The following is a 60,948-nucleotide window of genomic DNA, read 5'->3' as shown; positions in this document are numbered from 1 at the left end:
ATTCAATTTTGACAGTTTTTCCATCAATACTTTGGGAAGCTGATTTACATACCTCAGATGTAATCTTCCAGTACCTGGGCAAAAGGTGCCATATGGTAAGGACACTCCCACTGAAGACTGAATCTAACCTCTGGGTTCATTAATAATCTAGAAGACAAAGCCTCTAAATATAATAATTACTGTGAATAATAAGGGCCTTCATTTGCATATTCTCAGTCACTGTGGATAAGATACTTTGTTTACATACCCTCACATAAATATTAAGAAATGTGAAGCATAACCTTCCTTCATCATTATCCCTAAAACTGTAAGCACAAAGCAAGGAGGTTCCTAGGAATATTACCCTACTGGCCAGTAAAATGAGGGAGAAATAACCCAAGCCTTGGTTTGGTCAAACCCCTGGTACGCTAAAAGGCAGTTCATCTGAATAAGCAATAGCAGAAAATATTACTTAAGTCATTATGGGAACAAATTACATCCACCTGGAATAAAACTATAATGCAGTTACAGGCCTGAAATGGTACTTTGCACTTCACCATATTTTGGCCTTCCTATAGGGTTTGTGGCAGACATATAAAACAAAATAGAAATATTTTCCATAAATGCTCACAGTCATATTCTATAAACACAAGTTATAGCAAATTTAATAGTGACAGTCGATACAGATTAGGAATGTTCACCATTCTTAAACACCATATACATTATGAATATATATACTGTATATTTTCAACTGATTCCATTCTCAGGCTCACCGTATTAACACAATTGTAACGTTTTATTAATTTATATGAAAAATACTTCACTAAGAAAGTAGACAAACTGCACAGAAATTGTACAAGTGTCATGTGCATAGCAATATAGCTTAAAGCATTCACATATGGCTTTGTTTAAATGAAACTATTGGGGAAATGGCCCTATATGGACCTATGGTTACACAGTTGACATAATGTAAACTGCTTCACATCTTTTAGGCACTTGCTAACAATAGTGTTCAATCCCTGAAAAACAAAATCAAGAGCTAACAAGTGAAAATAACACAAATCCCAGGATAACAACTGTGTGTAGTTGAAAAAATTTTTAAAATTCACTTTAGTAGTGCATGCACAGAACTAAAAAATTGGGGGGGTGGGTGGTAATTTCTGTGCAAGAATTATACCAAATAATTGAAAAGTATAAAAATATTTACATGTTTAGGTTTTTTTTAAATATGTACAGAACAAAAGCCCTGAAGACTCATTCTATAGAATAAAAATATAGGACATGATAGTAGTAACCAAAAATAATATATATTTTTATGGAATTGTATTTGCAGTTAGTTACAAGTTATCTAAACCACAAAGCTCCTTGATCTATCTCAAAGCTTGATGGCAATAGAGAATCTGCTCTTCCTTCTAAAACACGAGCACTTTGCATAATTTTTGAACTTCAGTCATAATACTGAAATACAAAATTACTTGTGTATCTTAATTCAATTGATTCACTTTTTAAAAAAACTGCAATATGTAATATTTTATTTTCTTCACTGGTCATAATTACATTAACGAATTCCAATCTCGAGTAGCCTCCATGAGATGCCTCTGTCCATGTCCTACCCAATTATCCTGATTGTCAAATATTCTACCACAAAACCAGCAGCTAAACTTAGCTTTCAAGGTATTATCAGAGGTAGTTTTCACAATCTGATAATTGTTTTTGCTAGTCTTTTTCAGTGTCAATTTTAAGACAAATCTTTCTTTTACAGGGCTAATAGGTTTTATTGTCCTGTGCCTCTTTTGAGAAAGAACATCAGTAGTTACATCCAAAGGATTGCAGAAGGCTGGCTGCAGAAGCGCCTCGATAGTTCGTTTTGACAATGAAACCTTGAGAACATGTCCCTTAAATTTAGCAATGGTTTTCATTACATTTACAACTTCTGGAACATCTGCATCAGGATGGTTAAGCACAACAACTGGTTGATTTCTCCGAGGGCATTTTACAAGCTGTTTAGAATTAAAAGGAAGTAATTTCAAAGTCCTCACAGTTTCTTTTGATGCCCTTGGTGTGTAAAGGCCACCTGATTCACTAACAACTTCAGCTTGATTCTTTTCCTTACACTTTCTGTGCAATATTACTTTCTTTCTTGGAGGTTCTAGGGAATTATCCTTACTTTTCCGTTTGAAATTCTTGCTTCTTTGCACACCCACAGTTTCTGAACTCTTAGACACAGTTTGTTTTAAACGAGGTTTTACTTTTGCGGTTCTGTTTCGGGTGCTCCATGTGGACTTCTGACTACCAAAGTTATTCCTGTTGTTAGCAGTTATTACTTGTGTACTCTCAACAGAACCTTTTTGCAACCGTGTCCCTGCAGACTCAGTAGAATAAACAGGTTCTGCAGGAGGAACACGACATGCTGGATTAGAGTTTGCCAAAGAGGCATTTGCTGGCATTAAGCTACCTGGTAAGATTAAGGCATCATTAGAAGAAAGATTAGTTTGTTTCTGTGCTAGTGCAGGAGTAAGGGACTGCAAGTTATCCAACTGTAGTGAGGGCACTGAGTTGCTTACTGACTGAGTGGTATCAGCCAGCGTATCTGAAGTAGAAGTCTTAATTTTCAGCAAAAGCTTTTGTTGCATGGCTCCAGTTTTCTTTGGTTGACAATTTTGATAACAAGAAGTATCCTGAAAAACACTATGTTTATGAACTACAGGCTTGTTTGGTGTCATACATTTCAGAAAAACTGCCTGTTGTCCATCAGGCAAAAGTGCATAAACGTGTTGTTTCTGTTTTGGTTCCTGTTGGTTTACAGACTCCGAGGACCCAAAGACAGCATCCTGATGCTCTGGTAACACCTTCACAGAAGAAATTCCTTTCATAGCTGACTCTGATGAGTTTGTAATTACAAGAGGTCCTTTGCATGGCACGCTATTCAACGAGTCATCTGCGGTCCTATTACAGGAACTTCTTCCACTTCCGAAACTGTCATTTTTTCCCTCCACTTTTGAAGCTGGTATGGTTATTTTACCATATTCTCTGGATACAACTCTCCCTGAAACCTGAGAACTATCACAAGGGGCATTTGCGACTGTTCCAATTGCGCCGCTAAAAGTCAAAATCATTCCAGGTCCTTTATTTAAAACAAAAGATGTAGGTACACCTTTAGCCACATGCCCATCTGACAAACTGGTTGACGGAAAAGATTTTCCTGACACCACCTGTAGTCCGGGCTGGTTAGCAAGGTGCAAAGGAACAAAAAATCCTGATGGAGGGGACTGAACTAAAAGGGTTTTCTTCTGTTCCCGAAGAACTGGTGAAAAGCTGCTAGGATTTGGGGTTGTAGACAACATTTTATCTTTTACTAACTGCTGTGTTACAATTGCATCTGTATGAGTTTTTAGCAACGTACCAACACCCGGAGTTCTGGATAATTTATCCATTCCCTGTGAATCAAAAGATGTTCTGGGTGTCTGTCTTTCAATCCCGTAATGTGTACCTTCATTTATACTACATTTTGCATTCAACTCTCTCTTATATAAATGAAAGCCTACATTAGGAGGCCTCTGAAAACCACATGCAGTTGCTGAGCTATTTAAATGTGTAAAGGCTTTATTCCCTGTCTCATAACCAGAAAGCAGCTTGTCCGAATGAAGTTTTACGCAGTTATTTGACTTGCTGTGAGATTCTTGCTGAGTAGTTGCTTTCACTTTTAACACATCTTGCAGTAACTGGTTTATTTCAGGTGATAAATAATTAGCTGCCTGTTCACTCTGCAATGAGAAAACAGATGTGATTTTAGGCATTAAGACTGAGTTAACATCATCAGAGGCATTTTCTTGGAATTTCTCAGCTACGTTCTCAAAGCCTTGATGTATGTTAGCATCCAAATACTGCTGGCCATTATGCTGGTCCTCTGTAAAACACTCACTGTCAACAACACATTTAGACTGGCTTTTAGAAGACTCAGAATTATTCGTAGTGTTTATGTGTCCATAAGTTTGATTAATAGTTGTTTGGGCTGATACAGCTTTCTCTGGTTTTAAGCCTTTCATTGACTCTGAAAACGAAGATGCAGATTCACTTCTACTGTTTTGAAAAGAAACTGTTTTGCTAGATATAAAATCTTTGTATCTGTCACCTGATGACATCCAAATGCTACATGGATTATCCGAATTGTCCATTTTGGAATAGTTGTGAAAAGACAGCAACCCTTCATTAGAAGAATCCACTGAAGTTGAATAATAGAAATTATTAGTTCCATTGCTACTATTCAGGCCACCATTTTGCATTTTCAGTTCAGGAAAGAAGGGCATTTTCATAGGGTCATAGTGAAGCGTATTTGTAATAGTGGGTGGTAATACCTGAGGATGACTTGGACTATAACTTCCCCATGAGATATTACTTCGCGTTCCAACTTTTGTCACCTCATCACATGGAGGTACAGTTGAGTCCAACTTCATTGGCAAAGAATTTGAACTTTTTCCTACAGCTACATTAGAAGGTGCTACAGTTTGAGAAACACTCCTACTATGGAATAAGGAGTTATTTTGTTTTTCCACTTTTGTTTTTCCTGAATGAGGAGCAGAACAAGAAAATGGAGGCGAGGTTAATGGGTGAACAGAATTGTTCTTTAAGGTTGACTGATCAGTTACATGTGGTATAGCACCTGAAGACAAGTCACAGGGATCAGCAGTCTGTTGCAAAGGAGTTGTAGAACCATCTTTAATAGGATCAGCTTTCTGACCCAACAAATGTATGTTTTGCTTACTTGTAGGTAGTAATTTTATAACAATATGTTGTTTTCCATCTACCATTTTAAATCCCATAAATTTAGCACTGTAATTTGCAGGAACAGATATTTTATTGTTTTTGACCATCAATACTGTTGGCCCATGAACAGCATTTTTCAATAATCCCAGGCCATAACTTGTTCCATCATCTGCTTTATTGTACTGTGCAGTAGTAGCAGAGAGCATTCCATCCATGAAATTATGGTTTTCTGTATACGTAATTTGATCTTTTTCATTCGCTTCCACATCTCTAATACACTGGTTCAGCTCCTCAGCTTTTGTTTGAATTTTATTCACACTTCTCAGCACTTGTGCATTTGTTTCTCCAGTTGTGTCACTTCCACTGCTTACTTTTTTCCGTCTCCAGAATGCTTTTTTCGATGCTCCCATTTTATACCTTCTTAACACAAGCTTCAGTCCTGCTGGAGTCTTCACTATTCTTTTTTCACATTTGTCATTTTCCAGTTTTTCTTTTGCATATAAGTGGTCACTATGCAAAGCTATGATGTGTTTTAAGAGATAATCTTTCCGTGGTGTGCTGTAACTACAATATTGACAACCATAAGGAAACATACTGCTGTGAGCAAGATGATGTTTCTGGAACTCCTCTTTTGTAAAGCTTACATAATGGCATTTTCCACATTTATATGGAATCTCATTATGTCTGTGAATGTGCTGAACAAATGTGCCCACATCCTGGGTAGAAAACCCACATTTTTCACATTGAAAGTGACCATTTACACAATGCTTTGATGTGAAGTGTTTCGTCAAATCCAACAAAGTGTACATATGCTCATCATTACAGAGCTCACATCTTACTAAAGTGCTACGATGGGTGCGTCTATGCTGTTTAAATGACTGAAAATCATTAGCTGAGAAGTTACACATCTCACAAGGATACAAAGGCAACTCGCCATAGTGTAACAGCTGAAAATGTTTCTGTAGATCATTTGGGCTGTATCTAATGTTATCCTTGCACTTTGTACAAGTGAAATTCAGTATCTTTGCTGTAGTTTTCAACCCTTCTTCAAATTGCACTTCTGGTTTATTTTGCAAGTGGCTTCCCTCTGAACAACTGGGAGTGCTTCCATTTATTTTCTCTAGACTTAAGGACTTCCTTGCAGTTTGCTGTTTACACTGAAATAGTTTTCTAAATCTATCAACTTCATGTTTCATTAATACTTCATTTGGAATGTTCACCTTGGGTAAATCAATTTTCACATTTTTTATTCTGTAAGAGAGATTGATGTCTAAAATTGCTGGTTGATTCATCATACTTAAAGGATCATTCACCAGTGCTTTTTCCAAAGTGGTATCTGTAAAAAAATTATTTGCAGCATTGTGTTTTAACAAATTAATTTGCTTTTTATCACTAAAAACCTGTTCGTTTTCAGATGGCATGATTTTAGGTTTTCCTTTTAAGTGAATTCTTGGGATTAGTCTTAGCTCCTGCAGCAAACAAAACTACCACACTGAATTATTCTCAAGGTTCTAGAGCTTCCCCATTTATTCACCTGAAAAGAGAAAACAAACAAAGCAAATGTTACTTCTAAAACTAATGCAATTAGAACACTCAATACAATTCATTAATAAATACATGCCGATCTTGGAAGTTGCTGGATTTTTATAACAGCATTTGAGATTAAAAGATGAGGCAAAAAAATGAGACATTATACCATAACCTTTGTTTGTTCGTGTTTGGAGATTTTTTTTCCTCGAATATACATAAATATTGAAAAATAAGCTTTAAAGAACAACATCAACTGAAAAATGAAAATATTGGAATTCCATGCCATCAAATTTTGGTTTTCTCCAACCAGGACTGCCTGTAAGCAGGAGATATCCCAGGAGATGCTTTTTAAAAAATGAAGCTAGCATTTATTACTTACTCTGAATTTCAAACAAATACAAACACAGTACCTCCTCTGTGACATAGATCACTAACAATCTCGAGAAAGGAAAAAAAAGGAAAAAGGAAAAAAGAAAGGAAAAAAAAGGAAAAAGGAAAAAAGAAAGGAAAAAAAAGGAAAAAGGAAAAAAGAAAGGAAAAAAAAGGAAAAAGGAAAAAAGAAAGGAAAAAAAAGGAAAAAGGAAAAAAGAAAGGAAAAAAAAGGAAAAAGGAAAAAAGAAAGAAAAAAAAGGAAAAAGGAAAAAAGAAAGGAAAAAAAAGGAAAAAGGAAAAAAGAAAGGAAAAAAAAGGAAAAAGGAAAAAAGAAAGAAAAAAAAAGGAAAAAGGAAAAAAGAAAGAAAAAAAAGGAAAAAGGAAAAAAGAAAGGAAAAAAAAGGAAAAAGGAAAAAAGAAAGGAAAAAAAAGGAAAAAGGAAAAAAGAAAGGAAAAAAAAGGAAAAAGGAAAAAAGAAAGGAAAAAAAAGGAAAAAGGAAAAAAGAAAGAAAAAAAAGGAAAAAGGAAAAAAGAAAGGAAAAAAAAGGAAAAAGGAAAAAAGAAAGGAAAAAAGAAAGGAAAAAAGAAAGGAAAAAAGAAAGGAAAAAAGAAAGGAAAAAAGAAAGGAAAAAAGAAAGGAAAAAAGAAAGGAAAAAAGAAAGGAAAAAAGAAAGGAAAAAAGAAAGGAAAAAAGAAAGGAAAAAAGAAAGGAAAAAAGAAAGGAAAAAAGAAAGGAAAAAAGAAAGGAAAAAAGAAAGGAAAAAAGAAAGGAAAAAAGAAAGGAAAAAAGAAAGGAAAAAAGAAAGGAAAAAAGAAAGGAAAAAAGAAAGGAAAAAAGAAAGGAAAAAAGAAAGGAAAAAAGAAAGGAAAAAAGAAAGGAAAAAAGAAAGGAAAAAAGAAAGGAAAAAAGAAAGGAAAAAAGAAAGGAAAAAAGAAAGGAAAAAAGAAAGGAAAAAAGAAAGGAAAAAAGAAAGGAAAAAAGAAAGGAAAAAAGAAAGGAAAAAAGAAAGGAAAAAAGAAAGGAAAAAAGAAAGGAAAAAAGAAAGGAAAAAAGAAAGGAAAAAAGAAAGGAAAAAAGAAAGGAAAAAAGAAAGGAAAAAAGAAAGGAAAAAAGAAAGGAAAAAAGAAAGGAAAAAAGAAAGGAAAAAAGAAAGGAAAAAAGAAAGGAAAAAAGAAAGGAAAAAAGAAAGGAAAAAAGAAAGGAAAAAAGAAAGGAAAAAAGAAAGGAAAAAAGAAAGGAAAAAAGAAAGGAAAAAAGAAAGGAAAAAAGAAAGGAAAAAAGAAAGGAAAAAAGAAAGGAAAAAAGAAAGGAAAAAAGAGAAAACCTCATCTACAAGGAACTTTTCACATGCCTATCTTTAGTATCACACAAGTCTGAAGTAGTCAATAGATACAAGTTAACTCTGTTTTTTCACCGTATGTTCCTGGGTACAGGTTAATCTTTTCAGAACAAGTGCATGACTGACACCAGTACTCCTCTATGGATTAAGAGGCTTGAATAGGTATGGTCAGCATCACTGTCTTGCTACAGCCTTAATCTCAGTGTTTCCGTAACAGGTTGCACTAACAACTTAGAGCAGCTCAAGTCTATGCTCAAACAACACTCCCACATGTCAACACAAAATCAGCAGAAATGGAATAGCACCAAAATAACTTGGACTTTGAAAACTGAAACTGAAAAGGAAGAACTACTGTTTCTTCACTAGTATATAAACACTTTACTGAAAACTTTTTTCCATAGTAGAAGTCACAGCATCACTTTCTTCTTTACTAACAAAAGAGTAGTCTCAGCTGAAATCTTATCAGTAGCTCTCTCTCCACTACTCTCCTGCCCCCCCTGAAGCAACAGACTTGGAATTCATCAGGTCATCCTATTTATTCACATTCAAACTGAAAGAACGATCACATCCTCTCCCTCATTATGATGGAGTGCAAGAGCTGCTTCCAGAGCTCCAGGTCATCACTAAGGTCTTCCAGATACTCTCCCATAGTCCTGTTAGAAGGAAGCATCTACCACTAAACACGCACATACCTGACAAAGAAAACAGAGACTGAAAAATTTTCAAGGCCAAGTTCATTTATCACACAGCAAGAAAAACACTTTAAGCACATGCTTTATTGCATTTCTTTGGAAAATAAATTAGCATTTCAGTGGAATTCTTGAAAACAATAAGCAAAAGAGGATTCAATATAAAATAAATTCAATCAACTGTGTTCTTCAGCTGAGACCTACAAGATTTCAACTATATATTTTTCAAAAAAAAAAAAAAAATCCCACAAGCTACAGACACATACACAGACATTCCCTCCTTGGGAGTCCAAACTAAAACACTTTAGGTACTCCATTTTATTTTTTTTTTTTTTTAAGTCCATGATATATTTCCCATCTTTCACACGGGAGATTACTACATGGGATATTACTCTACTTTGAGCTTTCAGAAGAGAACAACTCATCTACATTGCACTCCATTTTCACCAGAAGAGTACTGTATTACAGTGCTTTCTCTCATTGATGGCAAATCCCTTATTTGAACAGGAGCAAGCTCAACTCCCACATAAAGAATAAATAACTAAAAATGACTTGGATTTGTTGAAGAACTTATTTTAATACACGAATGCAACACATGAAGATCACAGGTTGCACAATATATCATCCTGATGGTAGCTGCCTAGCATTCAGATTAAAATGTTATACTGTCAAATACCAAAACCTGAAATATGTGTGCAATTAACGCTATAAAAATCAGAAGAGGATAAAGTACACTGCAGAGAACAAGCCTCAGGCTTTTAACATGAGGCCAATGTGGTCCTCAATCAGGCAACATTTCACTAACTGGATAAAACATTAATGTTTGGCAAAGCCTCTCAGTTGGGTATATTCAAACCTGATTTGAGACCTCCTTTAACCAATTAATCACACAAATTAGAATTTAATTTTGTTATTATTGAGTAGTATATAACTATTTCCAAGTACCTGGAGCACGACAAATAAAAATACTTACTAGAAACAGCTAGTAAAAAATTTCTTAAAACCCAGGGATCTTTAAATGTACATTATCAAAGTAGCCATCAGACTTACACATTAAGAAATGACTTGACTTCAATTCTTCAACAGCGTTTCCACACACATAGAAGAGGTAAATATATAAGACTCAGAAAAGGCCACAGTCAGGAGGAATACTGAAAAAGTGTCTGGAAACAAAAGAAAAGGTATTTTAAAAGGTGTAAATACAAGCATAACTGAAAGAATACGCTGAAAAGCATAAATCCTTCAAATTTTTACATTACGTGCATTTGAACACATTGAAGACAGAAAAACTGTAAATATGTACTGTAATGTTATCTCCCAAAGAACACCATCAAATACAATACAAATTCTAAATTAATGAGTGGGATTAAAAGTTGCTAGCAAACTCCTCCTCACAAGGCCTATTTTAACCTTAGCTTTGTCACTACATCTCAGGCATTCATAACAGGTAAGCATAAACATATGATAACTTAGAAACAAGACAGAAAGAAGTAACTGGTACTTCAGTCCACCAAATTTTAACTTGAAGTCAAAAGCCACTTAGCTTTTCTTAAGTACATACTGTGACAAAGCCTATAGCAAAGACCTAATTACAAATTTTCTATAAAGTTTTGTAAAAGCCTGTGGGGGAGGTGAAATATTACATTCAAAATATTTGAGACAAGTAGATTATAAAGCAGATATTATAAAGCAGATATAATGCATACAAACCTTAAAGATACAGATGTGCCACAGTTAACTCAGAAAAAAAATAACAATCACTAAGCACAAGCATAAGCAACCACTTGAGGCTCTAAGCCTCAATTTTCTTCCCCCAAAAATGCTCCAGTATGTCAGTAATTTGTTTTTAAAAAGTACACACGGAGAAAAAAAGTTTAGTTACATACTTTAACCTGGTGAGAAATGACAGGGATAAGACACTCCTGAATTAGGTACCTTTTACCATTTTTCCACTTAGAACAAAAAGAACAGAAATTCAAAATACATTTCGAGGCAGGCAGTATTTCAAGATTTCTGTAAAACTCTTTACGCTCATTTATATTTCACTAAAAAACCCCACCACCCTATGCGAAAGTATTTTCAATGCTTGGTCCCATCCTACATGTGCCTGCAAATTACAGTGCTGCCTTCATCTCTACAAAGATCTGGACACATGCAGGAACTTACAGAACTAGATCTTCAGGAACCCATAGAGCTAGAGCTTCTGGAGGCCAGATACAATCTATCCGACACAGCAAAACGCTGCTTTGGGAAAAATAAATACAAAATAAAAACAAGTCACCAAATCCCTCTCGAATCTAACAAACACCAACGCAGACATCGCTGCCACACTGCAAACTTGCCATTTACGAAAACAGCAGTTGAAGGTTCCAGCGATACACGGCCACCGCCAACGTACCTGCAACCACTTTCTCAGCCCGCACTTGCGATGTCGAGGGGACGCTCCCCGTCTCCCCGCCCGGGGCTCCCGGCCACGCCGGCAGCGAGCAGCGTTCCCACAGGGCGCTGCCGGGGAGCAGGGCGCGGGCGCCGGCTGTCCCCCCGGCCCCGGGACGCGGAGGCAGGGGAGAGCAGGGACAAAACACGAAGCACCCGGTGCCGCCGGCCCGGCGGGGGAGCCACCGGCGCTGCCACCCCCCTCAGGGCCGCGCCGCGGGCTCCACCCAACCGCGGCGGCAGCGGAGGGCGCTCCCCGAAAGTGGGGTGGGGGCGAGTGGGGCACCTCCCCTCCCCAGCTCCTCCTTGGGAGCTACGCGGCTCCCGAGGCAGCCCCGGCGGGCAGCGCTGCCCCCGCCCCGCCGGGCCGCCCGCCGGAGGGCGCCCACAGGGCCCCGGGGGGCGCCGCGCTGCCCGCGACGCCTCGCCTGGCCCCGCGTAGCCTGGCGGAGGGATACGGCGCCACGGCTGGCCCCGGAGCCGGCCATGAAGCATTCTCGCCCGCTCCCCGCCCCGGCCGGGCGCCGCCCGCCGTCCCCGGCCACGCCGCTGCCAGCCCCGAGCACGCCGCGAACTTCCCGCGGCCGGAGGGGGCGGGGGGCGCGGACTATTTAACGGCTCAGCCCTACCACGGGGCGGCTTCCTGCTCCGCCGCGGCTCGTCACCTCCTGCCCGCGCCTCTCCGCCGCAGCCCGCGCCGCGCCGCCCCGCGCCGGCCCCCCCTGCCCCGCCCGGCGCCCCTCGCGGAGTTACCTCGCCCCTCTCCATAGCCCGGCCGGTCGCCGTCGGCGGCCATAACAGTTTCCATCCGGGGACTGTGGGGCTGCGAGCCCGGCGGTGGGGGCGGCCGCAGCGGAGGGATACGCGTTCACCTGGGGAGACGGACGGCGGCCGACGAGGCCCAGGGCGGGGAGTGCTGGGGGTGGGGGGAGGGGTGGGGCGCCGCCGCCCCCCGGCGGGACGGGCGGTGGCCCCGCGGGGCCGGCCCTCGGGCGGGGGGCGGCGAGGCGGCGGCGCACGACAGCCCACGCCGCCCTCCTCCTCTTCCTTGCTCTGCCCATCCCTGGATGGGGCCGCGGGCGCTGGGGGTGAGAGGGAAGCACAGTGCCGGGCCGCCCGGCGGGAGGGCCGAGGCCTCCCGCACCCCTTCCCCGGGCCGCCGCGGCCTCCCGCCGGCCGAAGGCCGACTGCTGCGGTGGGCCTTGGCCACATGGCACGGCCCCGGGTGCCGCCGGCCCGTCGTTACCTTGCAGGGGTTTTGCGTTAGCTCTGCCCAAGGGTGTGCGCGGTTCGGTGGCCGGTAATGGCACCGGGCAGGGAGAGCTGATGCCCCATCAGAAAACACCCAGAAATGAAGGTTCTTGTCTAGGCTGTTTGTGGTCTGCCCTAGATAAGGATTCGAGGAGCTGCGGAGACACAATGTATAGGGGGTAGCTGTAGAAGATTGCAGCAGTGAAAGCATTCGGAATGTTAAGAAGGGATAAGAGCCGTTGATCTGTTTTCATATGCTCAACACAAAAAGCTGAAAAGCACAACAAATATTTGCTTTGTTAGAGATGCAATATCATTGCTCCTTAAAAGAGGGATAAATGCTTGTTAGTGTAGCATGCTTTTTACTTTTGTGCTAAGTTTTAATGCGTGTGGAAGATCGCCAAAAGTAGGATCACCTGAGTATGAAAGCACATGTGAAGTAGGAGATCCAGATGTACCATGGCCAAGAAAGGGCAAACACCCATGGCAGAAATAGACTGTAAAAATGAATCATGAATGAAGAGGTCGCTGGAAAAGAAAGCCTCTCTCCACTTAGAAAATACCATTCAAAAATCAAAAGCATAGAGGAGAAAGTTTTAAGTTCCCAAAGGAAAAAGCTTAAACTAACTCCTGAGCAATTCAGCTAATTTTTTCTCCTGAAACCCTGTCACATCTTAATAGCTGCAACAAAGATTAAAAAATACACTTTTTACTTGTGATAAAATTCGAGACCGAGGAATGTTGCTGTCTTTGAGTGTGTATGTGCATGTAACAAGGATCCATTAAACATGAACATACTTTTAATTCCTCTTTCAAACTTACTTATTTCCCTCGTGTCCTGAACTGTAAAATAAAATTAATAGAAGCCATTTTGGGGTGGGTTTTTTGGCCCTAAATAATATCTTCACAAATAGAATTATATCATTTATAGTTCTACTACACCCGAATGAAACAATCTGTGCCAAAAGCAAGCAGCAAAATATACTGGTTTGCATGCAGATCCTCAAATTATTCTTCTGGCTTCTGACTCATTACATTTTTCTAAGTGGTCATGATTTGCGGAAAAAAGACTCTACAACTCAAATAGAGTTATACAGCAGGTATGTTTACTCCGGCGCTGGGGTGCAATGGGATCTCTCCACAAAGCTTGCACACCCACCGCACATTTTACCAAAAACTGATAGAGTGTGGATATCCATATTCATTGGATTACATAACACAAACATACACATGCATGAGTAAGGCTGGGTTAGTTAGAAAGCATGGTGTCAGCAGTTCATGTCATCTTTGCACGTGCGCATTGCCTCCTGGTGGTGTCTTCAGGGGTCTTTGGGAGGAAGGCTCGCAGTCTTTCTCACTTTGTTTTTTCCCCGGAGCATCTGCAGATTCCCTTGGCCAATTTCTTGAATAACAAGAGTGTTTTTCAGCCGGTTTACTTTCTATCTTATCTAAAAGAACCAATAGAACTTCTACCATTCGTATATGGCTATCTTTACTCATTAGCAAATTCCAACTAGTTAGAGCCACCTGTTCCTCAAGGACAAAAGTATAATATTTTGCTGAACGTTGTAATCCTTGGTAGATTTTCACAGTGAACTGCTTTGTTTTGATGAACACAGTAGTCCTTGGTAAAATTCCGCAGAACAGTCTGGGCAAGCAGGATTCTTGGCAATATTTTAAAAAATACTGTAACTTGCTATAAGTAAGTAAATAAGTTGCTAAGCAGTTTTCTATAAGTAAATAAATCTCAAAACAAGTAATAATTTCTCTGTATCAGTCAGAAGTGGAGATTGTACGTATGTACCCATAGTGTTTTGGAGGATCTGAAAACTAACTACAACTGAAGAAAAAGAGACAAATGGCATAGTTCTGACTGCAGCCCTGAAGTCAGAAAAGATAACAGAAAAGAATTATCCATTAAAATCATCAGTTTAACAAGCAGCTACAGTATCAAATTCATGTTAAAATGCGAGTATTCCTAATCTGAAATTAAAATCCACATGCTTTGTCAACTATTCATCCCAACAAATTTGCACCTAAAGATAGAAACAAATACCTGTATTTTATCACCTCATAATTCAGATTTAGAACACATGGATGTCAAACACAAGAGAAAAAATGAAAACCTGTGAGGTAACGCCGAAAGAAAGAAAGAAAGAAAGAAAGAAAGAAAGAAAGAAAGAAAGAAAGAAAGAAAGAAAGAAAGAAAGAAAGGCTAACATCTATAGCACAGGAGGAATCCAAAATGATGCCATCAAAACACACCATTCTAACAATAAATTCATGTTGAAATTAATATTTGTATAGGAATATGTGGGAAAAAGAAAAATGGCAATCCAATGAAAAATGAAAACAATGGGCAAGCACACCAAACAGTAGCTTCTCCCAGAATTCATGAAGGAGCTCTTTAGTCATGAGAGTCAGCATCCACAAAAATGCTTCCCAAAATTTCTAAGTAAAAGTCTACAATTTTCCCATTTTGCAGGAGTACTAGGAACACCTTATAAACTATGACATGAGAGGCTGCCTCAAAGATCTTTTTGATTCCACCTGCTCACTGCTGAAGAGAGGACTAAGGAATGCAACAGCTGCCATCCTACCATGATCAGAGTAGAAACTAAACTGAAAGCCATCAAGGAAATCTAAGTAAGGCCAAAGTCTTCTCAAGTGGTTCAGAAGTGAGTGCACAGAACTGGAGAGCACATGACTTTTCTGAGTATCCTGATGCTGGCAGTTGAACCTTGTGGCATCAGGCATGGAATGTGATGGAGCACATGAATGCAAACTTAGATATTTTTAAGTACTTTCTTATTATCCCTAGAATATGATTTGTTTAAAGTGGCACTGTTCTGTTTCAAGGATCTTTCAGGGATCAATGAATGCTGCTTGAGGACTAGAATATCTTTGTATTTTTTTCCAGAAGACAGGTCACTCATGATGCACCTGGATAGGCACCGTCTGTACACATCACTGTTAAATTACCAAATTCTTAAAATCAAGGACTGAATCCACATAATACTCCAGTCCTTTATTCTTTTTCAGAAGATAAATTGCATTTGGTCCACTTTTCTATGTGAGATCCTGTGAAAAAGATGTTCCACCACAAGACAGTCTATGTTCTGTGAAACATGAAATATCCCACAGCACTTTTTACTTTTCGTCCCCAAAAACTGCTCTGACATCTGCAGTCAGATTTTTTTCCTGAGCCTTGGCTTTTGTCTCCAGAAACATATGTAAGCTTTGTAGTATTTTGGAAGCTTTAAAGGTATTTGCACCGTCCCAGTGTGCATTACGTCACATTACTCTTGCATCTGAAATAGGAGACAATTACAGGACTTCCTATTACATATGTCATTAGTGTTAGTCTGTTATAAATTGGTAGTGCAATGAAGTGCAAATAAGTAGCCTTCATAATGTGACTTTTATTATCGTTGCTCTTAGTTCTGTATATGTGATGGTTTAAAATTCTAAACTCAATGCTTTCCTCAGTGTGGTGGTTTAGGCCCTGCCGGGACCCGAGACCACGTTGTCGCTGTCCCTTCCCCACCCTCAAACCGGACGGGGCAGGGAGTGAGATACAAACCCTGGGGTTGAGATAAGGAAAAATTTAATACAACAGTGCAACAACAACAAGCCAAACAACAACGATAACAATAACAGTATTAACAATGAACAGAACAAGAGATATACTGCACGGATACAGCAGTGAAGGATACCAATGCAGAACAAAAAATGTCTCTCGCTCTTCTCGCACTTGGGCGCCTGGACCTGATGTCAGCATGGTATATGAATAGCCCGGCTAGACCTCCCTCCCCACTGCTGGGGAAACTTAACCCTATCCTAGCTGAACCAGGACACTCACATACATGGGTGTCTCACAAACAACAGGAATACTGCACCCCTGGTTTCATTGAGGTACCCATCTTATTTATGGATAGCGGGGTGGATTGAATCAATTTATTGTATAATCTGCTGGACTATCAGAAATTACTTATATCAGAAATAAATCCACACCAAATAATCGGGACTGACTTAAGGATTTTCTCAGAAATACTCGGGGGGGGGAAAAAAAGAAGATAATTGTATTTTCAGAAGTCTATGCTAAGGCAAATACCAAGCACGGATGACCAAATGATGCTGAGGAACTCTTCATTTTTTAAAGAAAAGCACTTCTTTTTAATGTGAAGTTGCTCATGCTTTTGCCTGAAATCACTGAATTTGATCACAGACACAGAAGAGCTTTTTTCTGAGTTAGAAACAATAATGAAGTGTTACTGCTAGTGTGTTTCATATTTTAATTATAAAGTGGAAAAACCTGACTAAAAGTGAAAACATTATGTCAATTAAATTTTCACATTTGTGATTTTTTCCCATTTGTTGGTACATGTAGGAAAAATAGACAAATCTCAAAATGTTTTTTGATCTATGACAAATTTTAGTCTTGGTTCTATCCCATTTTTTGTTCAATCTGACATGAATTTAAATTAATTTCTCTTTCTACAGACATTACCAATGCTGTTGTTGTTTTCATTTGAACTTCTGTTGCTGCAGTTTTAACAGTTATGGTTTAGATAGCTCCAAGACTGATTGGCACTGTGAGATCCAAAAAGAAAGTTAAATTATTGACTTCTTTCACTATTGCAATACTACTATATATGTGCAGGTAAGTCCATAATGAGAATTCAGTGATGTTCAGATATTAATAATGAAACCATTAGGTGCCAGCATTAATATTTATATGTTTAAAAGGTAATATCTTGTGAAAGGGAAGCCTTATCATTATGCTTTCCTACCATTTTAACCAATGAAACAAAAAAATGCTATTTATCATTAAAAAAATACGGACCCAGAATTAAGATGTTTATTTTACGTCACTTACAGTGACATATAGTCAACCATACATTGTAAAATACGTAACCATCGAAGCCAACAATCTAGCATATCAGGAACCAGTTTCTCTTAAGAAGACAATTTTCTTATTTTCACAGTGTACTGATGTTTTATCTTAGAGAAAGAAATATGGAACTTCTCTTACAGTCATGAAGCAGCTCATTCATATAAGCATTGCTTCAAGTACACTGTACTTCATGAAATAAATGAACTCTGCCTAGCCAATGTATTATTTATTTTAGTGACAAGCACACTTTGGAGCTTTTTGTCAGCAGATCAGTATGGAAATAATAGATTTGAAGAATGAACTCAAAAGGCCCCACCAAAAAGCTTTTATGTAAGAATACATCAGTAAAAAAAAAAAATACAGAAAGTCAAGTTAGCACCTTTAATGAATGAAGCGGTATGGAACAGAATAGAATAGAATTTCTTTGAACTCTCCATTTATACTATGTTATCTGTAAGATTACACTTTCTATTTACAAGTCATTACAAGAATTTGAAACAATCTAGCAGTAAGATTACTTGACTCAGGCTTTTTGTTGGTGTCACAACAGATCTTTTCTAACTCCTATGAACCAGATATTCTTAAAAGAAATATCAGAGGCATCTCAGTTCTTTTTTGCTTTTAGTTCAAAGACTATCCTCCTAGGCAGTTTGCCTGCCAAGGCTAAGTAAGGTCTATCAATTCCTAAACACAATTTTCCTTCATCTAAATATGTTTAATCCCTGGTTCCTACCTCCATGGATTTCCAGCCTCTTCTACCTGTGATATTGCCCACGCAGCTGTACCACAAAGATAGACATATTTTTTTATATACTTTTCATGAACATATTCAGAACTTGCTGTTTTCCGGAAAAAAAGATACTCATTTGAGCTGTTCTGGATAAGTAGTAGCTGTATCTGCCAAGCAGTACATAAAAATATCATTTATAATCTGATTACAGGCAAGCCAGGAAAGAAATATCAATTAACTACATTTTATGAAGTATATGTTTAATAAATATATTAAATGCTGAAATAGACAAATGCATGGGATTAAGTTTTACTTAATGTTACTAAAACTCAGAAAGTGATTCAGAATTTTATCTGATATAAATAAGGAATTACTTAGCCCACATCATAAGAAAAATATCAGAAACAGGAACTCTTTCAGAAAATCTGTACAGCCAAAAGATGAGCAAGGTATAAAAAAAAAGCACTCAGAAGATCAAACCATGAGAGGAAACCAAAAAGAATTATTTGCATCTGTAAGAACAGACTTGTCGAGGTTTTCTGCATTAGAACTCTTCTTTATGGAATATATACTGTCTTAAATTGTCTCAAAGTGTCGGTAGAAAAGGTTATAGAACAACAAAATGAATGGTAGCAAAGTCAGTAAGACCAGAGCCAGGGGTTCTGATGCAATAAAGAAGAAAATGGCTACACAATTATATCTGAGGTGTAGCTTTTCACTTAAAATTGATGCGGTGCCAAATGAATAAAAAATGGCATATGGGACTCGAATTTTTGAGATTTATTAGATGAACCAAAGGGCTATTAACTAATAAGTCTTAAGTCCATACAGACCAAACTGAGAGAAACTCTAAAGCATAGAATACATGAATATATGGATTTATTGTATAGCATTTTGGAATTAAAGTTGATTTTCTTGGAAGTTACCAGAAAGTCCCACAAAATTCTCTGTTAAGGCCAGCACTGCTCAATATATTCATGGAGTGGAAGGGTGAAATAGCCAAAGTGCCGAAGTTTGATGATGACAATAAGTTTTTCAAGTCACAATTCTTTGCAGAGAGCTGTAGACAGTGTTCGTGGTGCTGAAGAACTGGGCAATAAAATGGAAGATGAAACTCAGTACAATAGCCAGAAGAGCAATAGAAATTTTGTATGGAAAATTATGGGCTCCAAAATGGCTAATACACCCAGAAAAAGTATCTTTGAGGTGTCATCGACATTTATATGAAAAGAGTGTCTGTATGCTCAGTAATAATTGTAAAAGTAAATAGAATGTTAAGAACCAGTAGAAAAGAATTAGAGAACAAAACAGTAAACACCACAGTGCTGCTACCTAAATCCTTGCTATGGATGTATCTTCCATACCATATTCAGTTCTGACTTCCCATTCTCAGTCTGGATATCACAAAGCCAGGAGGGTTACAAGGAAGGAATTCAAATGCATGGAATCATTTTAGTACAAGAATGAAGAAACTCCAGACTCTTCAGCCACAAGAAGGGAGAGCTTAAGAGCTGATACAATAGAAGTGATATGAAGCAGATGAGCAAAGGGTGACTGCTCACCATTAATAAAGGAATTAGAGGGCATAAAATTAAGTTATCAAGAGGCAAGTTCAGAACAAATAAATGGGGCGCTGTATGCAATTAAATGTTAAATCAGGGAACATACTCTCACAAGAAGTGAAGGATACCAAGAATTTACATGAATTTGAAAAGCTAGGAGACAAATTCACAGAAGAAAAATCAAATCATTAAAATGAAAGGTACAACCTCTGAATCAAGTTGACGCTGGGCCTCAGATTGCTGTGCACTGGAAGAGCAAGCTGGGAAAATAGCAGCATTTGCCCTCCTCTTCTACAGATCTGTTGGAATCTGCTTTTGGCCCGATGATGCTCTGCTATATAGACTGCATACATCAGTTCCCCTAGTTAATTATTTTAATACATGTACCAGATGGACACATCCAGTTAAGAGGTGCTGCTATAACTGGATATCCTATATACACTTATTCTCAGCATAGCTTTTTCAAATACAATTTCTGATCACTTGCAGAGCCTGTAGTACAAGTAAGGGAACATTCTTAGGAGTACTGAGTCTTCTTTTGAAACTTGTGGGGAAAGTATCTCTGCCTTCCCATTATGTGAAGTAAGAAACTTTTTTATTGTCATTTGGGCATGGGGGAGTGTTGTCAGACAGCAGATGGAAGAGACATTCTTAGAAATGTGTAAACAAAAATTTTGAAAAGTTTATCACTGTATTTATGACTCTACCGTATGTAATTCAATTAGTAATAATCTGCTCAAAGATGAGATTCACCATCCTAAGTAGCTTGCCTTGGTGCCAGAACTAGAATTTCTACATATCTGTTTCTTGCTTAGACAGTACTAAAACCACTGTCCTCAGAGTATGTTTTACTCTCATGAAAACTAAAGTTTGCATGGTTAAGTGAAAATCAGATTTGGCCCGTTATAATTTTACTCTCAGTATATGCCAGTATCTTCAGCATCGGGAGCAGCCATAGATGAAACAAGGTCAGACAAGATAACTTAAAGCAGAAACTAGGGCTGGAGAAGAAAGAGGTAAGAGCTGAGAACCAAGACTGAACAGGATTAGGAACTAGCACTCAGTGGGAAGAGGAACTAGGACAAGGTCTAAAAAGCAGAAAACTGGATCAGAATTTTAGGCAGGAACCAATACTCGAGAGCAGGAATCTAGAGCACAATTACAACTAAAAGGCATTAAGCCACCCGTAACATCCTGTACCACCGCCCATACATCAAGACAGGTTACACCAATCAGCTGGCTTGGAGGTGAGGCCATTACCCTTTGGAAAACTAGTTATGGCCAGATGACTAAGAGAGAGATGCCTGAACTGACTGTGGGAGAAATCTTGACTTTGCAGCTTTCATGATGGACAGCTGAGCTCGCAGTATATGTTGCATGACATGAACATCTTCTCCATCAGCAGATACTAATGAAGGACCCCAACACCCTTTTTATCAGTAGTGAAGCAACATGTGAGCAGTGAGCTGGAACACAATTGCCCAGATGAGACAAGAGGGACTGGCAAACCCAGAAAAGTTTGCATCCAGGCAAATTGCATTAATCTGTTAATGCACAGAGGTGCTGAGAAAAGAAGACAATCCTTGAGCCTTTTTCAAAATGGGGAAGATTTTACTCTTGGTGGCAAACAAACTAGAAACCACACACCATTGCACATACTGTCTTTCTGATGCAACATTACAAAATACATCCTGAGTACTGGTCTTGTTTCCTTTAGCAAGGCTAATGCTATTTTCCCTTTCAGAAGCTGATATATTTAAAATCATCGAGTTGTTCCATGCCATAACATAGACACAGCATTATATGTTCTGCAACACCATAACTTCTGTCCATTTTTGAATTTCTAATAATTATGGGTACCTGTCAGTAGAACCCTCTCATACATTTTTACCACCTAGGCGCGCATGTCCATACCTGCACACTTCAGGTCAGGTTGTTTAACCTCTCTGCTTTAGTTTATCCATCAGTTGGAGTGAAGGTGTATACTCATGAGGTCCTAAAAAAATTAATTCTATATAAGATTAATTTGTTCTGCAAAGGATGCTAATATAAGCTTAAATTATTTCTTTGTCTTACTCTACAGGCAGCTTTTTACCTTCTTTGATATCTATTAGGAAATTCTTGAGTTTCTTTTTCAAGCACTGGGCGACATTTCTAACACAACATATTTTTCTCAGGAATATCAATGTGATTTACTGCATTTTAAACTTAGATACATACATACACTTCAAAGCAAAATCTAATGGGAAAAGTAAACAAGATTCAGGTATGAGTGTTTGCTTCCTGTTGAATTCTGTGGAAATAACTGTGCTGAATTGGACACAACTTGTTTCCTCCCTGCTGCTTGAATGATAACTTCCATTCCAGTCACTGCTGATAAACTTCTCCTAACAAAAATCCTACCAGCCTTGAATCTAATGGGAGAGTCTGGCTAAATTATTTTCTTTTACTGAGATACCTTTGCACTTTTTTGTCCATTTTTTATATCACCACATGCTGAATTTTAGCTGAGTCTTCTAGAAATCACTCTGAAAAAGTCTCCAGCTGATCCAATATCTCATCATAGTATCATTAGACATCTCTCCAATTTTATCCAATTTTGATCTGTTTGTCTCCCTATGAGGTTTCAAATTATTTTTAAAGCATTATTACTACACTAAAAACCTAATAATCTGTTGGTTTAATATATAGTTGACAATTCTTAAATTTTCCATCATCTGGCATTTTCAATCTTTAGCTAGGAGATCTACTGCACTTCAGGTCTGGCAGAAGTTTCTCTGTGTAGCCCCACAACTATGTCATTGCATTTAATCATCTGTAATCACACTGCAAATGAGTCCCACTTCCATATTCATTCATCTTCAGCACTTTTCTTGAGATTCTTATCAGGTGGTAGCTTTTGAAGGGTGGAGATAGAACTCAAACTCCCTTTATATAGGAGTCCAGGCCATATAGTACTAGGCTAAATTTGAAGTAGGACCACACAATGGAAAACCCTTCATATACCATGCTCAATCCCTTGATAAGACACAGTCTCTTTCTAGCTATTTCAAAAGATGTATTTGAGACAGCAGGTGCCAAGTTGCCTTTTAATTGTGCCCCATGGCTTTGGATTTCACTGCCTAATGGCAGGAGATCAGTTACACTATGTTGATGTAGTTTAACAACAGGCTAAATAAAGACATTTTTGTTTTTCTGGCTCCTTAATCCATGTGAGATGTGTTAGCTATTATTTTAGTTCTGTGCCCCACGAGGCTTTTCAAGCAGTTCTCCAGACATGCTCATTGTACCCATTCCTGTTACAGAAACAGAGCAGACTACTGGTGTGAACATGCTTGTTGGCGTGTAATGAAGTGTCTTTGTTTTGGGGAAACTAAGCCGTTAATTAAAACCAGCTGGCACTATAAACTGTTTCATGCTCCATAACACTGACCATGGTTTTCAGTTAGAGATATGGAGAATCAGAGGGTTTCCTCATCCTAAAAACTCTGTTGCTGGTTTTCCTCTTAAAGATGGAGCACCCCTTCCTACACAATAGATGAGTAAAACAACTACATTCTAACAATTTTATAATCCTAAATGCTGCAGTATTTGCATCAGTTTTACAAAAGGACAAATAAACCATGTCCCAGCCATCTTGTTATTGATTGCATTGCCAGTCAGCCAGTTTCTCTGAGTTATAATAAAGGTAAATACAGGCTCAAAAAAGTTCAGGAAATAACATGCTCCTTGATAGCGTATGTATTGACAGTTGATAAGGGAGAGTGGCTAGATATGCACAGTTTTGAGAAATAAGAGATCAAAAAGAGAAGTGTAACACTGTCATTAAAATAGTAGCTCCCATAAGCAAAATCCAGCCTTAATTATTTTCCATTTCAGTTATGAATTAGCTTTGCTAATGCTATTTCATTATGTGCTTTCTCATGAAATCTATTCCCCCAAATTAAGTGAGTTTTCCCATAACATTGTGTTTGCAAATCTACATATATTAACTTGTTAGGTATTTGTAGAAAGAGACTACAGTGATTAATAAGGCAAAAGATTAGGAGCAAGGGCAATCTGGGTCCTAATCCCAGTTGAGCCACTTATGGTGTAACCTTGGGGAAGTTACTTGACCTTCATGTTACTCAGCAAACTCTGCTGGAAATTGGATACCAGCTGGACCTCAGAGACATGTCTGCTGAACTCCTCCCAATTAGCAAAGTTAGATTAATGGTGAGCAGTCTTGTATTATGATTGCAGGGTGCTATGCACATAAATACAGTCAAGGATTAATGACCCTCCTTTCCTTTCCTGGCAGGGCTAAACTAATGTTAAAAGGTGGCCTACACACTACACGTCCTGTCCAATTGTTGGCTCTATCATAAATGAAAATAGTGGCGTACATGAGGCAATTAGACTTTAAAAGGATTCCAGTTGTTCCCTTCCACCCAGCATTCTCCTGCACTTCCAGCAAGGACATTTATCAGATTATCTGATTAGAAAGATTAGATTTATCGGGCCAGACTCTCAGCTGCATCCATGATGAAATAGCTGAAGTTCTTTAATATGGGATCAGTTCTACGCAACTGGAAAAGGCAAGTCCAAGTAATTTGTAAAGTGAGGTATCATTCTGGCCACATTCATCCCAAACACACCTGTCAATGACCCTGTGCCAGTAACTTTATATCATCAAAGAAATTCCTCATGTCAAGTGTATCCCAGAGTCCTTTCATGCAACTAGGGAATTTTCCTGAACTGACCCTAAATTTTCTTCTGTCAGCATTTGCTGTATTATTTATCAAAAGAAAGAAAAGCAAGAGCACAGGGCACAGTGAAGAAAGACTTAGTCACTTTGGCAATAAAATGATACAGTCTCACATAAACCTCAGACCTCAATGGTTTGCTGAAGGGAGAACAGTGAGAAGAAGGGTGTGCTTATATATGACTGCCATTATATGGTATTATATGTGATCATGAGATGACTGAGTTTTCAATCCTTGGAGAAACAAAGAGAGGGGTTAGGTAAAACTGCCACCTTAGACTTCCGGCGGGCTAAATTTGACCTGTTCAAAAGACTGATTAATGAAATCCCTTGGGAGGCTGCCTTGAAGGAAATGGGAGTCCAGGAAGGCTGGACATACTTCAAGAGAGGTCTTAAAGACACAGGAGCCAGCTGTTCCTGTGTGCCGAAGAACAAGCAGATTGGGAAGGAGACTGTCCTGGCTAAACAGGGACCTTTGGCTGGATTGCAAGACCAAAAGGAGTATCTTTTGCCTTTGGAAGAGGGGCCAGGTCTCTCATGAAGACTATAAAGATGTAGTGAAGTTATGCAGGGAGAACATTAGGAGAACCAAAGCACAGCTAGAGCTCAACTTGTCCACAGCTGTTAAGGATAACAAAAAATGTTTCTATGAATTCATTAACAGCAAAAGGAGGATTAGGGAAAATCTCCCTCCTTTACTGGATGCAGAGGGAAACATGGTAACTAAGGATGAGGAAAAGGCTGAGGTGCTCAATGCCTACTTTGCCTCAGTCTTTAGCAGTGGAACTGGCTGTTCCCTGGACACCCAGCCTCATGAGCTGGGAGATGGGGAGGGGAAGCAGATTGAGGTTAGCACAGTTGAAGAGGAGGTGGTCAGAGACCTGCTGCACCACTTGGATGCACACAAGTCTGTGGGACCAGATGGGTTACACCCAAGGGTTCTCACAGAGTTGGCAGATGTGCTCGCCAAGCCGCTTTCCATGATTTACCTGAAATCATGGCTAACTGGGGAGGTCCCACTGGACTGTAGGGTAGCAAATGTGACACCCATCTACAAGAAAGGCAGAAAGGACGATCCAAGAAACTACAGAACTGTTAGTCTGATCTCAGTGCCAGGGAAGGTCATGGAGTAGGTCATCTTGGGTGCCATTAAGTCATATAATGGACAACCAGATGATCAGGCCCAGTCAGCATGGGTTTATGAAAGGCAGGTCCTGCTTGACAAACCTGATCTCTTGCTATGACAGGGCGACCTGTTTATTGGATGAGGGAAAGGCTGTGGATGTTGTCTACCTTGACTTTAGCAAGGCCTTTGACACCGTTTCCCACAGCATTCTCCTGGTGAAACTGGCTGCTCGTGGCTTGGATGGGCACACGCTTTGCTGGGTAAAAAACTGTCTGGATGGCCGGGCCCAAAGAGTTGTGGTGAATGGAGTTAAATCCAGTTGGCGGCCGGTCACGAGTGGTGTCCCCAGGGCTGGGTTTTGTGGCCACTCCTGTTTAACCTCTTTATTGATGATCTAGACAAGGGGATCGAGTGCACCCTCAGTCAGTTTGCAGATGACACCCAGTTGGGTGGGAGTGTTGATGTGCTCGAGGGCAGGGAGGCTCTGCAGAGAGACCTGGACAGGCTGGAGCCATGGGCTGAGGCCAACTGGAGGAGTTTCGATAAGGCCAAATGCCGGGGGCTGCCCTTGGGCCACAACAACCCCCAGCAGCGCTACAGGCTTGGGGAGGAGTGGCTGGAGAGCTGCCAGTCAGAGAGGGACCTGGGGGTGCTGATTGACAGCTGGCTGAACAGGAGCCAGCAGTGTGCCCAGGTGGCCAAGAAGGCCAATGCCATCCTGGCTTGTGTCAGGAATAGCATGGCCAGCAGGGACAGGGAAGGGATCTGACCCCTGTACTCGGCACTGGTGAGGCCGCCCCTCGATTCCTGTGTTCAGTTTTGGGCCCCTCACTACAAAAAGGACATTGAATGACTCGAGCGTGTCCAGAGAAGGGCAATGGAGCTGGTGCAGGGTCTGGAGCACAGGTCGTACGGGGAGCGGCTGAGGGAACTGGGGGTGTTTAGTCTGGAGAAGAGGAGGCTGAGGGGAGACCTCATTGCCCTCTACAGCTACCTGAAAGGAGGTTGCAGAGAGCCGGGGATGAGTCTCTTTAACCAAGTAATAAGCGATAGGACAAGAGATAATGGCCTCAAGTTGCACCAGGAAAGATTTAGACTGAGTATTAGGAAGCATTTCTTTACAGAACGGGTTTTTAGGAGTTGGAATGGGCTGCCCAGGGAGGTGGTGGAGTCCCCATCCCTGGAGGGGTTTAAGAGTTGGATTGACATAGCGCTGAGGGATCTGGTATAGTTGGGAACTGTCAGGGTTAGGTTAATGGTTGGACTGGATGATCTTCAAGGTCTTTTCCAACCTAGACGATCCTGTGATTCTGTGATATATACAGTTCAGACATGGTTTCATGAAGATATCAATAAAACAACATTAAATACCTAAAACATCACCATGGAAGTAATTTGAAAACCTAGATAATAAAACAACACCATATTATCATAAGAAATCTTCCATATTTCCTACAAAAGAGAAAATATTTCTCCATAAGTAATTAGAACAGTAGCTAATACAGTATAGTATAATAACTAATGCAGTATTTCAGAATTATTAAATTGTGAAGAAGCTGTGATGTGCAGGCTTAAGTAAAATGTCCATTATTTTGTTTTTATTGTGGTCCTCAGACAGTATGTTTGTTTCTTTGTTCATTTAGTCACAATGGTATGGAGCTATACTTTCCAAAAGATATATACAGTATCTTTCATACAAAAATTTATTTGAAACTCCTCTGTGTGACAATCCATGCCCCACTTAGCTTTGTGGGGGAGGGAGAGTAGGGATTTTTGACAGATAACTGTTGAAAAGTTCTCCATGCATTACTTCTTGTTCAATTATTTTACAACCAATTTATTTTCCAGCAAAGCCACTGAGACACACTTACATGCCCTGGAGTGCAGTCTTGTTGGTAGTGCTTATTTGTCTTTTAAACAAAAAGCTAAATACACCTATATAACTTCTTGAAGTCCTCTCTGTAAGGGATCATGTAGGACCACATGAGACCTCAATTGGTCAGTTTAGCCAACATGTGGGTTGTCTAAATATGCAGCAGACATGATACAGTTGAAAATACAACACCAGCAAAGAAAAAGTAGGGAAGAAATGATGTCCAGATGTCCACTGTCTGATAGGATTTTTTTCTGAAGTTGATACAGCTCATGCCTCATCAATTTTTCCTCTATGCCAGGACCATTCAGGTTAGTTGGATCTACTGGTAAATTTTGCAAGGATCAGCTCTGCAGGAAAGCACATATCATCTCAAGATTTGGCACCCAGCATTTTATCTTCTTAGATGGGAAATGTGCTGGCACACTTCTACTGCTTCCTGAGAGGCCTGGGGAACAGCTACAAACATAGGATCTCTGCAGGAACAGGAGAAAAAAATTTCACATTTCTGCAGTGTTGTGGAAGTCCCAGCAAAATGTATCCAAGAAGATAAATGAAACTTTAGGCCATCTTCTAGATGGACTTGGTGGACTGCTCTTTAGTGTCCCATTGTCATGATCTAGTTCACAGCAAATTCTGATGTCTTATAAGCACTACATTGTCAGTGTCAGAAAGGTAGGTGCTGTCTATTAAGCTGTGATAGCATTTATTCCACCTTTCAGATTCATAGCTTTTCACCTTGTTCTACACCTGACTGAGAAACTTACAGAAAGAACTTGTGCCTTATTCCTAATCCATGTCCCTCATCTAAACAAGGAAGAATTTTAGCCTTTGACAATGCAGCTAGAAAAAAATATTTATGTATACTGAAATCTTGCTCTCATTAAAACCAAAGAGTATTTTGTGTTTGAAGTTTAATTGGGTAGAATTGACCCTTAAAGACATAGTATATTATTTAGAGAATTAAGAGATACTAAATTGTCATTCCCTAGGACACCAAGGGTAGAATTAATCCAAAATAAGTGGGATGAATCAACTGGAGATGCCTGTCTTTCTCCATAGAGGGAATGTAAACAACTATTTCTTAATTACATATTTAACCATTAGGTAGCTAAAGGTACATGTACTGAATACCATCTTTAATGGGTTAAGAACACTGTAATGCACATGCGCACACATCACATACTGATAGCATCACTTATTACAAACCATCTCCCATCCAAAGCACCAGATTCCAGTTGGTTGCAATTTGACAAACTGTGTTTAGTGTGAAGGCTTCAGTTTTTGGCTGAATGTCTTGCAATAATTCAGTCAGAATTGAGGATCATGTTAGGCAACATTTAAACAAACTGGACACACAGTCCATGGGACCTGATGAGATGCACCCTATGAGTGCTTAGGGAGCTGGCTAAAGTCATTATGAGGCCACTTTCAATAATCTTTGAAAAGCCATGGGAACTAGGGGTTTCATGTCATCTTCAAGAAGGGCAAAAAGAGTCTGTGGAGCCACAGGCCAGTCAGCCTCACCTCAATCTCTGAGAAGGTGATGGAGCAAAATGAAAATCATTTGAAGCATATGAGGAACAAGAGGGTCATTGAGAGTAGTCATCAGAAACCATGCCTGAACAACCTAACGGCCTTCTAAAATGATGTAGATGTTGTTTATCTTGACTTTACTAAAAGCTTTTAACACTGTCTCCCATAACATCCTCATAGACAAACTGATGAATTGTGGCCTAGATAAGATGAGGTGGGTTGAAAACTGAACTGCTCAGAAGTGCAGAGGCTTTCAATGAGTGGCATGAAGTCCAGTCACTAGTGCTGGACCCCAGGGGTCAATACAGGGTCCAGTACCATTTAACCTCTTCATTAAAGACTTGGATGATGGAGCAGAGTGCACCCTCAGCAAGTTTGCAAGCCATACAAATTGGGAGGGATGGCTGATACACCAGCTGGCTGTGCTGCCATTCAGAGAGACCTCAACAGGATGGAGAAATAGGCAGACAGGAATCTCATGAATTTCAGCAAAACAAGGAGTTTGGACTAGACGATCTCCAGGGGTCCCTTCCAACTTCACAAATTCTGTGATTCTGCAACCCTGAACAAAGCTGGGAACAAATAAATGAGATTCTTTTCCTTACATTAAAAATATATACAGTGACAATTTTGACAGAGAGATCTCCTTATCTGGTTTGAAGCAGCAACTTGATATTTGTCAGAGACAAGGGTTTTGTATCAGGGATACCCCTATTGCCTTCCTGATTAATAGTCCCCTAAAGATGAAAAATTCATAAGCTTATGCAATATCTATTTTTACGTATGCTCAGTAGGAATTTATTAGAGGTTAACAGCTAAAATTCCTAAGATACTGTTATCCCTGAGCATGATAATACTTCCTTACAGCTACAGATGAAAACAGTCAAGGATACCTCTTTTTACTTCTCTCAGAAAGGCTGTTTCACTCCGTGGATGTCCAGAAGCCACCTTCTAGTTCCCAGTTTAATTTTGCTCATGATTATTAATAAACTTTCCTTCTTGCACTGATACTAGTATTTAATGGTGAACATCTTGTTTAACTTTGTAAAATGAAGGTTGAATAGGAAATAAAGATTGTGTACATGAGAAGTTGTTATCAAGGAAGAAGCAAGTTTGGGACAAAGGGTGTGGCAAGAAAGATGCAAAAGAAGAGGAGGGACTGGCTTGACAAGGAGGTTTTGTAAGGAGCTACTTGTAGCAGAGAAAAACTAAGATCAGAAATTGTTGAGGAGTATGTGTGAGGGGAACCACAAATCATGGGCAGAAGAGATGGTTTGTGTGATGGGGCATTGTGGCTAGACAAATTACTGAGGCAAAGGTACTGGGAAAGAGAGGAGAAACTTACTGGCAAGAACCTGAGGGTGGAGAGACAACTGGAATGGATATTGTGAACAAACTGAGGGAACTAAAAGAGGAGGGAGTCTGAGACACAGGGAAGAGTTTGTGCATGAGACTGAAACTACAGGCTGATGACATGAGTGAGTCAATGCATTGCTATCTGATAGAAACACTTATCTGGGGAATCTTTAATAAAATTGGGAAATTATGTTTTTTAAAGAGTGGCTAAGTCAAAGACATAAAGATTAACGGAACTAACATTGCCCCTGAAACCTTTAATTTAGCTTCTCTGTGCATACGGCCAGTGATGCAGCCCTTGCTCCAGTTTCAGAGAATTCACTATGGATTTGAACTGGGCTGTGTAGTGAGGGACAATGTTGTGAGCCAGGAAACATGAAGTGGGCAGGACAGATGATTACAGCAATAGTAAGAATAGCTTTGCACAGTTAACACAGCTGCATGTATGCTGGAGAATACAGTTCTATCCCTGTCTTTTCTGTAAGTCCCCTGGTATGTTTACCAGGCCACTGAAACATCATTTTAGACCCGTTCAGAATTTCAGTGCCTCTTTTTCTGAATAAAAGCTACTAACGGTCCCAATGCATGGAAGTACACAGCAGTTGGATCTGCTACCCACACCAATAGGAAAGACTGTCAGTCAGTGCATAGTGAAGTATCATGCAGAATTCTCTGATGAATTACCTTCCAATTTTCTTAAATTGAGCACTCAACACTAATTCCAAATTTATTCCCCTTGTGCTCTAAATCCACTTCTGTAAGGAGAAGACAGCACTTGCCTCAAAGAGGTTTTGTGAAGACAAGTATTAATGAAGAGACAGATATCCTTGTAACCATCACATGCCCATGAGAAAATTCATATTTACCTTTTTTAAAGGGATCTAACTAGACTGCAGTGAACAAGGTATAGGTACAAGCTTCATGCAGAACAATGAGAAAGAAACAACATAATGAATAGCTATTCAATAAGTAAACACTGTTCTTCCTGTTCATTGAGTGAGGTGGGAATCCTGCAGGAAAAAAGCAAGCCTGGTGGGAATGTGTGGTCTATCCTCCTCCAGGCTGCATTGATCAGGCATGGGGCTGCTCAGCAGGGACCTCGCAACAGCCCTGTCTATTTTATAATCCTTCCCCATCACCACCCTCTTTTACTCTTTCCCCAGTGGCCTTCATTTCACTGACCTTACATACTTACTTGAGAACTGCAGCCTCAACCAGCACATCCCTGCCACTGTCTTTGAAAGTCTTCACCCATGGTGAATTCCCCAGACTCCCCATTCACCTCTTCTGTGTGGCAGTTCCTCCTGTTACTGTAGTGCTGGTTTCACCTTGGGTTGGCTCACTACTTCCCCCCTTGCCCCACCTGCAGTGACAGCAATGCGTCAACACTGTCGGTCCATGTTACAGGTGAGGAGCGAGGGTAGCTGCACCCCGAAGTCCTGCTGCTGCCGACACCACTGTGACCCTTGAGAGGCAACACAGCCTGCGCAGGAGCCACCCTGCAGCAGTAATCAGCCCTGTGGAGAGGTGTGGCAACTGAGGCACGGACTCTCCACTGAAGTGCAAAAGGAAAGACGCTTTATTCTCACAATAATACATACTTATGCTTTCGCCAAAGCTCTTACTTCATAATTAGCAAATCAGCAGTTAGACAGCTATCAATCCTTTCTCCTATCAGCATAAGACCACTCTAACACGCGCTGTGCAGACCAATCACCTTCTTGTTCAGGCGCTGTTTATGCGGCGGTAACTTCTCACAGTTTAGTGCTTTTCCACGGTTCAGTGTTGCAGCTGTCCGTTGTTTTTCCCTGCCACCTTGGCACAACTTAACAGTTTCTTATCTATCTTCCAAGGCCTGTTTTCCATCAAAACCTAGCAGTTTCTCAGAGGCTGTGTAGGGCTAACAGGCCGATGCCTCCTACATCTCCCCTTTCTTTGTTTTGCAGCTGCACCTGCAAGACTTGTTTGAGAGCTGTATCAATTCAGGGTTAGACAAACTTCATACTTAAAATAATTCCACAAAAGGCTAAAAACAATACAGTAGTTACAATTACTAGTTAAAAAGAGTAGGGTAATTTCACTACCCATAATTAAGGATTGTGACTAAATACTACAAAAATAAACAGTAAGGAAAATATGGAGTAGCACACTTAATAGGGTACTAACATTCAGATCCACAATTGCTGGGGAACCCTGGATGCAGCAAGAATTTAGAGTACCCTTCCTCATAAACTGGAAATCCTATGCGATGCGTCCATCCATAGGCGAGACATCCAAAATTGCTGCAAGCAGGTCCAGTCTCTAAGTCAACAGGCCAAAATAATTGACAATTTTCTTTGAGCGGAAATATCTGATTTCATTCTCCTGTTGGGTTCCACCCAGAGCCGGGCCAGCACTCAAGGGGGAAAACCAAGGGAGTTTCTAATAAGGTTAAACATTTTGAGTTCTTAATTCTTAATATTACTAAACAACGAAAGTTGAATACACACATTCTTACAACATGTCATCCTCATTAATAACCACATTTCATCTAAACTACATCTTTCACTAGTGACTAGTAAGCCTATATATTTCATTAAGGAGTTGCAATTACTGTTAGCATTTTCTCTTAAAAGAATTGGCAACCATAGTGTATTTTGTCCTGTTGCAGTAGCAAACATTACCCAGACATTCTGCTTAAATGATCAGTTGAAGACACCGCAAACCGCCGTCACAGGGGCATCCACAGCACCCACAGCTGGCTCCTGAGTGCTGGCTGCCTCTCACGCCTCAGGTTCAGTTGCACACATCTTGCCGGTGACCACTGGAGACTGAGACCTGTGGAGACACAAGCATAACCTCTTCCCTAGGTTATTAAAGGATATGGTCCTACCCAGTTACCACTGTTGATTTGGTATCTGTGATGAGAGGTGACGCAACATTGGTGGCACCTGTGAGACAGGGGAATGTTTAAAAAGTTCATGACATATAATGCCTTATTTAGCCTTTCATGAGGTGTAGATTGATAGCCTCCATCCCCCCCCCTTTTGTTGTTGTTGTTGTAATAGATGCTTTAGCTTCCCAGGCATATGCTCCACAATAGCCTGTCTGGTTGGTGAGTGGGGAATGCCAGTCAGATCACTGTATGGCAGGATGCAAACAGTGCTCCAGAAAAGGTATTAACAGACACATGTACATATTTTAACATTTCAAATGCAGATAAGTGAGTGATGTCAGACTGGCATAATTCTGAGGAGGTGAGTCCTCAAGGGTTGACTACACTAGCTGTTGAAGAGAGGGAGTCTTTCTGGTATTCAGGGCAAGTGGCAATGATGTCTTTAGCCTGATGCCTTGATAAAGAAAACTAGTTTTGTATTGCCCGGGCATTCTGGTGGAAAAAATGCATGTGAAAGCTGTGCTTGCTTGAAGACATTTGTATTAGCCACTATAACATGTGAATAGTAACCAGAATAATGATACACACAGGTTCCTGACCAGCAGGTAATAGTAGGCGCTGCCGACCTTTCATGATCAGTTTGGCAAACATTTCTGGATGAGTAAAAGTCACCATCTACCACTTTTCTTTAAAATAACAAACATCGGAGAGTTCTAAGGACTGGTGGTAGGTACGATGTGTCCTGCACTTAATTGTTCCTGAATTAAATCATTAAGGTGGCATGACTTTTTCCCTTGGCAAGGGCCACTGACCCACACACACAGGTGATTCCGTTTTCCAGGTTAGTTTCAGGGTGGGTTGTGCTGCAGTGGTGATTCAGACAAATTCGATCCAATTTGAGTTCCCCATCGAGCCATACAGTCACAACCCCATAATGTAATAGGGGTTTCCAATACAAATGGATGAATATTTGCTACCCAGTTTTCTGAGCCCCTAATACATGAATGAGATCCTTGCTTTGAATTGTTACGGCATGACCACTAACCATGAAAAGCGCTTGAGTTACCTGAGCTAACGGCCAATCTGCTCACAGACATTACGGTCACATCCATGCCAGTATCTAAAATGCCTGTCGGTTCAACAGATTCTTCCGCTTTAGTGAGGGCACATTTTACCAGAGGTTGATCTTGTGTCACTGTCCAAGCCCAAAATATTTGAGGAGTACCTGTTGATCCAAATCCTAAGTCACTGTGACTTCTCAGCATACTGTTAGGGGGAACCGCAGTAAAAACAAGCTGAGCAAATTTTGACCCTTTTGTTACTGAACACGGAGGTACAGGGGTCCAGGCCATGATTCTGATTTCCCCTCCATAATCAGCATCTATGACCCCTGGTAAAACGAACAACCCCTGTAAGGTTGTAGATGATCTTTTGACGATATTTCCTTCAGGCAGATGGTACAGAGGTGCACTCTCCCCACAGAGTATGCACCTAAATTCAAGACAACAATTAACACAGAATTACTGCCTCCTGCTAGAGGAGCTATTTCACCTGTGACACTTAAAACACTGAGCCTGGACAAACAGCAGCACTGATGACCCAGTGGGCAGGCACTAGGGCTCTGCACTAGGGGATGTTCCCTAGTCCTGCACTACCCCCCTGGACAGAGTCTGCCCTGCTCTCCGTTCCTCTCCGGACGCTTCACTGGCAGGATAATGGAACCGCGCTAAGGGAGGACACAAGCCAGATTCTCTTTTAGGATTTACAGTGTCAGGGTCTAAAAGATTATCACAGTCAAAAGACCCAGCATATAAATCTTGCTCCTGAGGTTCAAAATATGCATCCTTGCTCTCTGTGTTAACAGCCTGACCGCGTTCATTATTTTGTCTTTTTATTATCTCAAAAATAATTTGCCATGAAGAATTCTGCCACAACCTGATTCCCTCGTGTTGCACAGTCCCATAATCTTACTCCTGCTTTATCCCATGTTAGGACAGTGAATATAGTAAATGTGGCTGCTACCCACTTTAGCTAACAGTCTTTCCATCAGTGAAAGCACTGACTTTTCTTCTGAGGGTATTGACCTACCCATCGCTTCCCACAGCTCACCTTGCTCACACTGCAACGGTGATTGATTGCCGGCTTCTGCTTCCTTTCAGCAGCTACTTAAGTTCTGTGAGGGTTGCCACCGGAGCGATCCAAGTTGATCACACTTATTCCCCACTCACACGGGGCACCATTTGTGGCAACTGAGGCACGGACTCTCCACTGAAGTGCAAAAGGAAGACACTTTATTCTTACAATAATACGTACTTATGCTTTCGCCAAAGCTCTTATTTCATAGTTAGCAAATCAGCAGTTAGACAGCTATCAATCCTTTCTCCTGTCAGCATAAGACCACTCTAACACGCGCTGTGCAGACCAATCACCTTCTTGTTCAGGCGCTGTTTATGCGGCGGCAACTTCTCACAGTTTAGTGCTTTTCCACGGTTCAGTGTTGCAGCTGTCTGTTGTTTTTCCCTGCCACCTTGGCACAACTTAACAGTTTCTTATCTATCTTCCAAGGCCTGTTTTCCATCAAAACCTAGCAGTTTCTCAGAGGCTGTGTAGGGCTGACAGGCTGATGCCTCCTACAGAGAGGTGGCTTTGTTGCTGATGCCACATACCACAATACATAGGGACATTTGCATGAGGTAGAACACTCAATCTGGTCCCTCTCCACTGCCTGTTCCACTATAGACCTTGGGCAGGTCTATATTGACATCAAATCTTGTAACACCCCTCTGGGTTACACAGTGCTGGGGCCATTGATATGGGTTTTTTTCCCAGCTGATTCACTTTACCTTCCAATGCACCCAATCACTTAGTGTAAACCACTGTCCATCGGCCTGCACACCATTGACAGGGATGATGTAAGTAAAGGCTATATCGTAAAGGCTGTGCTGAAAATGTGAGAGAGAGTATAAAAACAGTAATAATGAGTCAGATTAAAGGACCACCCAACCCAGTATCTCCAACACTGGCCGAATAAATTTGCAGGGAAGAGCAGCTAATGGTGCTATTCTTGCATGTTATAACTCTTAATGACTTCTTTATAAGCATTCATTTCTCCAACTGCTATTAGAAACTGGATTATTTTTTTGCATCTAACATGACATCTTGTTTCCCAGCCTAACTATGGATTATGGAAAAAAGTGACTTATTTTGTCCAATTTGAATGTACTAGCTTTGAATGGGAGAAAGCTTTAATTTTTATTTGATGTAACCTAGCTGTTCAATGAGAAAACAGTGAGCAATCATTTTCTGTTTTTCTACTGTCCCACTTGTGTTATTATATTCTTCACTTATCTTTTAACTATGCAGAAAATTTATGGTCTAATTTTTTTTCATATTCAAACCATCCCATATATTTAACCTTACTTACCACTATTCTCTGCTCTTTGAGAGGGGAGAACTGATCTACATCTGGTATTCAAGATATGAGCACACCAAGAACTTCTACCAGCAAAACTATGTTATCTCAGTCCTCTTTTTAATATTGCCCTAAATTTTGTCTCCTTTTTAGTGGCTATTCAGCATTGAGTTTACATTTTTATGGGCTCGACTGCTTAAGTTCCTATACAGTAGCAGCTAGTTCAGTATCCATCAGTGTGTATTTAAAGCCAAGACTGGTTTTTGCCATGTGCATTATCTTTACCCATATCTACGTGAATTTCACTGATGATTTAATCACCTGATAATAGCATGAGACCTTTCTGCAACTCTTTGAAAGAACCTCTGGTCTTTGGTTTTTACTCAGTATCACCAGCAAACTTGACTTTGCAGCCTCAAATACTTTTTAAAAAGTAATTAGTAAGCTAAGTCTATAAACATATACCTAGAAACAAGTGGATTTTTTTCTAATAATAATGCTATGTTTCCCAAAGATTAACAATGCTTATGACATGCGTTTACCTTCCTCAGCTGAAGTTCATTAATTTTGTCTGTATAAAGAGTTCAAAGCTGGATTTCTAACCTATCACAGGAAAGGCAGCAGAAAATATTGCCTGAGTAAGAAGTATCAGAATTCTTAAATTTTCTGTTGTTCCCATCTTCAAGCATTTCTCTGCTCTTTCTTCCCCTCTCATATCTTTTTCTACAAAATTTCTCTGCCTTCATATTTTGTTACTTCCCATCTGTTCCTGTTTACATTTCTCTCTTGGGATTTTTTTTCTTGTTTCAGTGCCCTTTTTTGTTTATTCTGCTTATTGAGTTTCCACTTTTTTTTTTGCTTGTTTTGTAGGATCCTCTCCAGTTCTGTACTTTTCTATTATCATGATTACAACCTTTTTATCATTTAATACTTATTATTTGTATTGCAGTACTGAATACATAAGCATGCCTCTAAGCCTTGTGGACCTACCAAAAACTTGGTCCCTGTCCCTAAACACTTAGCCTAAATCTGTGACAAAACATAATGGGGAAAAATAGTGGAAGTGTAATGTAACAGTGAAAGAGTTAAGGGGAGTAAGCTGAAATGATAACGTGCTGGTTACTTGGCTCTGCTGACTGGGATAGTACAGAGCCATTGTTTGAAATGCAATATGGGAATCTCAAGGAGTTGTTAGATGCTACACCAGTATATAAGGTACACTGAGGGTAAAAAAGTACCTGTAGAAAATGAATAAAAAAGTCATAGGAGAAATGGAGAGTGACAGTTGATGGATGATAGCAGTGAGTAGTGGTGAGGCACGCAGACCTAATCAGTGACAAGTCATCTATGCTTGACGCTATGAGAAAGGGGGAAGAAAACAGGACACTCAAATTATGACTTTTTTCTTCAGATCCATGTGTCTGGCCATGTTTCTTCTACTCTGTTTCTCCAGCACTCGAAATACCACCTAGCAACTACAAATAATAAAAATTCTCATATGTTTTCACAGGAACCATGATAAGTTTCACAAAAGAACAAGAAAACTGACTTAGTAAAGTGGTAATTTATGTTTCAGAAGTGTAACTCTTGGACAGGTCAAAGCTAACATATCAGCTTGGTGTCATTCCCATCGTGCCCCCACTTACTCTGATATAATTAGGGGAAAGAGACACACACGTTACTCCTCTGAGATTTGTTCCCAGCTGCCTTTAGGACTTACTATGGAAATGGGATGTTGTCCCTTGCTATTAAGCCTGCCCTCAAACCTGGAAAACAGACTTTTTAATTACAACATTCTCTCTTTATCTTACTTTGTCATCCAGGTACCTGGGCCCCTGGAGTTTCTCAGCCAGACTATGGCTCACTTCTTCCATCTTTACCCCTCCAAAACATAATTTCACTTTCAAGTTCTGACCACTGCTTCCAGTGTAAGTGTTAAAAAGGTCGGGGGGGGGGGGGGGGGGGGGGGGGGGCAGGAAGCTGACCCAGGAGTCTGTAAAGTGGGGAGTCTGCAGGCAGCAGATGACAAGCAAGCACAACAGCACTAGGAACAATGTGAAAACAGGGTCAGCAGGAAACATCACGTAAACATAGTTTCCTCTATGGAAAATATATTTGCATTGACTTAATTAACTTTATATAAGAGAAAGGGCAAACTTTAGGCTGCAGAGTTCCTCTTCCTTTCCCTTGAAAAGTTGAATTTTACAAATTTAAGGCATTTTGTAACTATATAATTCAAATCAGTGACAAACAAATGGAAAATTAAATGTACTATAACTCTTCCAACCCTCTTCTCAGCCCGTATCAACACAGTACCCAGCATAACGGTATCCTTCTCTGACTCAACAAACTTCCCATGGCACCTATTTGTTACAAACAGTAAATAACTAAACAGAAAAGTGGCTTATGAACCTGTTCAAAATTTAAATTTAAAACGTAGAGTGAAATTTTACAGGGTGAAATTTTACTCCACAAAGTTAACTGGAAGCATTTAAGTCCCCCCTCCTGCAGGGGTTACTGTCCACGTGGCTGAATCTAGACCTGACCATTGACATTCACTGGTGTCAGTGTGTTCTGGCACCTCAGTTTTGGAAGTGAAACCCTCCAGGAAAGAAGTAGTAACCAAGGGTTAACACAGTAAGTGAAGGTGTGTCTACGGCTGAAGTCTGAATATTAAATATTATTAGAGTGCTTCAGACTGTGACCCATTAATTTTACTGGAAACAAAGCATTTACGTACCTTTAATAGCCATAGATCTCAGTGCCACAGTCACTGGGCAAGTCTACTTTTGCATACTGGACAAAAATGGACATGAAATTGCAGTAACTTCCCCTAAATTCTCTCTTTTTTGTGAAAATGAAAACATAATTTAATCTGAGGCAGACATTTGCTTTACAAGATAATAGATATACTGGATTAAATTCATCCCAGAGCAAGTATAAAGAGTGTAAAGTAATTCAAAGGTCTTGATGTAGATGCATGCATTTTTATTACCAGTGTTAATGACTGTAAAAGGTGAAAAGCAGTGATGACTCAAGATTACACAAATATATTTACCACAGACAAAATATTGTTCACAACAGTGAATCTTTATGAGTTACAAGTGTGGTTCAGAATCTCAGACAGATAGCTCTCAGCCCTGCAAATCGCTGAGACAAGCTACTGCACCTCTGCAGGTTGGCTGATATTGATATTTACCATTCCTCTTACCCTGTTCCAAACATGTGAGAACCATTTTTCCTTCAGTCTAGAGCAGTCTGTACTGCATTTCTCAATCTACCAGCTAAATTCTTTAGAAATTATTCTTGTGTCCTTCTCTGAATTTGACGGGACAGGACGAGCAGAAGGAAAGGAAGGCAGTAAGAAAACACAGCATACCATCAATAGACATATCAGGTGTTTGAGACTTGCAATCTTCAGATAAGATCTAAACATCTGATGGACATTTCTCTGAGCAGAAGCCAAGGAACAGTTAAGATAAGTATGCTCACTCTTGTAACATTTCTGCAGAGGAAGAAGAAAAAGGGCTCTGAGGATGGTGATGTGACATGGGGCAGCCAGACTGAGGTTGCTTCCAGTCTCAGAGGCAGTAAGGATGCTTTTGAAAGGTTAAAAGAGTAGCTACAATACAACCTGTGGGTAGAAGGTTCATCACATTCCTTATCTAAGAAGTTAAGGTCAACCTTGTTAGAAGAATAACTCATGGGAGACTTCATCCCATGTAACATGGAGGAACTTCTTCACAGCAGTAACAGGTTTTCTTACCTTGGATGAGGAAACCAAGTTTTCAGGTACCTTTGTATTTGTACTCTAAATTTAAATAATGACAACAACAACAAAACAGGAAAAAAAAACCAAAAACAAAACCCCCCAAAAACATAACAACAAAAACTAGAAGCACTTCAATGTACAGGAATATTAAGTGAACCACTGAAAAAGGAGATAGAGCAAAAATCGCATACGTTAAGGATTCCCTAATCCCTCTACAGAGGTCTGTGTATCCAGAGAAGAGCAGCAGAAGCACTAAAGATGGAAGATCAATATAAAACAGGCAGTTCTTTTGAGCAGTAATTTTGGCATTTTTGAGTTCTGCAGGAAAATTAACCTCTACGCAGTGTTATATAACAAGGAAATTTAAAAAAAATTTTAAAATAAATTAAAATTGTCTGGGCACACTGCCTGAAAGATTACAAGGCTATAGCATGAAATATGACAGCAAATAAAATTCAAAGAAATCAAAAGTGCCTGCATGTTTGTCCTTTGCAGCGGCAATGAGAAATCACATCTTGTAAACATGTAACTGATTTAGAACATAATTCTGCAGAAGCTTCCAAGAGTGTAGAAGCTGACTCATACAAGTAAAAGCTTGCATGAGTTGCATGTTCAACAATGCAGGTAACAAATTCAGTACATGATAATGAAGACTTACCCTGTTGGGCAGTAGAACAGGTTATTTTGGCATCCCTAAAACCCGTTCTGTTTTGATGTGTTGCCAATGACAGAATCGCAACACCATTCTGAAGCTGCTGGTTGTGATACCCACATTGCTCTCAGCTAAATGGGTGTTGACATCCCTTTGTTTAAATATAGCTGAAACAGTGGAAATCCACTGGCCCCAGAAGAGGTTACAGGAGGGAAAATGGACATTAATGCTGTCTGTTGAGTCTTCCAAGGGTCTGATAAAGGTGGGAGAGGTGAAAGACTCATAGCAGGATATGACTGAGAGATTAAAACAGGAGAAATACCCAAGGAGTACTCCAAGAGAACAGCAAAGCCATTAAATGGGGCTGTCCGCAATTCTTCTGCTACTTTCTTTTTGCATAATCTTAAAGAGACAGAAAAAGAGTATGCTTGCCATGAAACTGCTTCCTGCTGTTTGGTTACTTTCTATCTACAGGATGCAAGAACAGGATGGCACCAGGAAAAAAAAAAAAAACAAACAACAAAACAAAACAGCAACCTTCATCACCACTATCTTGTAAGAGCGACAACCTGCAATACCCTGACTACAAGTGAGCTGTAGGAATATAAAAAGGTAATGTGGGGAAGGGGTGAGGCAGTCTTCAGAAAAGAAAACCTTGAGCTGTCCTTATAAATTAGCATGAGGAAGACTATAGATGCTTGCAAAAATAAGTCCTTTGGGTATTATGATCTGAAGAAATTAAAGTGAGAGCTGAATACTTCACAGAAGGAATTAACCAATTTCAAAGTTTTCCTGGAAAACAAATCTAATTCCATGATGGCATTGCCTCCTGGAAAGCAACAGCAACCACTCAGTCATGAAGAAAAGCTGAGTTGCGTAACTCACTGTTGGACAGCAAGAGACACCAGCAGGGTGGCCTATGTTCTGTGGGGAAATTTCTCAAAAAAAAAAGAAAGTCAAAAAAGGTTTTGGCCAGCTTGAAACTTGCTAGCCATTCTCAACTAACTGGATAGGAAGCCAAACCAACCAGAAAACATCAGGAGCTCAGCCTTTCTCTGCCCTGTGTGTAATACAGATACCCAGAGGGTCTAGAGCAGGCCTGTACCATGACACAAGAGCCCATTTCTGTAAGTGCAATTCTTTTTCGTTAAGTTGCCTTTCAAGACTATTTCAGGCAATTCAATACTACAGCCCAAATGAACAGTTTTGGAGAGAGATGAAAAATGAGAGATTCTATTGTGAAACCTCCTGCTCTTTGTTAGTGCTGCAAAACACGTTGCCAGAAGAGGACTGTTCCTCAGGTCCTTCCAAAGGCATCTGTCAGTAAACCAAGGTGAGAGTGGGAAAGCAGAGGCTGTCTCCAAACCGGCAGGGGACAAACAAGCTTTTTCCCTGGCTAGATTCAGATTCAATAGAGATACTAAAGCTTAACTAGCAGCAGGCCAATTCATTGCTGCATGTAGGGCTTGGATTTGCAGATGAAGAGACCATAACACTTAAAGAAAATATTTTGCCATGAAGCATACTTTGCATTGGAACTATGAATTGAAAGCCACCAGTACTGAAGAAGATGAAAGCCAATCACTGGAAGAAACTAACTATGGAGATGTTAATACCTGTTTGTGACAAGCAATAAAAATGAACACCCTACAAAATGGGCTACAAATAGAGCTTTCAGTGTGCTTCAGTACCAAGATTTTCTGAAGTGCAAGGAAGCTTTGCACTTGCCTTCACAGACTCTTTGTATTTTGTCCTATAATCTGAGTTCTACCAGACAGAAGCCTCAACTGCTCTTCAATCATCTGTGCATGAGCTACATTTTCCTTAAGCATCATGTCCTTTTTCTTCCTGTTTACAGAACACACAGGAAGTTGTGCTAAATAATCCCTATGGATTGAAACTGGTTTATTGTTGCAAGACAACTACAGTTTTGTACTTTTAAAACAGACTCATTTCTTTAGTTCGCCCCATGGCTTTACTTAGTGAAACTTTTAAAATGCTGTAGTGAATTATGATAAACACACAAGGATCTAAGTACAATATTTTAATTCTTGGTGGGATGTTGTTTGCAGATTAAAGTCTTCTGTTCTTAGAGGATTGCAGAAATCCTCCCACCATCACCAAATAATCATTGAGCAGGATTTTTGGTTTCCAGCTTCTGCCTTGAAGAAAAACAGGTGCTGCATTATCATGGTAGCCACTGCAAAAAGAGCTCCAACAAGCAGAAGGAGCAAAGGAGACAAAACTGCCTTGTTATTATCTAAGACTCACAGGAACACAAAATGGCTGTTAAACAGGGTGATTGGAGAAGGAAGGACTGAACCATCAGCCTAGTTTTTCTGAACACTGAACAACTACTGTTAGCACTCTGAAAAAGAAGGTCTTCAGCAGCTGTAAAGTTCTTGCCCAGTTCTCTGCTCAAAAAGGATGGCTACCGTGGCTAATCTGGATGCAGTTCTCTCAGCGTTCAGTTTACTGCTCAAATAGAAATCTCAAAGTAGGCAAACTGGCGGTGATGCCAACTCTCTCCTGCAACCACAGCCACCCCGTTACTTCATGTAACTATCCCCTCTCTCCCTCTTTGCCCCTTTCCACTGGAGAAGAGCTGAGAAGCGTCCAGTCAAGCCCCAGGGAGACAGCCCATTCCCCTAGAAGACTCCCAAGAAAGGTTTTTCCCAGGGATGTGAGCTAAGCCAGTGAAAGCACATGAACTTCACTGTCTAGACCCATAGATGCTGGAGCACCTGTCTATCTTTGTTACTTACACAACAGAATCTATGGCTGAGAAATCTGCTGAATTTAATATTGTCTGGTGTATTTTGCAGCTGGTTTGTTTCTGATCATCCATTTTGCAGCCACGAAGCAGTAGTCAGTCCCCATGCTCACTTGCTGTATCGGGCTGCTGCTCCACAAACTTAGACATCCAGTGAAGGGAGATGGAAATAAAAACATGCCAGAGAGTCACCTTCCCTCCTGTCTTTCCATTCTCCTCCAGAGGCATAGCAGAAGCATATAAAGCAGACTAGGACTGACCAGTGAGTGCAGCAATGCCTGCAAGTGTTACACCAGCTCAAGGTTTAGTGGTGCTCAGAGCTCTATGAAGCATTCTAAAAGCCTGCCTAAGTAGGCAGCAGAAAATAATTATTTTCATTACAGTGATGGTAAATGGAGCCTCAGAGAGATTAAATGACCTGCTCATGGTCGAATAAGTGATATCTTGCAAAGCTAACACATAAATCCAAATCAACTTACCAGTTTAACACCTTAATAACAAGGCCATTCTCCTTCAGTTCTTTCAAGAGTTTCCTTGAGAGTTGGTGTAGAAGAACTGTAAAAGTTTTCTTCCATTTTTTCCAGTCACGCTTTTCCAGCCTGCTGCAGAGAGGCTACAGTCAACAGACTATCACAAGGGCTCGCAGATACATATTTCAGTGTAAATTTAAAAGAAAGATACCTAGTCCAGGCTTTCCATATGAAGAGAAACTACAACACATAGTCATCTTAGGTAGAGCACAGCTGTGTCAACAGTCCGGTCAGAGCAACATAATTAAAAAAAATGTACATTGCGTGGTCATCCAACCATGACTCAGAGCTCTGAGCTGAAGAGGAAGGACTCTGCTTACACAAATTTCATTCAACTTTATCTTTTAACTGGCTACACAGTGTTTTCATATGGATGTTTTCTATATATCTATATTACTATATTTGCATACCTAAAGCTTTTTTCCCCCCATTTATAGAGGTTTAAGATCAAAAAGCTGAAAATGTAGTCAAAGCATTTTACCGTGAATACTTATCAATAGTAAACCAGAAAAATCACAGAGACGCATTTCGCAACGTGTAGAAGGAAACCATGCAGAATTTTGCCTGAAAGAGCGTAGTCATGCTGAAAATCAAGTTCAGACTAGTTTGGAGATACAATAACAAGGAGATGTTCACCATGTCCACCTTGATTTATGCTGAACAAAAAAAACAGTGAGTGATTTCTCATTTTCAGTGGAAGCAGTAATTTTTCTACCCTGATCATAGCAGAAATTTCTCAGAGCAGTGTTTAATTCAGTCAGAGACAAAAATGCTGCAGGAATGTCCAGACATCACGTAACCCACCATTTTCTGAGGGTTCATTCTGCCCCAATTGCAGTGGAAGAGGGTGACTGGAGAGGGCCAGTGATTCAAAGTGGTTTGAACAGCAACTGCAAATGATAGAGAGTAATAACCCTAACCCACGAGTATAATCCTCTGCCTAATACCATCCTCTCAGAGGGAGGAAGAAGAGGGGATGATACAGGAGACATCTGAGCAGTGTGGGGAGGGATTTCCCACTGCCTTGAACGCAGGCCAGCGCTCACAGGCAGCATGCTGCCAGTGTCATTCCTGGCCAAACTTCACTCCCTGCCGTTCCTCTCCTTTCACTATTTCATCTGGTCAAGCCTGGAGCACTCTGTCTTCAGGCGGAGCAGGTGAAGAGAAAGGAGGGTGCTGGGCTGACTGCCAGCCTATGGCAGGCTTCATCTCTGATCCTGGTGGTCCCTCTAGAGGTAAAAACGCAGTGCTGTTTCCAAATCTGTTTATTCCAAGACATCCCTGCTGAGTTGGCAAACTGGGATAGGAGTGTGAGTTCTGAGATGCTGGCACATATCCAGGCAGGTCTCAGGCTGAGATTCATCTACGACAAATTACTGGGTTGTAGTATGCATCGAGTTGTACCAACTTAAACCCATCAGCTGAGCATAGTCTCTAGTGCTACACTCAGTTCTGCCCCGTTCCCAGCTCCTTAAAGCCCGAGGCTGAAGACTTCAATATGCTAAGTAAAAATGCTTATACTTGACAGGTGTCTTTTTCTTCTTCCATACATTCATCCCTTTCTCCCCCAGCATTCACATCTTCATTTTCAGGCACTGAAGTGAAAACTAAAACCACTTAAATGAGGACTGTTACATGAATAAACACAACTTGACGTTATCAATGTTTATTGAATTTTTTTTTATATTATCCAACTTAAGTTTAATTTCACTCAGCAAAGACATCCAACTCTTACTAGTGAAAAATATATATATATGTGTGTGTAGATATATATATGGAACACTGGATCTTCAGCTTCTTTCTCAGTGATTAAATATTGATCACAACAAGCTCCTCAAGAAAAGAGATAGCAACAAAAGCTCTTTGTCTGATCACTCTGCTGCTGATTGGCGGCATTTCACAGTATGCACACCCAATTTCACACACACATACACACACAAATACGTATGCCTTCTGCTCTGCATACAGTCAATGGAGCTCTAAGACACCAGCTTGTCACTGTTACCAAACGGACTGTGCAGTTCAGATCAGCAGGGCAGAAAAAATGTAGATGTACAAACCTAGAAGCCAGAGCTGATCCAAGTCTGGGAGCAGTGCCTTGCACTGTGCTTCCTGAGGTTGTGGGAGCCTATCTGGGAGTGCAGCTACTTAGTCACAGGCTGCATCACTCAAACCTGAGTCACTGGTATCTGCTCTGGTTTCTCACCACAGCCCTTCACTAGATCCCAATCAATCTGGGCATCACAGGAGACTTTCCAGGATAGATGTTCTGGAGCCAATGGAGGTTTACAGTGATACCAGCCTTCTCCAGCCATGACATTATTCATTAAATATCAAAATCAAGTATTTGTGCACATAGGTTCAGTATCAAAAAAAAGTACCTCTTCATCTAGCCTGCCAGCTTTCCCTGATTCAGTATGGTGGCTCCCTGCACTTCCCCTGGAGTGCAGATACAAGTTTTCAGTGGCAGCTTCACGCCCTCAGGTCTGATAATGGGCTCACCCAACTCCACAGGAGTTTCCCTAACCAGTGACCATTAAATCTTTAATGTGATGGAGAATTTAGTCTCCAGAGCATCCTACAACTTCTCCACTTACTTGCTGGCTGTTCTTATGCTGTCATTCCTGCCAGACTAGACATGATTCAGTGATCCTCATCCAGCCCATTCAGTTACTTGGGGAGAGGACAAACCATTGAGACCAAGAGTCAGCAATTTTTAATTTAGGGGGGTCAAATATTATTAAAAAAACCCAAACAAACAACAAAACCAAACCCCCTTACATTTCTAAGCATTAACTGGTAATGGTACCAGTTCTCCCTAGTCTCAGGCAGTTGCTTCAACTTTCTGCCCTGGTTTAATTTATCTAGAAATTGAAGATGGTAATTTGTCAATAAGGAAAAAACATGTCTTTAAAATGAAAACTGCTGTGGGTATTCTGGCTAGTACCAGATATTAGAATAAGAGCAACGAATGTATATTCTTGCCTTCTTTCAATTTGCTTTGAATAATCCCAAGCAAACAAAACTTAAAAAATAATTTTCACAATTTGTAAAAGGTATTTTCAGTAAAGTATTCCTGGCTTCCATGGATTAAAAGATACACAGAATACAATTTCAACACAGGCAAAGGATCAAAATTACAGATGGCTAATGCATCTACTAGATAAATTCATAAAAACCAGAAAATTCCCCAGTGCCCTTCATCTGAAGTGACTAATCACAATGGCACACTCAAGATATCCACAAATGTCAGGAAAGTTCTGTAGCTAGAATGACACAAGATTCAAGAATTTACCAATGCACTCATACATGAAGATGAACCTAAGGCACTCCCTTGCATTCTCAAATTTGAAATTACTTTCAATTTGGGAATACTTAATCACTTCCATTTCTTTTAAAATAGTACTATTTACATTGTAATCCTGTTTCAAGTGAGGTACTTCAAAAGTAAGCTTGACAGGCTTCCTCACAGCAACTGCTCTGTTATGTTTTCAACCACAGCACATAGAAGGTAGCTGGCTTTTCTTTTACACCGGGGCAAGCACTTACAAATCACATTGTATTATCAAGAGCCTGCACAGACTGTTATTGCAAATGACCTGTTATCTGTCATAGCTTCCTATTCAGCAACTTTAAGCTGAGCCTTGGAACTTAAATCTCTAAGAAGCATACAAAAATTTTGTCGTCAATTTGTGGGCATGTGGCAGTCAATCAAGTTGATGTGAAGTAAAGCCTGCGTGCTTTTGCAGCTCTATCCTTATTCTCATTACAAAATTACTATAAGACTGCATGATTTTGTTTTCTGACTGTAACAACTTCATTTATTTCAAATTATGACACACCCATATTCATTTACCCATATATTTTTGTTAACAATATTTAATAATGCCTTCTTTTAAAAAGGCTAGACTTTGAGATAGAATATAATTCTAGATACACACCTCAAAAGGTTCTATTAGTAGGAATAAACCTGTAGCAAAGGATAAAGAGTTAGGAAGAGGAGTTGGGTTTTGTCTGTAATTTTTTATTCTTTCCTTCTGTTTAAACCAGGACATTCAGTGAATACTACTGAAAGAGCAACATCACTAGACACTACTGGAGAATTAGAAGGCAGTATTAAGTATCAGAAGGTAGTATGAGATCTGACAGCTCTATAAAAAGAAACATTTTATTTAGCAGGAAAAGGGCCAGAGCAAGTACAGCAAATTTCAGCCAAGTGCCTCCATCATTCTCGGCCAGGGTTTCACGAGTAGAAATTACAACAGTTCTCACAACAGGCCCATATCTGTGCTCTTCCTAAATACTGGTTCTCAAAGTAGCCTGGAACATGATGTTCTACTAAGTCCATTTGTTTCATATTGCAAAGAGCCTGCAGTTACTGTGAGGGTGGTTGGGAACAAACTGAGAACGTAAAATGGACTAAAGCCATGCTAAGCCATAAACCACACTGAGGCAAGCAGCATCCTTTGGGCTTCCAAAGATAATTCTGTTCCTGCATCAGGTGAGGCAGGCTCAGTGATTGTTCAGGCAATTAATATAGTCTCTAGGCCCTTCAAAATAGCAGGTATACATAACCATTCAGTCTTCACATCTGTAGGAATTTGTTTTCCTCAATTGTATTATTAATATCCCAGGTAAATAAATTCTGTGAGACAGCTACTCACTCAGATTACGGCTATTCCTACATCTGTGAACAGGAATGGTACCAGAACTGTTTCTGGTGCTTGGAGCACTGAAAGTAACAAATTATTCAGTAAAGACTATACAAATTTTGACAACTTAAGAACAATAATTTCTCAGTATCAAAACTCCAATTGACTTCAGTGGGAACAGAACCGAGCTGTTGCAGTAACTAGCATCACATTTAAAAATCTGGATTATTAAGAGCCCTCAATTAAACCTTGGTGAGGATATACTTATGACATGTTTAAATTATGCTAATACAGCCTTTGAATGTTATATTAATTCCACTGAGCAATCTGGCTGTTTCCCAGCTGGCTGGAAGCAGGTCAAAGTTAGGCAATGCTTCCAGGGCGGGCCCCTGGCAGATACGAGTAATTACCCTGGAATCGTACTCCTGAGAACTCTTTCTTGAAAAATAATCCATGTTACATTGTATTTTCCAGACTGACATTTTCTCTCCATATCAGGCTCTTAGTTAAGTAGTTTAGGTGTTTAGGAGAAGATCCTGGTTGGAATTATGCCATTTATTCCTCTATTTCAGGAAGACAGGACAAACATTGTGTTCATCTGCAATACTGCTCAGCTCATTTAGCTATTCCTCATGATGCAGTTAAATAAAACAGTGATGATTCCATGACATTATAAAATTAATCTCAATACACTTATATAGATTTATGTTGCAAATAATCCAAATTTGAATACAGTTGAAGACAGATGCATGCACTGCATACAACTTTCCCTACATCCATGTGTTCACTTTCCCTACTTCATGATCCATGGAGTATTACAGATCTGTGGAGTTTTTTCTGATCATGTTGCTGGCTTGCTCCCTCTTTTTTTCTGCCTAAAGTATGTCTTAAAAAGCGAAAGGTACATTGCTATTATTAATTTTACATCATGACTGAAGTAGTCTCATGGGAAACACAAAATCCCAGTCAAAGGGGATAGGGAGAGTGGAATAATGTTTCTCCTGTTATGAGGGTGTTGTAGCTACTACGCTGGAGAGCTCTGTCAATTCACTTTGTGTTCTGCAACCTCAGAGTGCTTCACTGCTTGCCCTCATCTAACTGCAGATCATTAATCAGCCAAACACCTATATTTTGGCTTTGGGAAGTACTCACAAACCACTAGAGAAAGGCCATGAATTAATATTCAGCATGACCTAATCTGAACTCAGAAGCAAAACCAGTGGATCCTTTTACTACTTCTGTGTTTTTTCTCTAAATTCCGTCAATTTGTACTACATTCCACAGAGCTGAGCAAGAACATCATTCTTTATTTTTAAAATAATTTCAGCTTTCTGTCTCTTCCATTGATGGTAAAAAAAAAAAAAGCTTCATTGGCTTTTTGTTTCCAGTAACTACATTAATATTTGCTCCCTTATGTACTCTAAAACAGAGCCTGCCACCTCATCTCACATTATTCATTTGATTTCAGTAGAAGCATTTAGATGAGTTAGATTCGCAGAATTATTTGCATCCAGTGATTGCATGGCATGACTGTCACTCAGTTACTTGGGCCACAGCTAACTTCTTCACAGAACAAGGAAGTGAAACTCAGAAACACAGAGGACGCAAACGTTCTTATCCATAGGTAAGACCAGACTTCCATAGACCAGATCTATGTGCCATTGCATCAGCCAGCAGTAGAAATTTTATCTATCAGGATCTATACAGATCACATTTTGATGTGATTAAACTAGTAGGAGTATAAACTACAGAGCTTATACTGACTTCATAATTTATGTGAGCTTTATGTTGGCTGCCAGAGGACAGGTGATTCCTGTTCTTATATAAAGTAACTGTAGCGCTAAGAGACAATTGTTGATATAACCAGCACAAGCATAATGCAATTAAAGGTTTTAAACAAAGCTGAACTATCAGAGAAAATTTATGCTAGATCAAAGCTTTGGGTCATGCAGCAACACATTTTTAAATCGCTTGTAGGAGTCCCAAAGCTGAAAATATTTAGTTAAACCACAACCCAAATTGGTTCCAGCATAAGTTCTCTGTCTGCAGCATTATACCTCTGATTTTCATAACACAACAACTTAAATCCAAGTAAAATGTGGTGGGTTATTTGTTGGTTTGTTTGGGTTTTTTTTATTTCACTTCTAGATCATCACCAGGGTTATCTGAATGGTCATGGTCATCATCATTCTTATCTGAAATCTTTAATAAACATGGTCAGGCAGTAAAACCTAACCACTGGAAAATTCACTCTCATCTGACATACTTTTTTCCATATTCAGCCCCTGTGATCTAACATACATGCTGATGACCTGATGTTTGTCCCAACCAAGCATATCAGTGTTTGAGCACTGCTCTGAACATTAGTCTATAAGGACTTACCAGTTCATGGCAACTCCTATTAATCACCTGTTTCCTCTCCGCTTCAACTCCATCCCACCATATGCCCCGCTCCCCGATCAATCACCTGCAGCCACATATTCACCCCAGCATTGCTGAGATGCATTTTCCTTCACCACCTGCAGTCCAGAGCTATTGCTCTCCTACAGCACCATGTAGACACAAAAAGCCAGTTTTGAGCATGTAAATACACTGACACATGCAACAGTGTAACTTTAAATGGCACTGTTTAAGTGTATAAAACTTTTAAAAAGGGGATCAGAATTCAGTTCAGTTCAATTTGGGTGGTTATTTACAAAAAACAACAAAGAACTAACAATAACACCACTTGGCTTTTATAGCTAAGTAACACAGTAAATTGCAAACTGCAGATGGTAATCTCAAAAAGAATTCTACAAACATTTTCAAGCAAAGAGTAATTTACAAAATGTAACAAACTTCCACAAAGCAAACACCCAGTAGTATCAATCAAATTATTTCTTACAAGCAATATCTACTGTAATCACAGTCACATACTAAGCAAAGAAATGACTCAAACACAAAGATTGACTTTTGCCATCTGTTTTGAAATCATTGGACCACCACTTAAAGAAAAAACACAAGCTGGCATTTCTTAAGACAGAGGCCATTAGTGAGAGGAGAAACATGAAGTGTTAGCTTGTTTTCTTGCCAAACAGAATCTTGTACAAATTCAAAATATGGTAATGTATGAGTGTTTCACTGATACTGTTTATTTACCATATTGACATCTCTAATTTCAGTCTGAGATTTATATTGTTTTTTCATATGCAGTGTTTCTCACTCCAAATGCTAAGCAAATGTGACTCCATTTTGCCAACAGTGCAAAAGAGATGGTTCTTACACATTGTCCTCAATTCTGAAGGGGACAGGAAAACAAACATATGATTTTATTAGAAATTATGCACATGATCACAGCAATGCAATGTGCAAAGCAACTAAAGAGAGGCCAGTCACAGATGCACACTGACTCTTGACAGCACGTTTCCTCAAAGTCTGGGGTTGGTTAAGGTGTAGAATGAGGAATGTCTCACCAGTTCCTCTCATCTCTTACAAAGTGGTGGTGGTAAAGATTGCCCTTTTCTTCCTAGAGCTGAACCTATCTTAATACTGTCTCTTTCCTCATTGTTAGAGAAACAGTCAGTACTGATTAATTTAAACAAAAAGAAAATACTAGTGGAACCCTTCCTCCCGCAAGGTGTTAACTAGCTGTTAAGGGCACAGTCTTTATACAAGCCTGCATATGTGTTCAGCGAACAGTCCCAAATGGAGAACTTAATACAAAATGGGTGTCACAGTTTCAGATGAGAGTACCACTGGCAATGGCCTGGGAAACCTAATAGTTTGGGTTTGTTTTACCCTTCCATCCAGATATCCTTTCACCTGCACTGTTCATTCAACACACTTTTTAAGCCAGCCATCGCAATGCTTTTAACAATATCCAAATGGAGGTATGTTTCTGCATTTTTAATAATGCACTGGGTGCAATGAGTCACAATACAGTGACTGAAAATAAAGAGTACTGATTCGTGTCTATTAAAACATGTCTCAACTAGATGTGTTGTGACTGGATAATTATGCACTGAATAGCATAAGAAGATATTATGAAGCAGAAGCAAAGGGTCTATTTGTCCATAAAGCCTGATAAAGGTACATCCATACACTAACAAGATATGATATAGTTAATCAGCTCCTTCAACACATGACCATGTGCCTGGCAGTAAAATGTGTCCCAAACATAAAAAACTCAAATTCTTTTCAGCATAATAAGACACAAAGATTACGTTAGAAGCCCTGGGCTCTGACTACCAGATGCAGAACTGGCCATATCCATCAGACACTGCTACAGAACAAGGACCCAGATCTCACTGTAATCTATTATCAGATTAGGATACACTATTCCTACATACTGCAACACCAAACCACAAGCTCACCACTACCAATACAATTGAATAAGGTGCAGCACTTCGGAATAACATATCAAGAAGTACAGTATGTGAAACCCTGTGGGATTCGGCAGGATTTACCCCAGTCCCAAGTCTGCTGAAATTTATCATTCTTCACTTTTGGGGGTTTTTTGCCTCATGGACACACAGTAAACCATGCTGTGACCCTGGCAAACATCCTGGAAGAGAATGCAACATAAACCAGCCAGCACTACAGGGAAGTTGAAGACTCCCACAGTAGCAAGGTGAACATGAGCCAACAGTATGCCCTGGCACTGAAGGCAGCAAACAGCATCTGGCCTGCATTAACAGGCCTATAGCAAGTAAATCAAAAGAAGTGATTATTATCCTGTAGTTAGCACTCACTAGACCACATCTAGAATACTGTATCCTGCTTTGGGACCCCATTCCTCTGTCCAGTACAACAAAGACACTGAATAAATGGAGCAAATTCATCAGATGGCCACCAAGATGGTTGGGGACTGGAGCACTTGCCCTTTGAAAAGAGCTTGAGCAGTCTGGGCTTGTTCAGTCCCGCAACAGCTCCAGAAGGACCCAAAGGCAGCCTTCCCTTACCTAACTGAAAGTACAGTGCTCTACACATCCCTGCCTTACTCCTGTGCATGTAAATCAGGACAGACTCGAAACAAGCTCAGTAAGTCCTCTGAACAAACAGAGGGTATTAATGGTTACTTTCAGTAGGAGCAGCTGGGTTTTCATTAGCATGAAGCCAGAAGTGGGAAGTTCTCCACTCATCCCTGGCTACAGAGCTGAAAACCTACTAGTCAAGTACTTCAACAAGAGGCACTGCAAAGACCAAGTCCCCCTGTGGATGTGAGCCCACCTCTGCATGCAGCTCTCCTCCATGGCAGCCATTAGCAGACAAAAGCATTAACTCTGTGGTACTTTGCCTGGGCTGGCTCCTAATTTGGCAGCCCTGAATATTATATTAGAAGAAAGCTTCTTTTTTGGACTTTAAGTTTGAAATGGAAAGAAACACATTGCCCCACTTAAATTCTGTGGATATAACTAAAATCAAAACATGTTTGACAGGAACAACAACATATCACTAACTGCTCTACCCCTCCATCCCTGAGCTAACTGCACGACAAGTAACCTTTCCTAAATTCCAGTCAAATGAGCTGAAACCTTCCAAGCAGGAAGCACATATGCTTTAGATGCAAAATTCCTCCAATCTTTTCAGTTACAAAGTTATTTCCTAAACCAAGAGTGTGACTTACAGAAAAGAAGAACCCCTCAGTACAAATTATATCCACCGTCACTTCCACTCCATGAACATATCCTTCATCCAACACATTATCAAAAACATATTACATTTATCTTAAAGCCAAATAAAGCATTCATGGGCACACATTTTTCTAGTGGCTTCCTAGAGGATGGGAAAACACTTAAAGCCAAATTGTTTCTTAAAATGCTTTGTGAAAAGCATGTATCATTCACACCAGTGCATTCTCAGATGCCTTCTCTCTTAATAGCCATATTAACAACTAAAGTCAACAGTTCCAAATGATATTTACAAGCTAAGTTCAAATCAAATAATCACATTTTAGTAGCTATTCTGGGAATCCAAATCCCCAGACAATTTTGAAAATCTTACCCACAGAGTACCTTTAACATTCAATACAGGCATTTACAAATACAACCCTGGTGTACTTTCAGTAGGAGACTGCCCTCACTAATGCTTCTCAAGCGTTACTACTCAGAAGAGAAGAACTCTTCTCACCAACATGCCACATTTCATCTACCACCATGCTGCAAAAGAGCTCTGTGAGCAGTTACACTCCTGTCTTTAGAGTGATTCATTCCCTTAATTAAATGCTCTTGAAATATTACTGCTACAAATGTCATCAGATGCAGCCTTTGTTTGAAAAGAAGATCAACAAGTACAGTAACAAAAACAGAGCTAACTTTCTCCGCCCTAAAAAACACAGGAGCTCAGTTTGAATGATTTTTATTAACTAATGTTAAGTTCTAGAAAACTGAGATCCTCTTACATTATACCGCAAAAAATGCTGTCCTTCAAAAATGCCTTTTACAGAATTACCACCTCTTTATTCAGATGAGGATGACCAAGTGATTGAGCTGTTATTTAAATATTTCTTTCAGAGCTATGTCACCCCAGAAATCAGTTTCTGTCCTGGACTCTGCTTACCTAGCTGAAGTGACTGATTCACCTATTTCTGCCAGTCAAGACAAATCCATACCTCAAAGATATATTTTCTGACAACAGGCACAGAAGTAAAACAATGTGTCAGTCTTCATGAACTGTCGTACTCTGTAGTCAGTGTACCATTAACACTAAAACAATCTAACAGAAAAGGTATAGGAGAAGGAAAAGGTTTCTAATGTAGAGACACAGCAGTTCTCAAGATCAGAATATTTGCTGTACTTGGCAATTACCTGCCAGTTCTTCATTTGTATTTTAAAAGCCACTTTCTTTTTTCACAGGCCAAGAAGAACCACCAAAAAATTAGGGAAGGAAAAAGCAGCTTAAACACATAAATACATGCATCAACTCCTGAGATACAGATCTAACTTCCCAGTAACTACAAAGAGAAGCTCACCCACCATGTCTGAATTGTGTTAGGACTAAAACCTGTGAATTACAGGTCCATAAATCTAAAGACTTCAGCATCCTCTTCAGAAGATTCCACGAAAATGTTACAAGCATTTTAGTCCAGATTTCACAGGTTACATTCTAGCCTGTTTTGGATGTCGTTCAGGGTCATAATTTTTCTTGGGGAGTTCCAAGAGTAACGGTGTTTCTTGCTATCTGGCACCTTTTCAAAGCACAGACAGCGGCTCTCACAGCCAATCTCATTTCCCCCTTGAGACACACGTATTTGCTTAGGTGATTCACGGTCATTCACAAAGAGGATACTAATTTCAAAATGGTTTCATAACATTTAGTTCTGCTTTCTGTTCTCTCAGGTTCCACATACTACGCATAAATGGAAAACTTCACACTTCCAGTTTCTTGCTAATGAAAACCTAACTACTGCCACTGAAAGTAATCTTTAATATCCTGTTTATTCTAAGGACTTACTGAGTTTGTTTTGATTCTCTCCTGATTTACACACTAAGGTAGGAACATTTAGGGCACTGTACACAGCCTTGACCACCAAAAGTAGATAAAATCTGCACCAGTTTAAAAAAACCACCACCTGTTATTACTTTTAGGACTGATTATAAGACATGCAAAGAAGCTGTGTTAACCTATTCTCATTACAGTGGTGCTACTCCCATTCCCATTTAAATCCCTAAACTGTGATCTTACAGACTCTGGACTCTGAAGGCAATCAGCTTCAGTATGTTCTCAATTCTTCCAGTTGGGGCTAAGGTATAAGCCAAGATATATGCTTCCTGCAGGTAACAACAGGTATATAGAAGTGCTTTGAGTTTTTCAATAGGATGATTTTCTGGATGTTTCCAAGATCAGAAAACTGCATGCCAGGAGCAATCCTGGCCTTGGGCAGGATGATGAGGCTCTTTCCAAAAAATAGGTTATAATGGGTGTGTAACAACTTGGAAAAATGCAACAAAGAAGCATCACATAGATCTGAAATAGGTAGTTCCACAGCTCAGTCATCTTTGTGGTGTAGCAAGTAACTACAGCATCATTGTTTTCCCAGTTATTATATATAAATGAAATAGCTCTCAGAGTACATAACTTTATCAGGATGACATTTCCTATCCAAGTCAGACAAGCACATCTGAGAAATAAGCCAGCAAGTATCTACCTCCCCCCCCCACCCCCCACTTAACAGTTCAGCAACAAACTAATCCACATGGTGGTTAAAAAGCTCTAGGGGGAGGTAGCAGTGCTAATAGTAATTTCTCCCAATACGCAAGAGTAGAAATGTCACTTCCCTGTTTGGGCCCATTGTAACAGGTTTTTAGCACGTTAGTGTTTATTAGCTTTCTCCTCTTCAAGCAGGCAATACGTTTTTGAAGGCCATAAAGGTGTTATGAATGACAATGTCTCCATTAGGAATCTGCTTTTAAAATTCATCTTACCCTTGAAATATAAAACTTGGCATTACCTTTCTTCAAGAATAAATAATTTTTAAAAAGTATATCTGCAAATATCGGAACTAGCTTGAGCATGCACTTGCCTATAAAACAATATCTAGAAATGAGACAAAAAGCCATCAGAATGGGTAAATGCTGCTTTGTCAATAGTCCATAGACCTCAAATAGGTAATCAAAATAGCTGAAGTATTTTCTCAATTATGTATGCATGCACAAAAAATACTAACATTTTTCTACTTGTTTTTTCTTCAGAAAACTATGTAGCATTATATAATAAAATCTGTCCTAAATGGAAATTGCCCAAGAAATGTGTCCTCAAAAACAAAGCTTCCACCTATGAGCACACCTCCTCAGATAAAACAGACCACAGTCCATAGGACTATCCATTAAAGACATGCATGTTTAAGGGAACAGGCTTTTACAGCCCTGGCTACGGAGTCATTAAACTAGTTATGTCAAAAATTTGGTTTCCATTTTCTTAATTTAAAAAAATAAAGTCATGTCAGAGCATGGGTAGAAATGAAAAATTAAATATACTCCCTTAACATAAATTGCATCCAAAGCATTTCTTCATCACTTGCATTGCTTGTTGTACCGAGTTTTACGTTCTCATTAGGTCGCTGTTTGGGTATTTGGGAATTCAAAGATGTAAACCACTACAAAGCACCAAGTACTATTTTGCCAGACTTCCACTGCAGGGGATTATCAACAAGTGGAAATCATCTAGAAAAAGGCCTAAATACAAAACAGGTGCCTAGCACCTATTGCTAAACCAGAAGCAGCCATGGGAGCGCCTTGTAGTAATCACCTGTCAGGATGCAGAGGCGGCCTCACTCAGGTGACCAGCACGGGCTATCTAAACGGAGCTCACATGCCATGACAGACCTTCTCTCTAGAATTTAGCTGTGAGCAAGAGCTCACCTACAAAATAAACTAATACTTGAGCCTCACTGCTTTCGCAGCCCAACAGGTCTATGCCCTTTACTGCTAAATAGAAAACGTGTCTGAAGTGCAAGAGAGCTAAATGAGATACAGCTCCTGACACAATCACTCCACACGTTAAAAGAATCAAAACAGCTGAACCAAAAAGGGAACGAGTCAGAGAAAAGGAGAAAAAGTGAAAGGAAAAAGATGCCTCCAGGTGCTCAGGGGGCTAAGCGCCACCATGCTCCAGCCGGGGAGAGCCCCGCTAGCCCAACCCGCTCGAGACGCCCAGCGGGAAGGCCCCGAGGGCCCCGCAGCCTCCGGTAAAGGTTACAGCACGCCTGGAGTCCCTGCGAAAGGATGATGTCGAGGCCCGAGCCCTCTCCGGGCGCGGCGCCGCTTCCACCGGCCTCTCTGCGCGAGACGACGGCAGCGCCGGCCCCGCCCCCTCTCCCCGGGCCTTTATCGGGGCGGCTACGGCAGCTCCGCGGGCCCAAAGCCTTCCCGCGCGGGGCCGGGAGCGCGGGGCGCGCCGCGCCCCGTCAGCGCCGCGCCCTGATTGGCGGGCGGCGGGCGGGCCGTGCTGTAAGGCGGCCGGCGATTGGCGGGGGGGCAGCCGCGTGCGGGCGCTGCCTGGCTTTGTACACACGCCGGCCCGCTCGGCCCTTTAACAATGGGCGAGGCGGGCGGCGCCGCGTGATGGCGGGGGAGCCCTTGGGACGCCGCGTCGCGCTCAGGTGTCCCGGGCCAGGCCCCGCCGCGGCCGCTGCGTAGGGTGAGTGGCGGCTTCGGCGGGGGGAGCGCTGCCGGCCGCTGTCGAGGCGCGATCGCCCTCCCTCGGGTCCGTGGCCGCCCGCTTCTTCGCGCCCCCCTCGCCCGGTCGTGCCCCGCGGCGGGAGGGGGCGGATTAACGAGCCTCACTTGTGCCCCACATGGCGGCCAGCTGGGCTGGGGGCTTGGGGGGTTCCCGCGGTGCGGGCGGCAGCTGATCGTGTTTAACCGGGAGCGAGCGAGGAAGGGGCGAGGGTGGTTGCTTGTCCCGTCCCGTCCCGTCCCGCCCGCGCTTAGCGAGCGCCGCTTCCTCCCCTCTGCCCAGGCCCTGGCTGCCGCGCCGCCCCGCCGATGGAGCTGGAGGCGCAGTGGTGGACAGGACAGCTGGCTGCCGACATCCACCAAGCGCTTCGCTACAAGGTAGCCCGCCGCGGTGGCGGCGGTTGGGCGGCGGGAGGCGACGGTTGGGCGGCGGGGAGCCCCGGGCGGGCGGTCGAAGGCCGGCGGCCCCAACGGAGGGCCGGCGCCTTTGTGAGGGCTTTAACAATCGGAGCCGGCCCTCCGGAGGGCAGCCGGCGCGGCGGCTTGGAGTGGGGTGGGCAGCGCCTGGGAGGCGGCCGGCGCTCGGCGGGCACTGCCCGCCGGAGTCTTGGTGGAGTTTGCTTTGCTAAACCTCGAAGAACACGGTGTCTTCCCCTCAGTTAATGCTCAGACTGTTTGTCCTCAGTTTTGACAGTTTATCTGACTGACCAGACTGTTCTTTCTCTGCACCTTAGAAAAGCAAAGGGGTCACTGTGTGTGCTTGTTTTTTCTGCTCGGATGTGTAAGTGGGTCCAAGTATAAACTCTGCAGAAAGCTTTGTGATGCTATCGTAATAACGGAAAAAAAACCCACAAAACCCCAAACAAACACACTAGGTGCAGTACGAATAGTAGAGGGTTTAGATAATACTGCTTTGAAGTTGCTTCAACCGACTCAAAGTTGCTGTCTGGAGCTGCTTTCATAATAAAGCACATCTTACGGCCAGAGCTTAAAATCAGTTTACAGTGACTGAAACTACTAAAAATGTGCTTTTGCTGCCTGACAGTAGTTGAGTGGATTATCTTTTTTTCAAGGTGTGACTGCTAAAGCAATGGGAGTTTTTTGCAGGGAGGGGAACACAAGAGGACAAAATAATTTTTTTGCTATCAAAGTTACTGTTACTAAAGCTAAGTTAGTGTTCTGAAAGGTGAATTCTGAAGTTGTTTGTTTGAGTTTTTTTCACTTCAATGGTGTGTTTCAGAACTTTGAATTGTCCTTAAAACTGAAAATTTTGGGTGACTCCATTTCAAATTGATGTCCTCAGACTGTCTTGCTTGAAATTAATTGTACTCAAAATCCTACTTACAGTAAGTAGGCTGCACAGTCTTAACTGATAAATTTATTCATAGTAACAGAAGACAGCACTGCTGTTCTGCTGTATACAAGAGGAGATATTAGCTACTATGGAGGAACCTGGGGAATGTTCTTTCTACCAGTCCAAATTTTGAATTCGAAAAAGATCATACCACAGATTGTTCTCATCCGTGGTGTTGGTTGGACTTTTGTTTTGTGGGGTCTCCCCCAAATCTGAGACGATGTGAGGTTTATGTATGCTTAACTAAATGGCTGAGAGCACACTGTAATCGGTATCAGTGCAACATCAATCAGATCAGACTAAATCAGTCTTTAAACACATGCATGCAGCAAATGTTGACACATGCACGCCCCATTCCTTTTCCTGAGGTTGCTACCTTCAGCTAGCTGTTAGTGCCCTTCTCCAGGAGGCACCTGCAGGAGATCTGGCAGCACTGGAACATGCAAACACTTCAGTACAAAGTCTGATTGCTCAGCCTGAGCTGTAGCAGGAGGGGCTTGAGTTAAGCTATTGGACTTTGTATTGAAGCAGCTGAGGAGCACTCGCATATCCTTGCTGTTACCCTGCTGGGAGGCACAACCTTTGCATT

General features: G+C 40.7%; 2 protein-coding genes across 6 annotated transcripts in view; one reads left to right on the top strand and one right to left on the bottom strand.

Annotated features, from left to right (window-relative positions):
• Positions 1 to 592: 592 nt before the first annotated feature.
• On the bottom strand, positions 593 to 11,966 carry ZNF518A (zinc finger protein 518A). 4 transcript variants are annotated; one of them, XM_074907502.1, is made up of 4 exons: positions 11,864 to 11,966; positions 10,841 to 10,915; positions 9,725 to 9,837; positions 593 to 6,277 (listed from the first exon to the last, which is right to left on the bottom strand). In XM_074907502.1, exon 4 carries the CDS (start codon positions 6,162 to 6,164, stop codon positions 1,533 to 1,535), a length of 4,632 nt encoding a protein of 1,543 aa, XP_074763603.1. In that variant the 5' UTR covers positions 6,165 to 6,277; positions 9,725 to 9,837; positions 10,841 to 10,915; positions 11,864 to 11,966; the 3' UTR covers positions 593 to 1,532. The 4 variants fall into 4 exon arrangements, with proteins under 4 accessions (XP_074763603.1, XP_074763602.1, XP_074763604.1 ...); XM_074907501.1 differs by having other exon boundaries at positions 10,841 to 10,918; positions 11,864 to 11,920; XM_074907503.1 differs by lacking the exon at positions 10,841 to 10,915 and having other exon boundaries at positions 11,864 to 11,936.
• Positions 11,967 to 58,846: 46,880 nt separating this feature from the next.
• The window catches only part of CCNJ (cyclin J), a 10,216-nt gene continuing 8,114 nt past the window's right edge, over positions 58,847 to 60,948 (top strand). For both annotated transcript variants that reach the window (XM_074907500.1, XM_074907499.1), the window contains exons 1-2: positions 58,847 to 58,967; positions 59,289 to 59,383. In XM_074907500.1, coding sequence (XP_074763601.1) covers positions 59,315 to 59,383 — 69 coding nt within the window. In that variant the 5' untranslated portion in view covers positions 58,847 to 58,967; positions 59,289 to 59,314. The remainder of the gene's footprint in view (positions 58,968 to 59,288; positions 59,384 to 60,948) is intronic.

Source organism: Athene noctua, chromosome 5 (genome assembly GCF_965140245.1).
Source record: "Athene noctua chromosome 5, bAthNoc1.hap1.1, whole genome shotgun sequence".
Classification (NCBI taxonomy): domain Eukaryota; kingdom Metazoa; phylum Chordata; class Aves; order Strigiformes; family Strigidae; genus Athene; species Athene noctua.
Note: the sequence above shows the minus strand (reverse complement) of the source record. Positions and strands in the feature narration are given on the sequence as shown.

Coding starts and splice junctions, on each gene's coding strand:
- ZNF518A (XM_074907502.1), bottom strand. CDS start 6,164: ATGCCATCTGAAAACGAACAGGTTTTTAGTGATAAAAAGCAAATTAAT.